The following is a 72,089-nucleotide window of genomic DNA, read 5'->3' on the forward strand; positions in this document are numbered from 1 at the left end:
GGGGGTCCGTGCCGGGGAGGGGGATGGGGGTGTCCGTGCCGGGGTAGAGGTTGGGGGGGGTCTGTGCCGGGGTGGAGGTTGGGGGGTGGGTCCGTGCCGGGGTGGAGGTTGGGGGGGGGTCCGTGCCGGGGAGGGGGATGGGGGGGATACCGTGCCGGGGTGGAGGTTGGGGGGGGGTCCGTGCCGGGGAGGGGGATGGGGGTGTCCGTGCCGGGGTGGAAGTTGGGGGGGGGTCCCTGCTGGGCAGGGGGATGGGAGGGCAAGTGAGTTGGTCCACCTGGCCAGGTGCCAGCCTCCAACAGTTGGACCCATGCGGTCCATGCCACCTGGCTGGGGGGAGGAGGGGATATGGGCAACGATGACATGTCGTCGTTCCCCTCCCCCCACCAGGCCGCCATGTTTTCAGATCATCCAGCGATGTTGGCCGCCGTGGCGGCAGCCGCTCATGTCTATGTTGCCCTGGATGAGGAGGAGGAGGAGGAGGAGCGTGCCAGAGAGGTGGCGCAGGCTGCTGCAGAGGGGCAGGCGGCAGCTGGAGGGGGAGGAGGACGTCGCGGCCCCACGGCAACGGAGGCACCCGAGGGCGCCCCGTGTGTACCGGCCCAGGCAGTCATACCAGGACCTCACGGACCGGGAATGCAGGAGTAAACTCCGGATGAGCCGGGAAACCGTGGCACACATCTGCCACCTGCTGGCACACCTGTCACCGCGTGGCACTGGCGGGGGACACCCTCTCCCAGTGTCCGTCAAGGTTACGGTGGCCCTGAACTTTTATGCAACGGGGTCATTCCAGGCACCGAGTGGGGACCTGTCCGGCATATCGCAGACATCGGTGCACCGGTGCATCCGGGCAGTGACAGATGCCCTATATGCCATGGCGCACCGCTACATCCGCTTCCCCGTGGACCGGGCCAGCCAAGATGCCCGGGCCGTCGGCTTCTCTGCCGTGGCCGGGTTCCCCATGGTCCATGGTCGATGGGGTGCACGTCGCCGTGCGGCCACCTGCAGATAACAGGGCCGTGTTCACTAATAGGAAGGGGACCTATTCGATGAACGTATAGGTGGTCTGCGACCACCGCATGATGATCCTGCACGTCTGCGCCCGTCACCCAGGCAGTGTACACGACTCATTCGTGTTGTCGCGGTCATCCATCCCCGGCATGTACGAGGGACGCCATCCCCGGCTGAGGGGCTGGTTGCTGGGCGACAGGGGCTACCCATTGCGATCGTGGCTGATGACGCCTGTACGGAGGCCACCTAATGAGGCGGAGAACCGCTACAATGATGCCCATGTAGCGACAAGGGGAGTGATAGAGAGGTGCTTTGGCGTGCTGAAGATGCGTTTCAGGTGCCTGGACCTCTCTGGGGGCGCCCTCCAGTATCGGTCAGATAGGGTCGGCCGCATCATTGTGGTGTGCTGCGTCCTGCACAACATAGCCCAACAGAGGGGCGATGTGCCGCAGGCAGAGGAGGGCGGAGTGGAGGAGCAGCAGGAAGAGGCGCAGTCCTCCCCAGATGAGGGGGATGGGGGTAATGGTCAGGGCAGACGGAGTAGACACAGGCGGGTGGCTGTCCACCGTTACCGGCTGGCCCAGCGGGCACGGGACAGACTGATAGACGCCCGCTTCACTGACTAGATGGGCGTGGGAATCGGGTAGTATGGCCACAGACCGCACACCATGGCAACAGCCGACCACCCACACCCCCCACCCATCCACCCACCCAGCACCCTCACCCCCCTCCCCAACCCCACCCACCCCACCCGCATGCACATCACCCCCCCCCACATTGCCGATCCACCTGCGGCACAACGGGCCGGGCTCACACAGTTGCGGGTGGACGCGTGTCTATCGCAGGCCATGGAGGATGATGACAACCCGCCCTGCGGTGAGCTCCTGGCTCTACATCGTTGGACTATGTCTGACCCATGGCCACAGTACCACCATCCACCCGGACCATCCCTGCATGCGGCTGTGATACTGCAGCGCACGGTCCCGTCCTCTGCCCGGAGGATGTTGATGGCGGCCTAGGGGGAAGGGGGCAGACTCACCTGGGGCTGAAGTAAGACCACCCCTCACACACACACTTGCGCTCAACGTACATGACACCCCCGCACACTTTGGACAGAGCACAAGGGCAGCTTCTGTAGGTGTAACATTGACTTTAATAACCAAAGGAGTTCATGCACGTGCCCTAGCCCCTAAAACTCATCTGTGCCCTGCAACCGTGCCAACTTACTCAGTGTCTAATTGTTTGGCCTTACGGGCCCTTTGACTACATCTACGTGGTTCCCCAGATGGTACAGCAGAACTGGAGGTGGACTCCTGTGATTCCTGCCCTCTGACACTGGATCCCTTTGGCGGCCGTTTCCTGGGGCGTCCTGGCCTAGATGGGCCAGGCTGCGGCCCGGGCGACTGGGATGATGAGCTGCCAGCCTGTCCTGCCCGTTGCCCACCCGATGCACCTGGGACGGAAGGGGGGGAGTCCGAGGTGTCGCGGTGTACCGGAACCTCCCCTACAGAGGGAGCCGGGACGGACCACACCACCTCCTCCTCCCTCAGGGTGCCCGATGGCCCCCAGGCCTCTACATGGGTGGGGGATGCGAACGGACTGGCCATCCGACGCCCCCCCGACATCTGGCGCTGCCAGTCCTGGAGGCCCGTGCTGGTATCGACAGGGGTCTGCAGGTTTGCAGCCATGGAGCCCAGGGGGTTGGCAAACCCTGTCTGTGACAGTGCGACGCCGGCTCGCACATGGCCACTGGCGCCGATGCCCTCAGCGATGGCCTGCTGAGACTGGGCCATGGCCTGCTGAGACTGGGCCATGGCCTGCAGAGACGGGGCCATGGCCTGCAGAGACTGGGCTATGGCGTTGAGCGCCTCTGCCATCTGGCGCTGGCACTGGCTCATGGCCTCCTGCGAGAGGGCAGCCATTTCCTGGGCCACAGACGCCGCCTGCACGGAAAGCCCCAGGCCTCGCAAACCATTTCCCATGTCTGACACCGTCGCACCCATTGCCTCCACCGCGGACGCCACCCGTGCGGTGTCGGCCTGGGTGGCACGCATGACCGGCACCACTTCCAGCTCCTGGACGCGGGTGGACTCCTCCACCTGCGACCGCAGCCGCCGCAAGCCGCCCGTCACCCTCTTCGCTTGTCTCCGGGTCGGTGGTTGCATCGGATCTATGTGTGGGTGTGGTAACTCCAGGAACTCTCGATCCATCTAGGGCGGCAGATGTTCGCTTGGGCTGGGCTGCCCTCCGACCGCCCGGCCCCTCTGCTGCTCCTACCTCCACCTGCTGTACCGGGACGGCTGTGTTGTGCGCACCAGTGAGTGTACCAGACGCCTCATCACTAAAGTGCCCAACCGAGGTGAGTGTTTCTGCGATGGTGGAGGGTGTTGGTGACAGCAGTGGCGTTGTGTCGTGCTCTTCGTCCCACTCTGAGTCCATGGCACTTTGGGGTGGGGGTTCGTCTCCACCCATCCACTCTGAGTCACTGTCCGGTATTTCGTCTTCCTGGGTAGTGCTGTCCCGGGTACTGCTGTCCCGGGTAGTGGTGTCCCGGGTAGGGGTGTCCTGGGTAGTGGTGTCCTGGGTAGTGGTGTCCTGGGTAGTGGTGTCCTGGCTCGGATGTGACGGGGGCCTGTGGCTGCCCCCCTCATCGCTGGGTGGTCGCTCCCGCACGTGACGGGGGTGTCGTCTCCCTGTTGCTCCAGGTCTATCCGTCTCCCGTGGTGTGCGAGGGGCATCCTGCGGGCGTCGCATGCCGGAGGGTGCGGGTCTCTCCGTCTCCCGTGGCCTCCGAGGGGCATCCTGCGGGCATCGCATGCCGGAGGGTCCGGGTCTCTCCGTCTCCCGTGGCCTCCGAGGGGCATCCTGCGGGCGGTCTGCATCTGCGGGGATGGGTGCCTGGACGTTTGGTCCTGCGATACACAATGAAGCATGCATGGTTAGACATCAGGCAGTGATCAGGTGATACGGGGAGGGGGATATAGGGGAGGAGGGATATGGGGACGGGCTGTCGGTGGCTCACTTGCTACTACGCCCCCGACCTCTACATCAGCAACCTCCCGGTCCTCAGGTCCACCAGCCAGTTCCAGGGCCCTTTCCTGATGTTCGGTCAGTGGCCTCTCATCAGCGGGCCTCCTCCAGTCCTCACATGCTCCCTATTGTTGTGTGCGCGCATCTCCTGTGGGGGGGGGGGGGGTGGCAGGGGTAAAAGGCAACACTGTTAGGCAGGTATATGAATGCACGCCATCGGTTGCGCGTGCATTGCAGAGGTTAAGGTTAGGGCTGGATTCACTTGGGGATATGGGGGAGGGGGGATATGGGGGAGGGGGGGATATGGGGGAGGGGGATATGGGGGAGGGGGATATGGGGGTGGGGGGATATGGGGGAGGGGGGATATGGGGGAGGGGGGATATGGGGGAGGGGGGATATGGGGGAGGGGGGATATGATGGAGGGTGGATATGGGGGAGGGGGGATATGGGGGAGGGGGGGATATGGGGGAGGGGGGATATGGGGGAGGGGGGGATATGGGGGAGGCTCACCCTGCCTGCTCTGACGAGGTCGTTCACCTTCTTGTGGCACTGGGTGCCTGTCCGTGGTGTCAGGGCCACAGCGGTGACAGCCTCTGCCACTTCCCTCCACAGACGCCGGCTGTGGCGTGGGGCAACTCTGCGGCCGTGCCCGGGATACAGGGCGTCCCTCCTCTGCTCCACCGCGTCCAGGAGCGCCTCCACATCGCGTGACTCGAACCTCGGGGCTGAGCGGCGACCAGCCATCCAGTCGGGTGTTGCGGTCGGGTGTTCCGGTCGGGTGGGGGAGAGCAGCGCGGCCTTATGAGCCGTCACGCCGTGCGGCGCGTATGATGCTGCACGGCGTGAACCACTGCGCAAGCGCGGATCCGGTTACATCGCTGCTAGCCCATTTCGGGCCGGAGACTATCGACCCATTTTTCCGACGTGACGCTAGTCGGATTTGCGCCGTTTTTTGCGCCGATCGGCGGACTTTCCGCTGATAACGGAGAATTTCACCCCCTGTCTCCACAGACTTACGTCATTCACTAAGAAACAGGACACAATGAATTCCTTCTAACGTATGTCCTTCGCTAAGGAGCAGGATATTATGGATTTCATACTAACTCATGTCCCTTGTTAAGGAACAGTATACCATGGATTCAACAGTCCCTTCAGAATTCTGACATGAGAGGGGATGGGAAGATGTACATGGTGGCACCATGCTAAAGCTGGTGGAAATGATAATGGTTGACCCTTTGAATATGGAGGCTGGTGGGTGGAAAGTGAGGGCAAGGTAAACTCTGTTATGGTTCTGGAAATGATGGGAAGGGGCTTAAAGAATCTTTTACATTGATACCACAAGTAGTAGGAGAATGCCTGTCCCACAAGGGATGAATCAACATCAATGAGTTTGTCTTGTTCCATCAAAATGGCTAAAACGCTTAGCATCATGGCGATAGGCATCAACATATTATAAACACACGTGGTAAAGGATTCTTCACAACCAGCCCACTCACATAAAAGCCAGAACCTCTAAATGAGGCACCAAAGCTGCCACATTGGCCATAATCAAACCATACCCACAATGCTGAGAGTGACATAACTGAAGACTTTATACTCACTACAATGGGATTGTATGTGTCAGAAAACATTCAGATAAGGCAATTTGCACAGGGTGAGTTCACAACGGTGCAGTAACAGCTCTTTGAAAAACTTGCGTACCATCTATTCCCAAAACCTACTTTTTTTTTGGTGTATTTGAAATTTCTTTCCTCGGCAGCATCTACACTTAAGAAGAAACTACACTTTGAACTGGCTATAAAGTGCTGAGGGACACGCTGAGGACATCTAAAGTGTTATCTTTGCTTTCTCCTTTCTTTGCTTTAATCTGGTAGATTCAAGGCACTATCCAGTCAAAAAAAACAAGACCCGTAAGGCTCTGATTATGCTATTTTGCAATTAGCCATTAGAAAGCACTCAAACTTGATACGGTATAACCTGTATCCTTGTGAATAAGATGTGTTCGATCTTGAACAGCCTCAAAGTGGTGGTTTTAATTAAAGTGAAAACAATCCTGAAAAGAATTGTGTATCTGTCTAGGTTCTGTCTGTGCTGGAGCAATGTGGCCGCACCATGTTATCTATTTTAATGTGTTTCAATATTATTTGGAAAATCTACTCAGAACATTAAACCAGTTTTCACTTCTCTTTAATTCATTGATATTGTGAAAATGCTCTGTTAACATCACAGGCAAAGACATGCCTTTTAAATACACTATGCCAATATTGCACAGCAATGTTTCTTTTAAGTGGTGAAGCTTATGAAGGATAGTGAAGTCGGTGTGCATTTAGAGAAAGCGCTCAGCTTTCTTGTGGTGTAAACTGAGACAATTTTGTTAGTTGCTGAGGCAACAAACAAAACACATCACTTTCTACAGTGTGCTCCTGATCTTCCACCACTGGGATTATAAGCTTTGGATCTGCTAGAAACTGAAATCCAAATCATAAATCCGAATGACTTTCATTATATCAGAAAACGCCTTTGCTGACTAGAGCTATCAACTTCGACAAAACATACGTTTGGAATTTGTCTGACATTCCCCCTACATTTATTGATTCTTTTATATCATTAGTTAGAAAAGATAAATATCAGGAGCTATTAATAGATAAATATAATACAATCATCAAACATCTACTTTGCTTACACTTAATTTATAAACTGGTCAATTATGGATTTTATTCATTTTCAATAGCACCGATACAATATTACCAATACAGGGAATTATTGGAAAATGTCATGTGCCTTTGGCAATAGTCACAGTCAATACAGGCTGATGTATTTACGTCAAACATCTATGAAGTTAGTACTCAGCACAATACACAGTGTTAATAAAACAAGCAGTTATTCTATCAGTGGGCTTGGATAACAAAATGCCTTCTAAATCAAATAATAGGAATGATCTTATTCATTGAATGTGTTATTTTCACAAATACAATGGAAATCCTGTCCTTTTATTATATTATAGAAATATGTTCGGAAGTGCTTTTTCCCATTCTTCTTTCCTGGGCATCCTGAGAGGACGGCACGTTCTTTCAGCTATAGCCACTCCTCTAACTTTGGAAACCAGCAGCTCGGAATGGTTCAAGATGATTCCCTATGGCTATGAAAATTGGCTTCAGAGCATCGCTGATATGAGTCTATGAATCTTCAAACTCGGAAAACATCAGCTGGAATGTTCCTAGTCCCTATTGGTGCAACCTGATTATCAGAGTGCTAATGTGGGTGTGATGTGCGTGCACTGGAAACACACACACAGAGGATCGCACATCTGCTATTTTGGACCACACAGGCCAAGCTGCTGTCCTCTCTTAATCACTCTCAGCTGCACTATCTGCCTCCCACCCCTGCTCCTTGCAACAACTGGACTAGATTTATATTCAGGGCAAGCCATTCAACTTCCACTTGAAGTGGTGTTGACTTACTCCTGCGGAATTAGCTGAATGGCTGTGTTGTGTAATAAGAAGAACTTTACTAACTTTTGGATTTTTAAGGGAGTGGTGTTGGATTCTTTCAAGGGGTTCAGAGTTAGCCTGTCAGGAGATAGGCTCTTTCAGTAATCGGAGCTGTAGTTTCAGTTCCACTTAGATGCTAGCAAGATATAGAGATGGAGCACAGCAACGGAAAGAGGAATCTGTGAACAGTGGGAGAAGGACTCTCAATAGAAGGTCATACCCACCAAGGACCTTTAGGAAGCAGTTCTCATGCCTCCAGCTCAGTCACTTCTCAAAATCTAATCTGACAGCCTCACAGCAGGGTTCTGCCAATGGCCATCCAGGTCAACTTCACCCTAATTTGCTACACCATTGGGTCTAGTTTACCAATGATAGGCATTTCACGGTTTCAATGATCACGACACTTGCTGGAGCTTCTCTATTTTCTCAACTGTTCCTTCCTTCCCCCCTCAATTCATGGCTGCGATCGAAAACATTTACCTCTTTGCCAATGTGATGGTTCAACACATACACTGGAGCTTCCTGTAGTTAACAAAGGGGTTTATTGATGAAAGGCAAAGACAGTTAGGTAATAGGCACAGAACACTATTTAACAGGTCTTAATACTTCGGTTCCCAAGGCCCAGCGCTAACTCTGTATTGGCCAGGGTTCATGCGTTCCCATATTCCCGCGCAATTGGCCTCGAGCCGAAGATGTGGTCCATGGAGCCCAACCCCTTAAAGGGGCAGCGCTACCACAAGCATCTTATAAACCTGTGATCTCTACCATCTATAAAGACAAGGGCAGCATATGCATAGAAGCACTATTACCCTTCAAGTCACGCACCATTGTGACTTGGAACTCTATCACCATTTCTTCAATGTTCTTGTTGAAAACCATTTAATCCCCTCCCTAACTGCACTGTGCATGTATGTATACCACATGGACTGCAGCAGTTCAAGAAAGTGGCTCATATAGAAACATAGCAAAAATAGTAGCAGGAGGAGGCCATTCAGCCCTTCAAGCCTGCTTCATCATTCATTATGATTATGGCTGATCATCCAACTCAATAGTCTAATCCTACTTTCCCCCATATCTTTTGATCCCCTTCGCCCTAAGTGCTATTTCTAACTGCTTCTTGAAACCATGAAATATTTTGGACTCAACTACTTGCTGTGGTAGTGAATTCCACAGACTCACCACTTTCAGGGTGAAGAAATTTCTCCTCATCTCTGTCCTAAATGGTCTACCCCGTATCCTCAGTCTATGACCCCTGGTTCTGGACACACCCACCATCAGGAACATCGTTCCTGCATCAACCCTGTCCAGTCCTGTTAGATTTTATAGGTTTCTATGAGATCCCCCCTCATTCTTCTGAACTCCAGAAAATCCAATCCTAACCAATTCAATCTCTCCTCGTACGTCAGTACTGCCATCCCAGGAATCAGTCTGGTAAACCTTTGCTGCACTACCTCTATAGCTAGAACATCCTTCCTCAGATAAGGAGACCAATATTCCAGGTGTGGCCTCACCAAGGTCCTGTATAATTGCAGCAAGTTATTCCTGCTCCTGTACTCAAATCCTCTCGCAATGAAGGCCAGATACCATAGCCTTCTTTACTGCCTGCTGCACCTGCATGCTTACCTTCAGTGAGTGGTGTACAAGGACACCCAGGTCTCGTTGAACGTTCTTCTCTACTAATTTATGGCCATTCAGATAAAAATCTGCCTTCTTGTTTTGGCTATCAAAGTGGATAACCTCGCATTTATCCACATTATACTGCATCTACCATTCATTTGCCCACTCACTCAACTTGTCCAAATCACACTGAAGGATCTCTGCATCCTCCTTACAGCTCACCCGCTCACCCAACTTGGTGTCACCTTCAAATTTGGAGATATGACATTTTGTTCCCTCATCTAAATCATTAATATGTATTGTGAATAGCTGGGGTCACACCACCATCTCAAGGGCAGTTAGACATGAGCAACAAATGCTGGCCTAGCACACATTGCACAAAAGAATTAAAAACAGCCACATACCCACAGACCTGATGGTAACAATCTGAGTCTGCATGGCAGGAAGCATGAACCTCATGAGCTTCTGATGCAGCACTAGGGCATTGGGTAGCTTCTGTCTGAGCTGCAATGGAAGCTGAGACATCAGACTCCAGATGCTGCATCTCAGTTACATCCACAAGTGGTTGTCATGGAGTTGTCCACCATTTCTACAGTGGAAAGGATGGGCTCCAAGCTCTGCATGAAAGCCTGTCCCAATTGAAGGGGGAATTCCTTGACAGTGAGTGAAAGCTGCCTGGTAAGCCTGCCAATTCACCAAGCATCTTGGTGTGCATGTCCAACAGTGTTTTCCTGTATATCACTCCATCAAAGTACTCATCTGAGTCACCTGCAGCAGAACCTCTGCTGTAGCCTACTTCTGCCCAATGGCTCACTGTGTGCTGATCACAACCCTATGTTACCCTCTAACATTTGTACAGTTCCAGCATCTGAGTTTGTGGTACAAATGTCTGGAAATCAGTCATGATCAACTCTTGTTCAATGAAGAGCGCAGGAGGGCTGGCCAGGAGCAGAACCAGGCATACCTAGAAATGAGGTGCCAACCTGGTAATGCTACAACACAGGACTATTTGTGTACCAAACAGTGTATGCAGCATGCAGAGCTAAGTGATCCTACAACCACGGGTCAGATGTAAGCTCTGCAGTCCTGCCACATCTAGTCATGAAAGTGGTGGGCAGTTAAACAACGAACAAATGGAGGAGGCTCCATAAGTAACCCATCCTCAATGATGGAGGAGTCCAGCATATGAAAAGCACTCATCCTCAACTCCTGCTAAGGTTGAGAGCATTACAGATGCCATCATTCAACAATTCAATTCACTCCATGTGATATCAAGAAACGGATGAAGGCATTGGGTACTGCAAAGGCCATGGGTCCTGACAACTTTCCAGCAATAATATTGAATGATGATTTGTACTCCAGAAGTTGTCGCTCTACAGGCCAAGCTGTTGCAGTATTACTGCAACACTGGTATTTCCCAGACACGTCTTGTCCACAAAAGGTAGGACAAATCTAACCCAACCAATTACTGACCCATCAGTCTACTCAATCATCAGTAAAGTGATGGAAGATGTTATCGACAGTGCTATCAAATGGCACTTATTCAGCAATAATCTGCTCACTGACACTCTGGGTTCCTCCGGGGTCACTCAGCAGCTGACTTCATTACAGCTTCTGTTCAAACATGGGTAAAAGAGCTGAAGTTCGAAGGTGAGGTGAGAGTGATTGCCCTTGAAATCAAGACAACATTTGACCGTGTGTAGCATCAGGAAGCCAGAGCAAAACAAAGTCAATGGGTCTCAGGTGAAAAACTCTCCATTTGTTGAAGTCATACCTGCCACAAAGAAAGATGATTGTAAGGTTGGAGGTCAATCATCACAGTCACAGAATCACAGAATCACACAGTGCAGAGCATGCCCTTCGGTCTATTCAGTCTGCAATGACACGTGAAAGACACCTGCCTGCCTCATCCCATTTTCCAGCACTTGACACATAGCCTCGAATGTTAAGATGTGCCAAGTGCTCATCCAGTACTTTTTAAAGGATGTGAAGCAACCCACCCCTAGCACCCTCCCAGAGAATGCATTCCACACCATCACCACTCTCTGGGTAAAAAACAAATCCTCAGATCCCCACTAAACCTCCTGTTTCTCACCTTGAACTTGTATCCCCTCATGACTGACCCCTATCCACCCTGTCCATGCCCCTCATAATCTTGTACACCTCGATCAGGTCACCCATCTGTCTTCTCTGCTCCAGCGAAAACAATCCAAGTCTATCCAACCTCTTTTCATAACTTAAATGTTCCATCCCAGGCAACATTCTAGTGAATCTCCTCTGCACCCCTTCCAGTGCAATCACATCCTTCCTATAATGTGGCAACTAGAACTATATACAGTCCTCCAGCTGTGGCTTCACCAAAGTTCTGTAGAACTCCAACATGACCTCCCCGCTTTTGTAATCTATGCCTTGATTGGTAAAGGCAAGTGTCCCATATGCCTTTTTCATCGCCCTATTAACCTGCCCTTCTGCCTTAACAGCTCTATGGACAAACAGGCCAAGGTCCCTTTGTTCCTCAGAACTTCCTAGTGTCATGCCATTCATTGAATACTTTCTTGTCAAGTTACTTCTTCCATAGTGTATCATCTCACACTTTTCACGGTTAAATCCTATCTGCTGTCATGTGAGAGTACCTTTAAGAAATGTGACTTTAAGAAATGGAACTGCTCATGTTACTGAAGTGATGTCAGAGTGTGGGGGGAGCTGAGCTATACTTCTGCTTTTTGAGTTTCATTTTGAGAGGGCAGCTTGGGTGTGTCATTTGTTTCCAGGGAGCTGCATGAAGAAAACAAAGGGGCTGTAGCTGAAGTAACCAAAAGCAGCAGCACGGTTGAACCTTTTCTCACTATATATATTGAATGTGCTCCTGATTTGAAGGGTGGTTAAGTCTTTTAGATGTTAAAAGGACAGCTGAAACGATTATTTCGTCTTTGAGGGTTATCTTTGAATTAATGGGTGTTAAGATATTAAAAAGGTTAACTTGAGTTGATAGAATAAACATTGTTTTGTTTTAAAAAAAACACTTGTCCATTTATGCTGTTTCACACCTGTAGAGTGTGCCGTGTGCCCCCCACACCACAATCTATTAAAAGTTGTGGATCAGTTGAACTCCATGCTACACTTTGGGGTTCTCTAAACTCTGACCCATAGCAACTGGGGGCACAAGGGGGATAAAAGCCTATCTATTGGATTGGCTTAGTGAACTTAAAGACAGTGAGGGGTGATCATATAGTGTGGTTGCTTTTCAGGTGTGGTATTTTAGTTTACGTGGGGAGTGTGTTGTGGACAATGGCTCTTTCAGAGGCTCAGAAGTTTTTTGGGGTGGACACGGTAACACGCAGTACCTTACGAACAGAGACGAAAAGCAGACTGTTAGATTTGGCAAAAACATTGTAGTTATCATTGCCTGGCAAAATGCGAAAAGATGAGGTACTTACCGCGGTAGCTGAGCATTTGCATTTGCCTGAGATACATTCTGACTCATTAGAAATGGCAAAGCTCCAGTTGCAGATTAAACAACTTGAACATGAAAATGAATTAAAGCTGCTTGAAAATGCAATGAGGGAAAAAGAAAGAATAGCCCTGGCAGAACAAAAAGAAAGAGAAAGGGAGATACAGTTCAGGGAAAAAGATAAAGAGAGAGAGTTTGAACTTCGGAAAATGGCCATGAAAATGGCGATTCTCTGGCACCCCCGCTATTCTCAGGCCCGGATGGGCCAAGCGGCCAGGCCAAATCGGCGGGTTCCCCCCCGGCGCTGTCCACACCTGGTCGCTGCCATCGGGAACAACGCGCGAACGCTGGGGGGGGCGGCCTGCGCGGGGGCAAGGGGGGATCCTGCACCGGGGGGTACCTCAAATGTGGGGTGGCCCGCGATCGGTGCCCACCAATCATTGGGCCATCCTCTCTGAAGGAGGACCTCCTCCTTTCCGCGCATGCATGCGCAACCACGCATGCGCGGGTAATGTCAGTTATGCGGTGACGGCCGCATCATCTATGCGGCACCGCCTTTACACGGCGACAAGGCCTGGCGCGCGTAGATGATGGGCCCCGATCCTAGCTCATTGTCGGGGCCTGAATCGTTCGGGACCGGGTCCGTTTCGCGCCATCGTGAACCTCAACGGCATTCACGACGGCGTGGGCATTTTGGCGCGGGAGTGGAAAATCCCGCCCATGGAGTTTGAAAGGATCAAACAGAGTAATTTTGATAGGTGGGTAAGAGCTTTGAAAATAGACGAAACGTATGAAGCTCTCAGAGAAATGATACTTTTGGAGGAGTTTAAAAATTCAATTCCTGATGTAGTGAGAACTCATGTGGAAGAGCAGAGAGTTAAAACTGCGAGATTAGCAGCAGAAATGGCAGATGATTATGAATTAGTTCATAAATCAAAGCTTGGTTTCCGACATCAGTTTCAGCCTGTAAGGGATAGAAACTGGGGACATGAGAAATACTCAAGTGGTAAAGGTAAAGGTGATCTGATGGGAGATAATAAAGAGAATGTACCTCAGATTAAAAAAGAAATCCAGGAGGGTGGAAGAGAAATGAAAAGTTTCAAATGTCTTCACTGTAATAAAGTAGCCATGTAAAGTCACAGTGTTGGTGGTTGAAGAAAAGCACTGGGAAGGCTGATGTGGTAAAACAGGATAAGACAGTGGGGTTTGTTAGAATGGTAAAGGAAAGCCCAAGGGAAGCGAAGGAGGTGCAAAAGATTGTACAGCCTGATCAAGAGGTGATTGATAAGAAGGTGCCAGATTTCTTTAAAGAATTTGTGGGTAAAGTTTACTCATGTGTATCAGGAGGAGCAGGTAAAGAAGTCACAACTTTAAGAGATACGGGAGCTAGTCAATCTTTAAGGATAAGAGATGAGGAATTATGTAGTTTGGGAAGAATGTTGCCAGAAAAGATGGTAATATGTGGAATTCAGGGTGAGAGGAGTAGCGTACCATTATATAAGGTAAGGTTGGAAAGCCCAGTGAAGAGTGGTGAAGTGGTAGTAGGAGTAGTAGAGAAACTATCTGGTCCAGGAATACATAGAACATAGACCATTACAGTGCAGTACAAGCCCTTCAGCCCTCGATGTTGCGCCGACCTGTGAAACCACTCTAAAGCCCATCTATACTATTCCCTTATCGTCCATATGTCTATCCAATGGCCATTTGAATGCCCTTAGTGTTGGCAAGTCCACTACTGTTGCAGGCAGGGCATTCCACGCCCTTACTACTTTCTGAGTAAAGAACCTACCTCTGACATCTGTCCTATATCTATCTCCCCTCAATTTGAGGCTATGTCCCCTCGTGCTAGACATCACCATCTGAGGAAAAAGGCTCTCACTGTCCACCCTATCCAATCCTCTGATCATCGTGGATGCCTCAATTAAGTCACCTCTTAACCTTCTTCTCTCTAACGAAAACAGCCTCAAGTCCCTCAGCCTTTCCTCATAAGATCTTCCCTCCATACCAGGCAACATTCTGGTAAATCTCCTCTCAACCCTTTCCAATGCTTCCACATCCTTCCTATAATGCGGCGACCAGAATTGCACGCAATACTCCAAATGCGGTTGCACCAGAGTTTTGTACAGCTGCAGCATGACCTCATGGCTCCAAAACTCAATCGCTCTACCAATAAAAGCAAACACACCGTACGGCTTCTGAACAACCCTCTCAACCTGGGTGGCAACTTTCAGGGATCTATGTACATGGACACCGAGATCTCTCTGCTCATCCACACTGCCAAGAATCTTACCATTAGCCCAGTACTCTGTCGTCCTGTTATTCCTTCTAAAATGAATCACCTCACACTTTTCTGCATTAAACTCCATTTGCCACCTCTGCAGCTTATCTATGTCCCTCTGTAACTTGTAACATCCTTCCGCACTGTCCACAACTCCACCGACTTTAGTGTCATCTGCAAATTTACTCACCCATCCTTCTATGCCCTCCTCCTGGTCATTTATAAAAATGACAAACAGCAGTGGCCCCAAAACAGATCCTTGTGGTACACCACTAGTAACTGGACTCCAGTCTGAACATTTCCCATCAACCACCACCCTTTGTCTTCTTCCAGCTAGCCAATTTCTGATCCAAACTGCTAAATCACCCTGAATCCCATGCCTCCGTATTTTCTGCAGTAGCCTACCGTGGGGAACCTTATCAATCGCTTTACTGAAATCCATATACACCACATCAACTGCTTTACCCTCATCCACCTGTTTGGTCGCCTTCTCAAAGAACTCAATAAGGTTTGTGAGGCACGACCTACCCTTCACAAAACCGTGTTGACTATTGTGGTGGTATGTATCAGGGGTAGTAAGGTACCTGTGAGGCCGAGAGGCTATTGGCTGACAGATCCCGGGTCCTGGTTGGATCTGCCGCCTGCTGGCTCCGCCCTGAAGGCGGCGTATAAGAGCTCGAGTTCTCCCAGCAGCTGCATTCTGTAACTGAGCTGCTGGGGAACAAGTCTTGCTTAATAAAGCCTCGATTGATATCATCTCTTCTCGACTTGAATGAGTAATTGTTGCGATACAATTTATTAAGCAAGCTTAAAAGACTATGGAGCTCCGGATCGCCCCGGAGTGTCTGCTAATCAGCCCCCATGCAGCAAACTCGGCGGTCGTGTTTAAACACTGGCTAGCATGCTTCGAAGGTTACCTTCGAAAGGCCCCCGGCCGGACCACGGAAGATCAGAAAATGCAGGTCCTGCATTCCAGGGTGAGCCCGGAAATCTACAAGCTGATCGAAGACACGGAGGATTTCCCGACGGCGCTCGCCATGCTGAAAGCTGTCTACATACGGCCCATAAACCAGGTCTACGCACGCCACCAACTCGCGATGAGACGGCAAATCCCCGGAGAATCGCTCGACGAGTTCTACAGCACGCTCTTGATTTTGGGAAGGAACTGCAACTGCCTGTCGGTGAGCGCAAACGAGCACACGGAGCTCCTAATCAGGGATGCTTTTGTGGCAGGTATGACTTCTTCTCAAATTCGCCAAAGACTGGTAGAAAGAGACTCATTAGGACTCACAGAGGCACGGGCCCTTGCGGCCTCCCTCGACGTGGCCTCACAAAATGCCCGCGCCTACGGCCCCGACCACGCGGCAGCCCCTTCGGCTCCGTGGACCCCCGTTGCGACCTACTCCCCGGCAGCCCCCACCCCCCGGCAAGCCTGCGCGGCTAGAGCACCAGACCATCCCGATGGGCCCCGCTGCTATTTTTGCGGGCAGGCGAAACACCCCCGGCAGCGCTGCCCGGCCCGCTCAGCTATTTGTAAAAGCTGCGGCAAAAAGGGGCATTACGCAGCGGTGTGCCAGTCCCGGGAGGTCGCCGCAATCTCCGGGGGAGAACGGGGACAGCAGACTCAAGCCCCCCAGCGCTCCATGTGTGGCCCGCGGGCGCCGCCACCTTGGGCCCCGGACACCACGCGGTGAGGACGGGCACCGCCATCTTGTGACCCCCCGGCCACGTGCGATCCATGGGGGTGCCCATTTTGTCCACCCCCGACCGCGTGCGATCCATGGATGCCGCCATCTTGGCTAATAGCCAAGGACCTCAGCGTAGACGGCTCCACGGGGTCGGAAGAAAGCGCCACAGTGCAGCTACCAAGACTGGCTTCGGTGCCCCTGGACCAATCACGGCCCCGGACGCTCCAAACGGCAACGACACCGGTGCTGGTCAACGGGTACGAGACGCCATGCCTAATCGACTCTGGGAGCACGGAGAGCTTTATCCACCCGGACACGGTAATACGCTGTTTTCTCTCTATTCGTCCGAGTACCCAAAAGATTTTCCTGGCAGCGGGATCCCATTCCGTAGAGATCAAAGGGTTCTGCATCGCGAACCTAACGGTGCAAGGGAGGGAGTTTAAGAATTATAGGCTTTATGTCCTTCCCCAACTCTGCGCTCCCACTCTCTTAGGGTTAGATTACCAGTGTAACCTCCAGAGCCTAACGTTCCAATTCGGCGGCCCAATACCCCCACTCACTATCTGCAGCCTCGTGACCCCCAAGGTTGAACCACCTTCCTTGTTTGCAAACCTCACCCCAGATTGCAAACCCATCGCCACTAGGAGCAGACGGTACAGCGCCCAGGACCGAACATTTATCCGGTCTGAAGTCCAGCGGCTGCTGAAGGAAGGCATAATCCAGGCCAGCAATAGTCCCTGGAGAGCCTAGGTGGTAGTTGTGAAGACCGGGGAGAAGCAGAGGATGGCCCTAGACTATAGTCAGACCATCAATAGGTACACGCAGCTCGATGCGTACCCTCTCCCCCGCATATCCGACATGGTCAATCGGATTGCACAGTACAAGGTCTTTTCCACTGTGGACCTCAAGTCCGCATACCACCAGCTCCCCATCCGCTCGAGTGACCGGAAGTACACGGCCTTTGAGGCAGACGGGCGGCTCTACCACTTCTTAAGGGTCCCATTCAGCGTCACGAACATGGTCTCGGTCTTCCAACGGGAGATGGACCGAATGGTTGATCAGCACAGGTTGCGGGCCACGTTCCCATACCTCGACAATGTAACCATCTGCGGCCATGACCAGCAGGACCACGACGCCAACCTCCGCAAATTCCTCCAGACCGCTAACGCCCTGAACCTCACCTATAATGAGAAATATGCATTTTTAGCACCAACCGTCTGGCCATCCTGGGATACGATAGTGCGCAATGATAGTCCCCGACCCCAAACGCATGTGCCCCCTTATGGAATTTCCCCTTCCCCACTGCTCCAAAGCCCTGAAACGCTGCCTGGGCTTCTTTTCGTATTACGCCCAGTGGGTTCCCCAGTACGCAGACAAGGCCTGCCCGTTAATACAGTCCACTACCTTCCCCCTGTCGACAGAGGCCCGCCACGCCTTCAGCCGCATCAAAGCGGATATCGCAAAGGCCACGATGCACGCAATCGACGAGTCCCTCCCCTTCCAGGTCGAGAGCGACGCATCCGATGTAGCTCTGGCGGACACTCTCAACCAAGCGGGCAGACCCGTGGCCTTTTTCTCCCGGACCCTCCACGCCTCAGATATCCGCCACTCCTCAGTGGAAAAGGAAGCCCAAGCCATAGTGGAAGCTGTGCGACATTGGAGGCATTACCTGGCCGGCAGGAGATTCACTCTCCTCACTGACCAACGGTCGGTAGCCTTCATGTTCGATAATGCACAGCGGGGCAAAATCAAGAATGACAAGATCTTGAGGTGGAGGATTGAGCTCTCCACCTATAACTATGAGATCTTGTAACGTCCCGGAAAGCTGAACGAGCCGTCCGATGCCCTATCCCGCGGCACATGTGCCAACGCACAAGCAGACTGCCTCCAAGCCCTCCACGAGGACCTCTGCCACCCGGGCGTCACTCGATTCTACCATTTCGCGAAGTCCCGCAACCTCCCCTACTCGGTTGAGGAGGTTCGTACAGCCACCAGGAACTGCCAAATCTGCGCAGAGTGCAAACTGCAATTTTTCAGGCCAGATAGAGCGCACCTGATAAAGGCTTCCCGTCCCTTTGAACGCCTCAGTTTGGATTTCAAAGACCCCATCCCCTCCTCCGACCGCAACGCATACTTCCTGAACGTGGTGGACGAGTACTCCCGTTTCCCCTTCGCCATCCCCTGCCCCGACATGACAGCGGCCACAGTCATTAAAGCCCTTGGCACCATCTTTACACTGGTCGGTTTCCCCGCGTACATCCATAGCGACAGGGGGTCCTCCTTCATGAGTGATGAGCTGCGTCAGTTCCTGCTCAGCAAGGGCATTGCCTCGAACAGAACAACCAGCTACAACCCCCGGGGGAATGGTCAGGTAGAGAGGGAGAACGGTACGGTCTGGAAGACCGTCCTACTGGCCCTACGGTCCAGAAATCTCCCAGTTTCCCGGTGGCAGGAAGTCCTCCCGGATGCCCTCCACTCCATCTGGTCGCTGCTGTGTACCACCACTAACCAAACGCCTCCGGAGCGCCTCCTTGTCTTCCCTAGGAAGTCCTCCTCCGGAACTTCGCTGCCGACCTGGCTGGCAGCCCCAGGACCCATCTCGCTCCGAAAACATGTGCGGGCGCACAAATCGAACCCATTGGTCGAGAGGGTTCACCTTCTCCACGCAAACCCTCAGTACGCCTACGTGGCGTACCCTGACGGCCGACAGGACACGGTCTCCCTACGGGACCTGGCGCCCGCCGGAAACACACACACTCCCAACACCGATCACCCCCTCCCTGCCACCAGCGCACCCCATGACCACTCCCTTCCCGGGTGGATCGGTCCTCCTCCCGTGCCCGCCCAGGAGTAAAGAAACAGGGACGAACAGCGCACCGCTCCCAGAGATGACTGTGCCCGAGCCAGCACCTGCACCACCACCGGGATTGAGGCGATCGACAAGGACAACCAGGGCACCCGCTCGACTCGTGGAATCCGCGTCACACAACAAGAAAAGGAAAACAAACTTGTAAATAATTCTGACAACCTGTACATAGTTAACTGTTGGGCTGAATGCATAGCCACTGTACGAAATCAGTTCCAGGGCTAGCCTTGTAAACCCCTACCACCATGCGAACCACCATCCCGCCGGGTTCTTTTTTAACAAGAGGTGAATGTGGTGGTATGTATTAGGGGTAGGATGGTACCTGTGAAGCCGAGAGGCTATTGGCTGACAGGTCCCGGGTCCTGGTTGGATCTGCCGCCTGCTGGCTCCACCCTGAACGTGGAGTATAAGAGCTTGAGTTCTCCCAGCAGCTGCATTCTGTAACTGAGCTGCTGGGGAACAAGTCTTGCTTAATAAAGCCTCGATTGATTTCATCTCTTCTCGACTTGAGTGAGTAATTGTTGCGCTACAACTTTCTCTAATCAAATTATTCCTTTCCAGATGATTATACATCCTATCTCTTATAAACCTTTCCAAGATTTTGCCCACAACAGAAGTAAGGCTCACTGGTCTATAGTTACTGGGGTTGTCTCTACTCCCCTTCTTGAACAAGGGGACAAGATTTGCTATCCTCCAGTCTTCTGGCACTATTCCTGCAGACAAAGATGACTTAAAGATCAAAGCCATATTGACGAAAAATATTCATTTAGCACCTCTCCTATCTCCTCGGACTCCACGCACAGCTTCCCACTACTGTCCTTGACTGGCCCTACTCTTACCCTCGTCATTCTTTTATTCCTGACATATCTATGGAAAGCTTTAGGGTTATCCTTGATCCTACCTGCCAAAGACTTCTCATGCCCCTCCTGGCTCTTCTTAGCTCTCTCTTTAGGTCCTTGCTAGCTAACTTGTAACTCTTGAGCGCCCTAACTGAACCTTCATGTCTCATCTTTACATAAGCCTCCTTCTTCCTCTTGACAAGTGTTTTGACTGCTTTAGTAAACTACGGTTCCCTTGCTCGATCACTTCCTCCCTGCCTGACAGGTACATACTTATCAAGGACACGCAGTAGCTGTTCCTTGCACAAGCTCCACATTTCCATTGTGCCCAGCCCCTGCAGTTTTCCTCTCCACCCGATGCATCCTAAGTCTTGCCTCATCGCATCATAATTGCCTTTCCCCCAGATATATCTCTTGCCCTGCGGTATATACCTATCCCTTTCCATCACTGAAGTAAACGTAATCGAATTGTGGTCACTATCACCAAAGTGCACACCTACCTCCAAGTCTAACACCTGTCCTGGTTCATTACCCAGTACCAAATCCAATATGGCATCGCCTCTCGTTGGCCTATCTACATACTGTGTCAGGAAACCCTCCTGCACACATTGCACAAAAACGGACCCATCTAAAGTACTCGAACTATAGCGTTTCCAGTCAATATTTGGAAAGTTAAAGTCCCCCATAATAATGACCCTGTTGCTTTCGCTCCTATCCAGAATCATGTTTGCAATCCTTTCCTCTACATCTCTGGAACTTTTCGGAGGCCTATAGAGAACCCCTAGCAGGGTGACCTCTCCTTTCCTGTTTCTAACCTCAGCCCATACTACCTCAGTAGATGAGTCCTCATCAAATGTCCTTTCTGCCACCGTAATAGAACATAGAACATAGAAAATACAGCACAGAACAGGCCCTTCGGCCCACAATGTTGTGCCGAACCTTGGTCCTAGATTAATCATAGATTATCATTGAATTTACAGTGCAGAAGGAGGCCATTCGGCCCTTTGAGTCTGCACCGGCTCTTGGAAAGAGCACCCTACCCAAACTCAACACCTCCACCCAACACCAAGGGCAATTTGGACATTAAGGGCAATTTATCATTGGCCAATTCACCTAACCCGCACATCTTTGGACTGTGGGAGGAAACCGGAGCACCCGGAGGAAACCCACGCAGACACGGGGAGGACGTGCAGACAATGACCCAAGCCGGAATCGAACCTGGGACCATGGAGCTGTGAAGCAATTGTGCTATCCACAATGCTACCGTGCTGCCCTTAAGAACAAATAAATCTACACTGTATCATTTTACCGTAATCCATGTACCTATCCAATAGCTGCTTGAAAGTCCCTAATGTTTCTGACTCAACTACTTCCACAGGCAGTGCATTCCATGCCCCCACTACTCTCTGGGTAAAGAACCTACCTCTGATATCCCTCCGATATCGTCCACCTTTCACCTTAAATTTATGTCCCCATGTAATGGTTTGTTCCACCCGAGGAAAAAGTCTCTGACTGTCTACTCTATCTATTCCCCTGATCATCTTATAAACCTCTATCAAGTCGCCCCTCATCCTTCTCCGTTCTAATGAGAAAAGGCCTAGCACCCTCAACCTTTCCTCGTAAGACCTACTCTCCATTCCAGGCAACATCCTGGTAAATCTTCTTTGCACCTTTTCCAGAGCTTCCACATCCTTCCTAAAATGAGGCGACCAGAACTGTACACAGTACTCCAAATGTGGCCTTACCAAAGTTTTGTACAGCTGCATCATCACCTCACGGCTCTTAAATTCAATCCCTCTGTTAATGAACGCGAGCACACCATAGGCCTTCTTCACAGCTCTATCCACTTGAGTGGCAACTTTCAAAGATGTATGAACATCGACCCCAAGATCCCTCTGCTCCTCCACATTGCCAAGAACTCTACCGTTAACCCTGTATTCCGCATTCATATTTATCCTTCCAAAATGGACAACCTCACACTTTCCAGGGTTAAACTCCATCTGCCACTTCTCAGCCCAGTTCTGCATCCTATCTATGTCTCTTTGCAGCCGACAACAGCCCTCCTTACTATCCACAACTCCACCAATCTTCGTATCGTCTGCAAATTTACTGACCCACTCTTCAACTCCCTCATCCAAGTCATTAATGAAAATCACAAACAGCAGAGGACCCAGAACTGATCCCTGCGGTACGCCACTGGTAACTGGGATCCAGGCTGAATATTTGCCATCCACCACCACTCTCTGACTTCTATCGGCTAGCCAGTTCGTTATCCAACTGGCCAAATTTCCCACTATCCCATGCCTTCTTACTTTCTGCATAAGCCTACCATGGGGAACTTTATCAAATGCCTTACTAAAATCCATGTACACTACATCCACTGCTTTACCTTCATCCACATGCTTGGTCACCTCCTCAAAGAATTCAATAAGACTTGTAAGGCAAGACCTACCCCTCACAAATCCGTGCTGACTATCCCTAATCAAGCAGTGTCTTTCCAGATGCTCAGAAATCCTATCCTTCAGTACCCTTTCCATTACTTTGCCTACCACCGAAGTAAGACTAACTGGCCTGTAATTCCCAGGGTTATCCCTAGTTCCTTTTTTGAACAGGGGCACGACATTCGCCACTCTCCAATCCCCGGGTACCACCCCTGTTGACAGTGAGGACGAAAAGATAATTGCCAACGGCTCTGCAATTTCATCTCTTGCTTCCCATAGAATCCTTGGATATATCCCGTCAGGCCCGGGGGACTTGTCTATCCTCAAGTTTTTCAAAATGCCCAACACATCTTCCTTCCTAACAAGTATTTCCTCGAGCTTACCAATCTGTTTCACACTGTCCTCTCCAACAATATCGCCCCTCTCATTTGTAAATACAGAAGAAAAGTACTCATTCAAGACCTCTCCTATCTCTTCAGACTCAATACACAATCTCCCGCAGCTTTCCTTGATCGGACCTACCCTCGCTCTAGTCATTCTCATATTTCTCACATATGTGTAAAAGACCTTGGGGTTTTCCTTGACCCTACCCGCCAAAGATTGTTCATGCCCTCTCTTAGCTCTCCTAATCCCTTTCTTCAGTTCCCTCCTGGCTATCTTGTATCCCTCCAATGCCCTGTCTGAACCTTGTTTCCTCAGCCTTACATAAGTCACCTTTTTCCTCTTAACAAGACATTCAACCTCTCTTGTCAACCATGGTTCCCTCACTCGACCATCTCTTCCCTGCCTGACAGGGACATACATATCAAGGACACGTAGCACCTGTTCCTTGAACAAGTTCCACATTTCACTTGTGTCCTTCCCTGCCAGCCTATGTTCCCAACTTATGCACTTCAATTCTTGTCTGACAACATCGTATTTACCCTTCCCCCAATTGTAAACCTTGCCCTGTTGCACGTACCTATCCCTCTCCATTATTAAAGTGAAAGTCACAGAATTGTGGTCACTATCTCCAAAATGCTCCCCCTAACAAATCTATCACTTGCCCTGGTTCATTACCCAGTACTAAATCCAATATTGCCCCTCCTCTGGTCGGACAATCTACATACTGTGTTAGAAAAGCTTCCTGGACGCACTGCACAAACACCACCCCATCCAAACTATTTGATCTAAAGAGTTTCCACTCAATATTTGGGAAGTTAAAGTCGCCCATGACTACTACGCTATGACTTCTGCATCTTTCCAAAATCTGTTTCCCAATCTGTTCCTCCACATCTCTGTTACTATTGGGGGGCCTATAGAAAACTCCTAACAAGGTGACTGCTCCTTTCCTATTTCTGACTTCAACCCATACTACCTCAATAGGGTGATACTCCTCGAACTGCCTTTCTGCAGCTGTTATACTATCTCTAATTAATAATGCCACCCCCCCCACCTCTTTTACCACCCTCCCTAATCTTATTGAAACATCTATAACCAGGGACCTCCAACAACCATTTCTGCCCCTCTTCTATCCAAGTTTCCATGATGGCCACCACATCGTAGTCCCAAGTACCGATCCATGCCTTACGTTCACCCACCTTATTCCTGATGCTTCTTGCGTTGAAGTATACACACTTCAACCCATCTCCGTGCCTGCAAGTACTCTCCTTTGTCAGTGTTCCCTTCCCCACTGCCTCATTACATGCTTTGGCGTCCTGAATATCGGCTACCTTAGTTGCTGGACTACAAATCCGGTTCCCATTCCCCTGCCAAATTAGTTTAAACCCTCCCGAAGAGTACTAGAAAACCTCCCTCCCAGGGTATTGGTGCCCCTCTGGTTCAGATGCAACCCGTCCTGCTTGTACAGGTCCCACCTTCCCCAGAATGCGCTCCAATTATCCAAATACCTGAAGCCCTCCCTCCTACACCATTCCTGCAGCCACGTGTTCAACTGCACTCTCTCCCTATTCCTAGCCTCGCTATCACGTGGCACCGGCAACAAACCAGAGATGACAACTCTGTCTGTCCTGGCTTTCAACTTCCAGCCTAACTCCCTAAACTCATTTATTACCTCCACACCCCTTTTCTACCTATGTCGTTGGCACCAATGTGCACCACGACTTCTGGCTGCTCACCCTCCCCCTTCAGGATCCTGAAGACACGATCTGAGACATCCCTGGCCCTGGCACCCGGGAGGCAACATACCTTCCGGGAGTCTCGCTCGCGACCACAGAATCGCCTATCTATTCCCCTAACCATTGAATCTCCTACAACTATTGCTTTTCTATTCTCCCCCCTTCCCTTCTGAGCCCCAGAGCCAGACTCAGTGCCAGAGACCTGGCCGCTAGGGCCTTCCCCCGGTAGGTCATCCCCCCCAACAGCATCCAAAACGGTATACTTGTTTTGAAGGGGAACGGCCACGAGGGATCCCTGCACTGTCTGCCTGTTTGTTTTTTTCCCCCTGACTGTAACCCAGCTATTCTTGTCCTGTACCTTGGGTGTGGTTACCTCCCTGTAACTCTTCTCAATCACCCCCTCTGCCTCCCGGATGATCCGAAGTTCATCCAGCTTCAGCTCCAGTTCCCTAACACGGTCTTTGAGGAGCTGAAGTTGGGTGCACTTCCCGCAGGTATAGTCAGTGGGGACACCGGTGGTATCCCTCACCACCCACATCCTACAGGAGGAGCATGTAACTGGCCTAGCCTCCATCCCCTCTTACCTTACAGAATATAGCTGCCGTGTGGACTAACTAGATCTCCGCCCTCCGACTCTGCTCCCAGTCAGCTACACTTCCTGTAAACTCCTGGCTCTCTTCGCACTCTTTGCGGAAATGTCAGAAACAAAATGAAAGGAGCACCTTACTCCCTCCTCACCTAACTCCCTCGGTCACCAAACTCTCACTATCGCACTCAAAAAGCACCAAATTCAGCACTCAGTGCAAACAAAGTCTGCACTGTAGGGGATCACTTTTATACTGTGAATCTAGCCTCTGAAAAACTGGCCTAATCCAATACTGTCCTTGACTAACAATGCCACCCTTCCCCTCTTTTACCACCATCCCTGAGCTTATTAAAATATCTAAACCCCGGCACCTGCAATAACCATTCCTGTCCCTGCTCTATCCATGTCTCCGAAATGGCCACAACATTGAAGTCCCAGGTACCAACCCATGCCGCAAGTTCTCCCACCTTATTCCGGATGCTCCTGGCATTGAAGACACACTTTAAACCACCTTCCTGCCTGCCGGTACACTCCTGCAACTTTGAAACCTTACTCACGACCTCACTACTCTCAACCTCCTGTATACTGGAGCTACAATTCAGGTTCCCAAGCCCCTGCTGAACTAGTTTAAACCCTCCCGAAGAGCATTAGCAAATTTCCCCCCCAGGATATTGGTACCCCTCTGGTCCAGGTGTAGACCATCCTGTTTGTCGAGGACCCACCGACCCCAGAATGAGCCCCAAATTATCCAGAAATCTGAAACCCTCCCTCCTGCACCATCCCTCTAGCCACGTGTTCAACTCCTCTATCTCCCTATTCCTCATCTCGCTATCACGCGGCATGGGTAACAACCCAGAGATAATAACTTTGTTTGGCCTAGATCTAAGTTTCCACCCTAGCTCCCTGAATTCCTGCCTTACATCCCTATCACTACCTATGTCGTTGGTACTGATGTGGACCACGACGTGAGGCTGCTCCCCCTCCCCCTTAAGTATCCACAAAACACGATCCGAGACATCACGCACCCTGGCTCCTGGGAGGCAACACACCAACCGCAAGTCTCTCTCGTTCCCACAGAATCTCCTATCTATCCCCCTAACTATGGATTCTCCAATGACTAATGCTCTACTCCTCTCCCCCCTTCCCTTCTGTGCAACAGTTTATCTTGGGTAATGATATAGCTGGATCGCAAGTGGCAGTGATGTCTACTGTGGTTGATAAGCCAGTGGAAAATCAGACAACTGAAGTGTTGAAGGACGAATATCCTGGGATTTTTCTGGATTGTGTAGTAACAAGGTCGCAAAGTCACAGGTTAAGAGAAGAGGAGAAATCAAAGAGTAAAGATGAAGTTGAAGTGCAATTATCAGAAACGATTTTTGATCAGATGGTTGAAAAAGAACAAGAACAGGTGGAGGATGAGGCGGATATTTTTAGTTCAGGAAAATTGGCGGAGTTACAACAGAAAGATGTAGAAATAAAATGGATGTATCAGCAAGCATATACGGACGAGGAATCTGAGTGTATACCAGAGTGTTATTACCGTAAAAGTGATGGCTTGATGAGAAAATGGAGACCTTTACATATGCAGGTGGATGAAAAGTGGGCAGACGTTCATTGATGTCTTGATGAGAAGTTTATCAAGTAGTATTGCCGGTAGGGTATAGAAAGGAGGTGTTGCGAGTTGCACATGAGGTACCAGTGGGAGGTCATTTGGGGATAAGGCAAACTCAAGCAAAAATCCAGAAACATTTTTATTGGCCTGGACTACATAAAGATGTAGTTAAATTTTGTCAATCATATCACATATGTCAAGTGATAGGGAAACCTCAAGTAGTGATAAAACCAGCGCCCTGAATACCCATTCCAGCATTTGAGGAACCGTTTACAAGGGTCCTAATTGATTGCATTGGACCGCTTCCGAAAACAAAAAGTGGGAATCAATATCTTTTGCCTATAATGGATGCGTCTACGAGGTTTACAGAGGCCATTCCAGTACGTAATATTACAGCTAAAAAGATTGTGGAGGAGTTACTTAAATTCTTTTATGGACTACCCACAGAAATAGAATCGGATCAAGGATCAAATTTTACCTCAAAGTTATTCAAAGAAGTTATGGATAGCTTTGGAATAAAACAATTTAAATCATCTGCGTACCATCCAGAATCGCAGGGAGCATTAGAAAGGTGGCATCAGACATTAAAGACAATGTTAAGGGCTTATTGTCAAGATTATCCAGAGGATTGGGATAAAGTAATTCCATTCGTACTGTTTGCAATTAGGGATGCACCTAATGAGTCAATCAAATTTAGTCCTTTTAAACTAATTTTTGGTCATGAGGTAAGAGGACCATTTAAATTGATTAAGGAAAAATTGGTGGGTGAGAATTCGGAAATTACATTATTGGATTACGTGTCAAAGGGAACGATTAAATAGAGTAGGTGAATTGGCTAGACAACATTTGCAAGTTGCACAAAATGTCTTGAAGCGGGTAGCGGACAAGAAATCCAAAGTTCGTAGTTTTACCAGTGGAGATAAAGCTTTACTGTTGTTACCAGTGGTAGGTGAGCCTTTAAAAGCTAGCTTTGTTGACCTTATCAGATAGAAAGGAAATTAAGTGAGATGAATTATGTGGTTAAAACACCAGATAGAAGGAAGACTCACCGAGTGTGTCATGTGAATATGCTTAAAAGGTACTTTGAAAGGGAAGGAGAGAAAAAGGAGGTTTTAATGATAGTAACTCAAAGTGACGAACCAAATCCAGATGACTGAATTTGACATACCTCATTTTAAATTGGAAAATGAGGATGTTCTTAAAAATTGGGATGAATTGTTAAGTTACCTTCCAGAGGAAAAACGAACTGACCAGAAAGAATTATTGATATCACATGGGCAACTTTGTAGAGATAAATTGGGAAGTACTAAAATGATGTAGATGTGGGAAATGCTGTTCCTATCAAACAACATCCATATAGACTTAATCCTTTAAAATTGGCACAGGTTAACAAAGAGATTGAGAGCATACTTAAAAATGGCATAATTGAAGTGGATTGCAGCCAATGGAGCTCACCCATAGTGATGGTACTTAAACCAGACGGTACCCAACGGTTGTGTGTGGACTATAGAAAGGTGAATGCAATTACAAGAACGGACTCTTATCCTATTCCATGTTTGGAGGGTTGCATTGAGAAAGTGGGACAATCCGCTTTTATTTCCAAATTGGATTTACTTAAAGGTTGCTGGCAGGTACCTTTATCCGAATGGGCGAAGGAGATTTCAGCTTTTGTGACTCCAAGTGGTATATACCAATTCAAAGTTATGCCATTTGGCATGAAAAACGCCCAGCCACATTTCAACGGTCAACTAATACAGTTGTTTCAGGATTACCCAATTGTGTGGTATACATCGACAATCTGGTAGTTTTCAGCCAGACATGGAAAGAACATCTAAAACATCCGATGGAGTTATTCGATTGACTTCAGGAGGCGGGTTTGGTGATAAACCTAGCCAAAAGTGAATTTTGAAAAGCCCAAGTCACTTTCCTTGGTCATACAATTGGACAGGGTCGAATGGTCCCACGGGATATGAGCTATACTTCTGCTTTTTGAGTTTCAGTTTGAGAGAGCAGCTTGGTTGTGTCTGTGTGTTTCCAGTGAGCTGCATGAAGAAAACAAAGGGGCTGTAGCTGAAGTAACCAAAAGCAGCAGCACGGTTGAACCCTTTCTCACTATATATATTGAATGTAACCTAATGTGCTCCTGTATTGAAGGTTGGTTAAGTCTTTTGGATGTTAAAAGGACAGCTGAAACGATTACTTAGTCTTTGGGGGTTATCTTTGAATTAATGTGTGTTGAGATCTTCAATGGTTGTTTTAAAAAGGCTAACTTGAGTTGATAGAATAAACATTGTTTTGTTTTTAAAAAAACACTCATCCATTTATGCTGTATCACACCACTGTAGAGTGGGCCGTGTGCTCCCCACACCACAATCTATTAAAAGTTGCGGGTCAGTTGAACTCCATGCTGCACTTTGGGGTTCTCTAAACACTGACCCATAACACTGCCACATATCTGCCCATTTACCCATCCTGTCAACATCTTCCAGTAACCCAAGACACTCAACCTCACTGTTAACCACCCGGCCAATCTTTGTGTCATCCGCAAACTTACTGATCCTATCCCTCACATAGTCATCTATGTTGTTTATATAAATGCTGAATAATAGGGGACGCAGTACAGATCCCTGTGGTACACCACTGGACACTGGCTTCCAGTCACCCTCTGTCTCCTACAACTAAGCCAAATTTGAATCCATATTATCAAGTTACCCTGTATCCCATGTGCATTTGTCTTCTTTATAAGTCTCCCATGTGGGACCTTGTCAAAGGCTTTGCTGAAATCCATATCAACTTCATCAACTGCACTACCCTCATATACACACTTGGTCACCTCCTCAAAAAATTCAATCTGCAGGAGTTCCTCAGCATAGTGTCCTCGCCCCATCACCTTTAATTGTTTCAACAATGATGTTCCCTTGATAATAAATCAGAAGCGGGAGATGTTCGCTGATGATTCCACAATGTTCAGCACCATCCATGCTCCTTGGATACTTAATCAATTTGTGTCCATATGCAGCAAGACCTAGGAAATGTTCACGCTTTGGCTGATAAGTGGCAAGCACCATTTGCTTTCCACAATTTCCAAACAATAACCATCTCCAGCTAAAGAGAGTCTAATTATCTGCCCTTGACATTCAATGGCATTACTCTTCCTGCATCCCCCTCCAGTAACATCATGGTGGTTACCTTGATCAAAAACTGAACTGGACTAGCCTTATAAATATAGTGGCTACATAAGCAGGTCAGAGGCTGGGAATTCTGCAGAGAGTAGAATCACCTCCTAACTTCCCAAATCCTTTCTACCACTACAAAACACTAATCAGGAATGTAACGGAATGCTCTCCACTTGCCAGGATGATTGCAGCTCCAACAACACTCAAGAAACTCAACATCCACCAGAATAAAGCAGCCTGCCCGACTGGCATCCCATCTACCACCTTAAACAGTCACTCCCTCCACCATCGATATACAGTGGCATCAGTGCGTACCATCTACAAGATGTATTACAGCAACTAACAAAGGCCTCTTGAACAGCACCTTCCAAACCCACAACCACTACCACCTAGATGGACAAGGGCAGCAGATGCATGGGAACACCACTGCCTGCAGATTTTCCTTCAAGTCACACACCATCCTGTGAAAATAATTGAAGCTCCTGTGGGTGTATCTACACCGCATGCACTTCAGTGGTTTAAGCTCCACACCACCTTTTTAAGGGAAATTAGGGATGTGGAAAGATGCCAGCCTAGTCAGTGATGCCCACATCCCAGGGACAAATAGATATACAAAATAAAATCCTCATTCTCTGTCTGGCCTCTACTTACCACATCTACATAATGATTGGGAACTCAATATGTGGTGGACATGATACGCAATCCTGTGTCCTATTGTTACATGACATGGGGGTGGATTTTACAGGGAGATAGATTACCCATCTCCCTGACTAGAAGTCAGTCGGTGCTTCACTGACCAGGCATCCAGCTGCCATGCAGCGATATTACAGTGGGAGTGACCTTAATAGGGCCAGAGTGGGAGTTCTGCCTCCCCTTCAGGAAAAAAACACCATGCTAGAGACCTGCTGGCCAATCTGATTGGACGGCAGCTATGTAGCCCCAGCAGTGTCAGAAGACAGTGGCCAATGCTGGGCAGTCCCAAAGAAGAAGCAAACATGTCTCCCGGACTTGAGGTAAGTCCTGCGACTTTGGGCGTGCTCAGGTAGGAGACTCCAGTGAGAGGAGTCAGAAAGGAGGTGGCGTTAGAGAGGCTGGGGCAATGGAGGGTTCGTGGGTGGATACAGTCTTGGGCACAGAGACACTCTTAAAGGAGATACTCTCCCGTTCCTGCCTGACAGCTGCTCATGCAGGCAAAGCTGTTGGACTGCACACCTTGCTCCGCCTTCCACTGCAGGCTGAGAAATTGTGGTCAAAGTAGAATCAGGCCCATAAGTGCCAGCTTACTGGCCAATTAAGGGCCTCAATTGGCCTAAAGACAGGTAGGTTGCCTGATGCCTTACCCGCCTCCCATAATACGGGAAGAGGTTGGGGTGGGTAGGACGACAATGGGCTGGACACCCGATCTCTTTTCCAAGCTCTCCCACTGCCTTCAAATACGCTGGCAAGGGCTCAGATAAAATTAATTCCATGGTGTCCTAAAGGTCCTTCATGCTACCAAAGGTTTCACTTATATAGTGCGATCTAACCAAATTGCAACAGAGTCCCGTGATGGGCGCGTTTAGCCAGGTGATTCCCGGTGCTCGCAGCGTGAGAAACACCGCACTGTCTATTGGAACTTTGTTTCAATTTGGAGCCTCAGCGGGGAACACCTCGCCAAGGCCGCACTTGCCGTCCAGATCTCTCGGCCACCTGACACAACCCCTGAAAACCCCAAAGCCCCAACTCACCTATAAGGGTGTCCTCGGGCCTCCCGCATCCTCAGACCCGATTCCCGCTGCGGGAATAAATGCCAGTCTGGCACCTTGACATTGTCAACATGGCCCTGCCAGCTGACAATTCCACCTGGGCACCTTGGCAGTGCCAGAGTATGAGGCTGCTAGTGCCAGGGTGCCAGGCTGGCAGCACCCAGGTGGCACCAGCAGTGCCAGGGTGCCACCCTTCCTTGAAAGCAAGCATCTGGGGGCCTGTGATCGCCATGGAGACTCCCCCCAAGGGCCTTTTCATCTGGTCCCCGTTTATGGAGACTGTTCTGTTCCGTGCCCTTGCTGTTGCTCACAGAACTATTGATGAATTACTTAAATGATGATTTATTGTTTAACATGTGGAATTATAACATCAGGAATGTTATACAGACTAGTTTGCTCTGGAACTATCCGATGTGCGACTGTCCTTGTGTACTCCTTACTGCCAACTGATGAGTCAGCCACAATACGTGACCAAGGTCTGACACCGCCAGCTGGTTGGAGGTCGCATTGCTATCTGCATACAGTTTTATTCACAGACATATCATCACAGAGACCAGCACTGAACGGCACTCGCCCGAGGTCTCTGAGGCGGAGGGGCTAGATCCCAATGCCTCAGGTAGATCAGAGGAGTTTTGCAAAATACTGATCCATCCCACAATGGGTGGGATTCAGATCGCAACATCTCGTGAGATTGCGTTAGATCTCGCGAGGCACAGCAAGCCGGGTAAATCTCAAAAGAGGATCTCGAAGCATCTACCTGCTGCGCCCCCTTTCGGGCGCAATGCGGCCGGTAGATCAAGCCCATTACTTTTCATTGTCTACTCAAAAAAATAGATGAAACTCAACAGTAAGTAACATGGACACGTAAAATTACACCCCTGTTGTGAAAACCCTTATCCAACCAACAAGTTATTTATTTAGGACATACTAGGACCCTTTATTTAGGACATACTATTGGTTAAATTAATTTAAATTTCGAGGGAATACATTTTAATCTTCATACATTCTCTAATTATCAACCAAATTTGAAATTGCTTTCAGCTTTATAACACAAATCTAGGTCACATCTGCTCTACTATCGATGGCGCACAAGAGGCAATGTATTCAGAATAGTAAATAAATGTTGTTTATAGGATATTGTGCCATATTAAAATATTTATCAAAATAGAGTATCCACATAGTCCAGTTGAAGAACTTACGGCTTCTTTAAAAATTGATTCATTTCAATCTGTAAACAGACAGCATTATGTCGTCCTTCACAAGATGAGTGTAAGAAGGCTGTTTATACATTCTAGTGAAATTTATTTCAAAGGTATTCTATCAAAAGCATAAATGCATCAACTTGATGGAAATTAAACGCCACAACGTGCAGGGTTTGGGGCTGATAAAGCTGAAGGTTGTGCATAGGGCACACCTCACGAGGGCGAGGATGAGCCAATTCTTTGAGGGGGTGGAGGATGTATGTGAGCGCTATGGGAGGAGCCCCGCAAACCGTGTTCACATGTTTTGGTCCTGTCCGAAACAGGAGGAGGATTGGAGGAGGTCTTTAAGGTCATCTTGGGGGTGGGTAAATGGAATGAAATGAAAATGAAAAGAAATGAAAAATGAAATGAAATGAAAATCGCTTATTGTCACAAGTAGGCTTCAAATGAAGTTACTGTGAAAAGCCCCAAGTCGTCACAGTCCGGCGCCTGTTCGGGGAGGCTGGTACAGGAATTGAACCCATGCTGCTGGCCTGCCTCGGTCTGCTTTAAAAGCCAGCTATTTAGCCCTGTGCTAAACCAGCCTGTGCATGTGAGTTTGGAACCAGGGCCCCGAGAAGCCATATTCGGGGTGTCGGACCAGCTTGGGCTGCAGGCGGGTGCGGGGGCCTTTGCCTCGCTGATTACGGGTCCTGGTGGGGTGGAGGTCAGCTTCTCCTGTGCCTTGGCGTGGCGGGGGGAGCTGCTGGAATTTTTGACGCTCGAGAAGGTGAAGTTCGAGTTGAGAGGGAGGATGGAAGGGTTCTAAAACTCATGGGCATTGTTTATCCTGCACTGTCAAGAATTGGATGCCATCAAATGTTAGTGGGGGAAGGGTGAGTGCATTGTTTATTGTTTATCATGGATTGGATGCCCGTGGATTCTCTTTTTGTCTTTCTTGTTTTGTATTTGGGATATTGGGGGGAGGTTTGGGTTTGTATGTTGAAGGGGATGCTGGTTGCTGCCAGGGTATGTTGGGGGATTGCTATTGCATTTGTCTGGAATCTTTTGTTGGCTGTATATTTGATGAAAAAGTGGAAAATGAGGTGAACAAAATATATTTTTTAAAAACTTGATGGAAATGGTCACAGTCTCTTTTCTTATCCAAAACGTCATGGGCTCAAGTTCCACTTGTTAATCAGACTGACAGACTGATGCTCCAGTGCAGCACGAGGGAAGTGCCACATTGTTGAAGTCTTTTGTTTGAGCTGTTAAACCGAATGCATGTCTACCTGTTCACGCCATGCTAAAAATCCCATGGCAACCTTTGAAGTAGAGCAATAAAACTGTTCCGGTCAACATTGTTCCCTCGACAATTGAAACTGTTTTTTGTGGCATAGAGTTGATGGGTAGATTCTCCATTGCCCGATGTCGGTATCAGGGGCGAGATTCTCCAACCCCCCGCCGGGTCGGAGAATCGCCGGGAGCTGGTGTGAATCCCGCCCCCGCCGGTTGCCGAATTCTCCACCACCGGATATTCGGCGGGGGCGGGAATCGCGCCGTGCTGGTTGGCGGGCCCCCCCCGCGCGATTCTCCGGCCCGGATGGGCCGAAGTCCCACCGCTAAAATGCCTGTCCAGCCAGCGTAGATTAAACCACCTACCTTACCGGCGGGACAAGGCGGCGCGGGCGGGCTCCGGGGTCCTGGGGGGGGTGCGGGGCGATCTGGCCCCGGAGGGTGCCCCCACGGTGGCCTGGCCCGCCATCGGGGCCCACTTTTACCAACTTTTACAGATGCACCATAGAAAGCATCCTATCAGGCTGCATCACAGCCTGGTATGGCAACTGCTCAGTCCAGGACCGCAAGAAACTTCAGAGAGTCGTGAACACCGCCCAGTCCATCACACAAACCTGCCTTCCACCCATTGACTCCATCTACACCTCCCGCTGCCTGGGGAAAGTGGGCAGTATAATCAAAGAGCCCTCCCACCCGGCTTACTCACTCTTCCAACTTCTTCCATCGGGCAGGAGATACAGAAGTCTGAGAACACGCACGAACAGACTCAAAAACAGCTTCTTCCCCACTGTCACCAGATTCCTAAATGACCCTCTTATGGACTGATTTCATTAACACTACACCCTGTATGCTTCATCCGATGCCAGTGCTTATGTAGTTACATTGTATATGTTGTGTTGCCCTATTATGTATTTTCTTTTATTCCCTTTTCTTCTCATGTACTTAATGATCTGTTGAGCTGCTCGCAGAGAAATACTTTTCACTGTACCTCGGTACACGTGACAATAAACAAATCCAATCCAATCCAAATCCAAATCCGATCCGCGGGCGGGTCTGTGCCGTGGGGGCACTCTTTCCCTTCCACCTTCGCCATGGTCTCCACCATGGCGGAGGCGGAAGAGACTTCCTCCACTGCACATGTGTGGGAATGCCGTCAGCGGTCGCTAACGCTCCCGCGCATGCGCCGCCCGGAGATGTCATTTCCGCGCCAGCTGGCGGGGCACCAAAGGCCTTTTCCGCCAGCTGGCGGGGCGGAAATTCGTCCTGCGCGGGCCTAACCCCTTAAGGTTGGGGCTCGGCCCCCAAAGATGCGGAGCATTCCGCACCTTTGGGGCGGCGCGATGCCCGACTGATTTGCGCCGTTTTGGGTGCCAGTCGGCGGACATCGCGCCGTTTCCGGAGAATTTCGCCCCAGGATTCGCAATCTGGCAGAGAATGGAGCATCAAGGGAAAACTGGTTTGGCACCCTTGCAATGTTCCAATCCTCTGCCGGCGGCCTCGGCGTGCTTTCTGCCCCAATGCTGGCTGGAGAATGCAAATCACCAATTTGAATTCATTTCCATTTGATTAACAGGCTGGAAGCCCGATTCACCATCCCCCACTTCATTATGCACCGACCTTCCTCAGCGGGAAATCGCAGGTAGGTGTTGGTGCAAGAGCTTTGGCGGGTGTGGGGGGTGCCCCACTGCTGGAACTCTGTATCCCCCCAACCTGGCAGGGGGCCGAACCCTCACCCTGCTCCACATGGAGCCCCACCATGAGCCGGGCACCAATGCTGAGAGCAGCTCTACACCAGCCCTCTGCCCGAGACTCAGGAGACCCCGGAGCTCGGGTTGGAGGATGACACTGATTTCCCATCGCAGCTGTCCACAAGACCTTCCAAGATCCCAGAAACACTCACCTTGTTTGGGCATGTGAGTAAAGAGGCTCCCGGGACACTATTTAGTGCTCACCACACAGCTGATCCGATACAGCAGGTGGAGGTAGGAACACCCGAGGGGGCGGACGGTCGGAGGACAGGCTAACCCAGTGACTAGCTGCCATCCAGATGGGCCTCGAGCTTCTGGAACAAACAGTCCCATCCATAGTGGAGAATGGAGGAGGAATCTTGTAAAGGGTCTAGTTTGAGGGCTATGGTGACGGAAGCGTTGCCAACGGCTCCAAGTAAGTATTCAGAGCGCCCGGTTGTGCAATCCACGGTGAAGATATGGAATCAGTTGAGGAGGCATTTTAGGGTGGAAGGGATGTTGGTGTTAACGTCGCTGTGCGAGAATCATGGGGTTGAGCCGGGAGGTGGGGCTGGTCAAGGTGAGGGATCTGTATTTGGAGGAAGGATTCGCCAGTCTGGAGGAGCTAAGGGAGAGGGTAGAGCTGCCGAGGGGTAGTGAGTTCAGGTATTTGCAGGTTAGCGACTTTGCGCGAAAGGTCTGGAGGGGAAATATTTGTACAGCCTGTATAGTTAATTGCTGGGAAGTATGTTTCCCGGGGTGTTTGTAGTGTTGTAACCTGTTTTGATACATGTTGGTAATAAAATACATCTACAGTGGAGATGCCGTCGCAGAGCCAGGGACTACATGAGGGGATGTCGGTGGGCATCCATCACCCGCAGGTGCAGTTGGAGGAGTCCAACCGCGTGCAGCAGCAGGGTGTGATGCCGGTCATGTGTGCAACCCAGGCCAACACCGCATGGGTGGCGTCCGCGGTGGAAGCAAAGGGGGTGACAGTTTTGGCTATGGATCGGCATGTCCAAGGCCTGGGGCATTCTGTGCAGGAGCTGGCTGAGGCCCAGAACAGGATTGCCGCCTCATACTCGACTGCAGAAGCTTCCTCCTCCCAGTGCTAGGCCCGCTCGTACAGCCGCAGTGCATCCCCCAGGGCAGCGGCGACCAGCAGGATGGTCACCATTGCTGGTTGATAATAATCTCTATTAGTTTCACAAGTAGGCTTACATTAACACTGCAATGAAGTTACTGTGAAAATGCCCCAGTTGCCAGACTCCGGCGCCTGTTCGGGTAGACTGAGGGAGAATTCAGAATGTCCAATTCACCTGACAAGCACGTCTTTTGGGACTTGTGGGAGGAAACTGGAGCACCCGGAGGAAACCCACGCAGACATGGGGAGAAAGTGACGACTCCGCACAGAGAGTGATCGAAGGCGGTAATTGAATCTGGGTCCCTGGTGCTGGGAAGCAACAGTGCTAACCACTGCATTACCTTGCTGCCCATTCGAATTCCAATATCCATTGTCTGCATGAGGTGAAAGGACAGCATGTTAGCATGGTGCGTACTCCCGTGCCCAACCAGATCCCCGGACTACATGGTGGCCCCGGTTGGAACTGCGGACTCTGCCCCCACATGTTCCCCCCCATCCCCGTACCCCGGCCCCGTCACTGCCCGGCATGTGGGAGCCCTGGCGATGCCAGGGGTATCATCGGCTGGCACTGCCCTTGCTAGGGATATGCACTGCGGCCCCTGCCCACGCCTCTTAGGGGCTTCTGTAGGCATTGCCCTGGGTGGGGGGGGGGGGGGGTGATGGAGTGTGGTATGGGAGGTGGGGTGGTGGGGGGCACCCATACATGTCACTCTGCAGAACCAGGGGCCAAATTGGGTGGTCAGTGGGTGCACAGCAAGATGGCTGCCTTGCAAGCCTTGGGAATCGCGGTCTGTGACTGGACACCGCCCCAGTCCTGTGGGGAGTCACCCCAGCCGCTCCACCTGTTTTCCCTGTCACCCCCCCCCAATCCGCCGGCCCTGCCAGGGACCATCAGCCAGTGTCCAGCCCAGCAGACCACAGTTGCTCCTCTATGTGCCTACCTCCTCTCTCTCTCTCCCTCATCAGCTACGACGCCGGTTTCACGATTTTTAAAAGCACAAGTGAGGTTGCCAATTGGATTCAAAATTGGCTGGACGACAGAAGACAGAGGGTGGTTGTAGAGGGTTGTTTTTCAAACTGGAGGCCTGTGACCAGTGGTGTGCCTCAGGGATCGGTGCTGGGTCCACTGTTATTTGTGATTTATATTAATGATTTGGATGAGAATTTAGGAGGCATGGTTAGTAAGTTTGCAGATGATACCAAGATTGGTGGCACAGTGGATAGTGAAGAAGGTTATCTAGGATTGCAACGGGATCTTGATCAATTAGGCCAGTGGGCCGACGAATGGCAGATGGAGTTTAATTTAGATAAATGTGAGGTGATGCATTTTGGCAGATCGAATCAGGCCAGGACCTACTCAGTTAATGGTATGGCGTTGGGGGGGGTTATAGAACAAAGAGATCTAGGAGTACAGGTTCATAGCTCCTTGAAGGTGGAGTCGCAGGTGGACAGGGTGGTGAAGAAGGCATTTGGCATGCTTGGTTTCATTGGTCAGAACATTGAATACAGGAGTTGGGACGTCTTGTTGGAGTTGTACAAGACATTGGTACGGCCACACTTGGAATACTGTGTGCAGTTCTGGTCACCCTATTATAGAAAGGATATTATTAAACTAGAAAGAGTGCAGAAAAGATTTACTAGGATGTTACCGGGACTTGATGGTTTGAGTTATAAGGAGAGGCTGGATAGACTGGGACTTTTTTCCCTGGAGCGTAGGAGGCTTAGGGGTGATCTTATAGGGGTCTATAAAATAATGAGGGGCATGGATAAGGTAGATGGTCAACATCTTTTCCCAAAGGTAGGGGAGTCTAAAACTAGAGGGCATAGGTTTAAGGTGAGAGGGGAGAGATTCAGAAGGGCCCAGAGGGGCAATTTCTTCACTCACAGGGTAGTGTGTGTCTGGAATGTGCTGCCAGAGGTAGTAGTAGAGGCGGGTACAATTGTGTCTTTTAAAAAGCATTTAGATAGTTACATGGGTAAGATGGGTATAGAGGGTTATGGGCCAAGTGCGGGCAACTGGGACTAGCTTAATGGTAAAAACTGGGCGGCATGGACTGGTTGGGCCGAAGGGCCTGTTTCCATGCTGTAAACTTCTATGATTCTATGATTCCATAAGTGACCCACGCCTACGGGAACCCGACCCATCGGAGGAGGAGAATCGTGGAGGCCCCGGAGAATACTGGGTCGGGCCTGCTAATGACATGCAAACGGTGTTTGCTGTACGTGCGTTCTGGACTGCATTGATGTCGCTGTCAAGGTAACGGAGAATTGCAATTTGGCGTCAAATCGGCGCCTGCCGCGATTTTGGCATCAGAACCTGTTCTCTGCCCAATCGCGTTTCCCGACTTCGGCGTCAGCCATCGCTGAATCCCGCCCAGATCTCCTCTCATTCTTCCAAACTGCAGTGAGTACAGGTCCAATCTGCTCAACCCTTCATTCCAGGAATCAACCTTCTCTGAACTGCCTCCAATGCAAATTTATCTCTCCTTAAATCTGGAGAACAAAACTTTATGCAGTACTCCAGATGAGCTCTCACCATTGCCCTGAACAGGTCAAACAATAATTCCCTACTTTTATACTCCATTCCCCTTGCAATAAAGACTTACTGTATCTCTCCTAAGTTGTAGACATAAATCTACTTGAGATAGCTCAGCGATGTTTAGTCCTACCCCAGCCCACTGGGTATTTGCAAATTCTGATAAAATGCACCTTAACACATTGCTTGGGTTGGTTAAGATATTCAATCAGAAATTATTTGGAATTATTCATTCAGGCTCCTGAATGAAACCTGTTACGTATGTCATTACATGCAAACAAATGCTAATGAGAGCTAATGAATGCAACATAATACATTGGTGATGCTCAAACTGAAAAACTGAATTGAGATAACAGAGAAAATCATGTTTTGCATAATTAAAATTATTCATATTATTCAACCATTTCATGATTTTTAGGCTTAATCTTCAAGACTCTGCAGAAGGGCAAACATCTTAATCTTGAATGACAATTTGGTCCTCTCAAATTATGGCAGCGCTTTCTTGAAATGCATTTAGAATAATACTCAGACTTTTAGTATTGACACCTTATTACATCGAAGTGTCACAAAGCGATTTCCAGAATTGAATCTGGAATGGAAGTCAATTGTTTCCTTGGCAAAAGACATGTTGAAGGCAGCAGTACATCAGATTGCTGGCCTTGCATTGTTTTCAGTTGGTCCTGCTCTCAATGGCATCTAAAGTATAACCATACTCTTTGCTGAACCATTGTCTTGCATAGTTTCTTTTTAGATTTGATGACATAAGGGTGTTTAATTATTCACAATGCCAGTTGATTTGTTTGATCATTCCAGAGTGGGATTGCTATTGCCATGATCTGAAAATGTACCTCCTACTTCTGTTCAGTTCAGTGAGTAGCAACATTAGTTAGCGCAAGTGACAATGCTGAAGAAGGAAGAAGGAATAAAGTTGGTGTGAAAAAAATGACAGAACCAAAATGGATTAATAACAAAGAAAACAGGGCAGCACGGTGACACAGTGGGATAGCACTGCTGCCTCACGGTGCCGAGATCCCAGGTTCGATCCCTGCTCTGGGTCACAGTCCGTGTGGAGTTTGCACATTCTCCCCGTGTTTGCGTGGGTTTCGCACCTGCAACCCAAAGATGTGCAGGTACGTGGATTGGCCACGCCAAATTGCCCCTTAATTGGAAAAAAACGAATTGGGTACTCCAAATTTATTTTTTTAAATCAAAAATCATTAAAAAGAAAAAAAAATTAACAAAGAAAAAACTGTAGCTGCTTGAAATTAGAAAATAGAGCAACCATATTGGAAATACAGAGGACATCAGGTAACAACTAAAAGTAGGTTAAGCCAATTAAAACAAGATGCCATTAACAGATTATCCAAAGATGTGCCAATATTGCAAGGCTTCATATACTGAATAATTTTACAAATCCACTTTGCATTGTCCAGGCCTAACAATAAATTAGGAGGTTCTGGACACTATAATTTGAACATTAGATTGCTTCACAGTGATCACACCATTCATCAGATGAATCCAATAATGTTTTATTAATGTTAAGTAATTTTACTAACCTCTCCTGAATTGTCAAAGGCTCTCCAAATTTGCTGGTTGGAAATTAGCTTTTTTTATGTAAAGCGATGCATCAGCAAATCCTGTGAGGACAGAATGACATGCATCTTTGTAAACTCAGTGCTTCTAGACAGACATTATAGGGATTTGGAATCTGAAAAATGTGATACAACGTGTTTCCATTTGTAAACTATTATTGCCTTCAGAATAATAAATGCAATAAACACTGATTGTCATTATTTTTTTAGTCCTGTCCAGATTTTCTGTTTCAAATTATGATTTGGAAAATGCTGTGTGGCCAAGAATTGTGTGCTGCCTCGGTCTGCCAACCATTCAAACAGTCAAAGTGCAGTGGAAGGGAGTGTGAGGAATAGAGGGGATTGAGGGACATTGGCAGAGGAGGGATGTGTAAAAGTGCCAGTACTAATGGAGGGTGTGTGTAAAGGTACCAGTACTGATGGAGGGTGTGCGCAAAGGTGCCAGTACTGAGGGAGAGGGTGTGTAAAGGTGCCAGTACTGATGGAGAGGGTGTGTAAAAGTGCCAGTACTGATGGAGGGTGTGTGTAAAGGTGCCAGTACTGATGGAGAGGGGTGTGTAAACAAACAAAGAACAAAGAACAAAGAAACGTAAAGCACAGGAACAGGCCCTTCGGCCCTCCAAGCCCGTGCTGACCATGCTGCCCGACTAAACTACAATCTTCTACACTTTCTGGGTCCGTATCCCTCTATTCCCATCCTATTCATGGATTTGTCAAGATGCCCCTTAAATGTCACTATTGTCCCTGCTTCCACCACCTCCTCCGGCAGCGAGTTCCAGGCACCCACTACCCTCTGTGTAAAAAATGTGCCTCGTACATCTCCTCTAAACCTTACCCCTTGCACCTTAAACCGATGCCCCCTAGTAATTGACCCCTCTACACTGGGGAAAAGCCTCGGACTATCCACTCTGTCTATGCCCCTCATAATTTTGTAGACCTCTATAATGTTGCCCCTCAACCTCCGTCGTTCCAGTGAGAACAAACCGAGTTTATTCAACCGCTCCTCATAGCTAATGCCCTCCATACCAGGCAACATCCTGGTAAATCTCTTCTGCACCCTCTCTAAAGCCTCCACATCCTTCTTGTAGTGTGGCGACCAGAATTGAACACGATACTCCAAGTGTGGCCTAACTAAGGTTCTATACAGCTGCAACATGATTTGCCAATTCTTATACTCAATGCCCCGGCTAATGAAGGCAAGCATCCCGTATGCCTTCTTGACTACCTTCTCCACCTGTGTTGCCCCTTTCAGTGACCTGTGGACCTGTACACCTAGATCTCTCTGACTGTCAATACTCTTGAGGGTTCTACCATTCACCGTATATTCCCTACCTGCATTAGACCTCCCAAAATTCATTACCTCACATTTGTTGGGATTAAACTCCATCTGCCATCTCTCCACCCAAGTCTCCAAACGATCTAAATCCTGCTGTATCCTCTGACAGTCCTCATCGCTATCCGCAATTCCACCAACTTTTGTGTCGTCTGCAAACTTACTAAAGGTGCCAGTACTGATGGGGGAGGTGTGTAAAGGTATCAGTACTGATGGTGGGTGTGTGTAAAGGTGCCAGTACTGATGGAGGGTTTCTGTAAAGGTGTCAGTACTGAAGGAGGGTGTGTGTAATGGTGTCAGTACTGATGGAGGGTTTCTGTAAAGGTGTCAGTACTGAAGGAGGGTGTGTGTAATGGTGTCAGTACTGAAGGAGGGTGTGTGTAATGGTGTCAGTACTGAAGGAGGGTGTGTGTAAAGGTGTCAGTACTGAAGGAGGGTGTGTGTAATGGTGTCAGTACTGATGGAGGGTTTCTGTAAAGGTGTCAGTACTGAAGGAGGGTGTGTGTAATGGTGTCAGTACTGAAGGAGGGTGTGTGTAAAGGTGCCAGTACTGATGGAGGGTTTGTGTAAAGGTGCCAGTGCTGATGGAGGGTTTGTGTAAAGGTGTCAGTTCTGAAGGAGGGTGTGTGTAAAGGTGTCAGTACTGATGGAGGGGCTGTGTCAAGGTGCCCGTACTGATGGAGGGTGTGTGTAAAGGTGCCAGTGCTGATGGAGGGTGTGTCTAAAGGTGCCAGTACTGATGGAGGGTGTGTGTAAAGGTGCCAGTACTGATGGGGATGTGTGTCAAGGTGCCAGTACTGATGGAGGGTGTGTCTAAAGGTGCCAGTACTGATGAAGGGTGTGCGTAAAGGTGCCAGTACTGATGGAGGAGTGTGTCAAGGTGCCAGTACTGATGGCGGATGTGTCTAAAGGTGCCAGTACTGATGGAGGAGGTGTGTAAAGGTGCCAGTACTGATGGAGGAGGTGTGTAAAGGTGCCAGTACTGATGGAGGATGTGTCTAAAGGTGCCAGTACTGATGGAGGTGGTGTGTAAAGGTGCCAGTACTGATGGAGGAGGTGTGTAAAGGTGCCAGTACTGATGGAGGATGTGTCTAAAGGTGCCAGTACTGATGGAGGTGGTGTCTAAAGGTGCCAGTACTGATGGAGGAGGTGTGTAAAGGTGCCAGTACTGATGGAGGATGTGTCTAAAGGTGCCAGTACTGATGGAGGAGGTGCGTAAAGGTGCCAGTACTGATGGAGGAGTGTGTCAAGGTGCCAGTACTGATGGCGGATGTGTCTAAAGGTGCCAGTACTGATGGAGGAGGTGTGTAAAGGTGCCAGTACTGATGGAGGATGTGTCTAAAGGTGCCAGTACTGATGGAGGTGGTGTGTAAAGGTGCCAGTACTGATGGAGGTGGTGTGTAAAGGTGCCAGTACTGATGGAGGTGGTGTGTAAAGGTGCCAGTGTTGATGGAGGTGGTGTGTAAAGGTGCCAATACTGATGGAGGGTGTGTGTAAAGGTGCCAATACTGATGGAGGTGGTGTGTCAAGGTGCCAGTATTGAAGGCCGGGGTTGTGTAAGGGTGCCAGTATTGATTGAGGTGGTGTGGAAATATGCCAGTACTAATAGAGGGGGGGTGTAAAAGTGCCAGTATTGATGGAAGGGGTGTATATAGGTGCCTATATGGATGGAATTGGTGTGTAAAAGTACTGATTGGGGGGGGGGGGGGGGGGGGGGGGGGATGTAAAGGGGCCAGTACTGATGTAGCGGTCTGTTGCAAGGGTCACATGCTCCCAAGCTTTGGTGGAAGTTGGCAGGTAAGAATATGAAACGAAATGAATGAATGAAATGAAAATCGCTTATTGTCACGAGTAGGCTTCAATGAAGTTACTGTGAAAAGCCCCTAGTCGCCACATTCCAGCGTCTGTTCGGGGAGGCTGTTACGGGAATATGCAGGACTAGGAAACAGTTCTCTTGCCATGTATTTAATTCACCCAGATCCCCTGCACACACACACACCCTTCCCCCCCCGAGGAAGTGGACCAGCTGAGATAGAATAAGGCTCAGACCCTGGCTGGGACACATTAGGTACGTCATGAATAGCAAAAGGGACGGAGTCTGGTTAGGCACTCTAGAGAATGGTGCAGAGGGGATGACAAACAGCCTCGGGCATGAAGAAGAGCCAGTACCTTGGAGACAGTCTCCTGTACCTATCACTGCCTCTAGCTGAGCAGATGGCAGTGTCAGTGCAGACTAATTCTGTCACTGATTTGCGGGGAAGGTTGCTGAATGAGTTGAGATTTATGGGGTTTGATGGACACCCAAAGCTAGTGGTGGTGAAGATCACCGTGGCCCTCAACATGTATGCTTCCAATTCTTCTAAGAGTTTATTGGGCACATACCTGGGTTGTATTAAGTGTAGAAGGGTGTTCTTTTTACCCCACAACAGACTGGAATGGTGTGGGTAGCTCTCCCCTGCAGGCTTTGAAATCAAAGACCCGGAATCATTACACTGGGACCGTTTCGCAAGGGAGAGTGAGCAAGGCTCACCATTTATGCCTGACCGGTGACCCTGTCCTTATGCCACGCCAGCTATCCTGACAACCACCTACACCTGTGTGATTCTCTCTCTTGTCGGTGACGAAAACTACCACCCTGTAAGTGCCTCACAGGGGCTGCTTCACAAGAGAGAGAGAAGGAGGAATCCCTGTTTATCCCTAATCAGCTGGTTCCACCTGGGAGAGCGTTTGGAGGCGCCCAGACCCCATCAAAGATTCTCGACTGCGGAATTATGTCCTGGCACTTGAGTGTGACTTGGCCAGGGCGAGCAATAAGGGAACAGCAAGACCACAACCAAGGTAAATTAAAATTAAGTAATTTATTCAAGAAAAAGGAAGTCCAGTTTACGAAATCCACAACCCAAATTGAAATCTACACGCACACACTTGCAATTATGTCTATGAGAACTAGGATGAACGGCACAATGAAAAATCCTTACTTTAAACAAGTTTTAGCAATGTTTTACAAGAGGTTGTTATATACCGTCCCTTACCACCCCTCTTCAACAAGCCTAGCCTAATTGGGGGTTTCTGTAAGCTGACAAATATAATAACCTCTTGTAAAACATTGCTAAAACTGTTTAAAGTACTTCTGAGTAAAATCTACCCATGATCGCTCTCTCACTTGTCTATGTCCTGTATCTTTAAGCGCACATGTTTCAATGGAGCCGGCTGGCTCCTCCCACTGATCGATTCCAAGCCAAAAGGCGCGCTAATCACCCTCGGAAGAAGTTAACCTGATCAGTTTCTTCGCAATAGCTGATGATGTCTCCGGAGTTTGCCTGATTGCTTGCAAATGGCTCCTAGGAGATACTAGGACAGTTTGAATTAGTTTGCCATTAGTCGAATTTGGGCAGGTTTGGGCAGAAACTTATTTCCATAGTCATTGTCTTCCTCAGCTCACTCTGAGCCATCCACATTCCTGGCATAATTTTTCTGTTGGCCCTGCCCTGGCCCATTGTCCCCTTTGTTCTTCTCTGGGATGATCTTGTGATGTTTATTTCTCTGTCTGGCTGCTTCCAGCCATTTTGTTGCAGGCTTTTTGCAGGAAAGCTTTCTTATTTTAAAATGTCTTTAAGTCTTGCCATTTTTGTACCAATTTCATTTCATTTCATTTTCATGTTGCCCTAACTGGTACAGATGGAGAGTTGCCATAACTTACACAAGCTGTGTTCCATTAATGCATTAATGAGGCGATCTATGCCCTGTTCAAGAAGATTGGCAAATATGTGCATTACTGAACCAACCTGGACAGTCAGGCAGAAGTCCCCTTTTGGGGTCAGCAAAGGTAGATCTGTCTGATAGGATATGCTGCTCGCCTCCAACTGGATGGTCATTCCCCACCCATTTCATGCACCCTCTCACCTTGCCAGATGTAAGCCCCAAAGAGGAAACTAGAATAGAGCATTCACCTTGTGGAGTGAAGGAGGTCATTGGACCTGGGAGCTGGCATTGCCCTAGTTTCTGGGGCTGACACCATGGCTGATGACCTCCTCTGCCATCTTCATCAAGTCTTTTTTTGACCAGGCAAGAGGGTTTCTTCTTAGGGAGAGGACCTCTTGCATCTCCAGTGCAGCTTGGAGGCGAACCTGCAGAAGGACATCACGAAAACATGGGGCCACCAGTTGTCTTCCCTCTGCCATTGCAGCAGTTTCTTTAGATGTCAAGTAGGCCAGGCAATCCTTTCAAACAGAACAGCAGGGCATGCTGCAGCTATTCAAATATGATGGCAGTATCTGCCTTTGAGTAAAGTGATGCCACCATCAGTGCTTTGTTTCAGCTGAGAAGCAGCTGAATGTCACATTTAGTAAAACAGGACATAGATTAAATTGGTCAATTTAATACTTTCCTCTTAATTTGATACTTTAAGAAATAAAAGGAAAAGCCTAAAACCATTCAATGTTGTGCAATAAACATTGTAAACCTTATTTGGACTTTTAACACAACACGACTACTCAATAAAAGGTTGTTTATCTTCCAGGCTAAGGCTACAGACTAAGCACTGTGGTGCATGAAGACTTACATATGTACTCTTTGGAGACAGGGTTTAATGGTGCCATAAATGAGCTTTCTTTCAATGTTTCTGAGAGGGAGTACTGGCTGTGGCTTGAGCTCTCTCCTTATTTGGACATGGTCCAAAGTAAGCAGCTGTCACAATTATTTTTTTTCTAAATGATTTGTTGTTACTCATGTTCTTTTACTGCCTGTGTTATTGTGTGAAAATATTTGCATTAGTCTGTAGGCTTTCTTGTCCTAATCCTGCTTTTAGCTGCTGCAACTCAGGATGCGATTGATTTTTGGGAAATCCAGGGACGTGGTTCAATTCCCGGCTTGGGTCACTGTCTGTGCAGAGTTTGCACATTCTCCCCGTGCCCGTGTGGGTTTCCACCGAGAGCTCCGGTTTCCTCTCACAAGTGCCGAAAGACGCGCTTGTAAGGTGAATTGGACATTCTGAATTCTCTCGGTGTACCCGAACAGGCGCCAAAGTGTGGCGACTAGGGACTTTTCACAGTAACTTCATTGCAGTGTTAATGTAAGCCTACTTGTGACAATCAAGATTATTATTATAAATTCAGGTACATCAGCATTTTCTGAGAAGGCATTTTCCAGCACTTCTGTGAGCAAAGAGCTGCCAGCCATTGGACTGGCCTAACGTGGGACTTCCACTCAGATAAGGGCAGAAATCTTGCCTCAAGTTAATTAACATTCCAACGGAGGTTAAATCGCTGCGGGGTCATGAGACTGGCAGGTGTGGAAAATGCCCCAATTTTTGCATCTGCCCATGGCACCCACTAACTGGACCTAAAATCCAGCCCACACATTGATTGCAACTCAGAAGGAAGCCGTTTAGTCCATCGTGCCTCTTAATAGAGCAATGCCTTTAGTTCCACTCCGCTGCTCTATTCCTGCAGCTCTGCAAGATTATTTTGTTCATGTGCCCAAACACTTTTTACCTGCCTCCATATTAAGTAGCAATAATTATGATTTACTTCTTTGTTGGCAGCCTTCAGTGATCCCTTTAAAGTCCTTGCAATGGCATAAGGGGCCTAATGCCTGTTTTAAGTGGGTAGACTTGAGGCTAGGTGACTTCCAACTTTGCAGTTCCATGTCCAGCAAAGACCAATTCATAATTTTTACAACATGCAGGTTCTATTCATAACTTTAAAACATGAACTGTAATCAGCTTGAAATCTTCTAGAACAAACTTTCCTTTAAAACGAACGTTGATGTTGACTACCATGGGTCACCTAATGTGATTCATGGATTCAAATAACCACACTACCCCAAAAAGATAATGGGACCCACTTTAGACTAGGAAGTGTCAACACCCATATCCTAAAAACATCCAGAACTGCATTTCTAGCTTGAATGGGTCTTTTCAGAAACAGACAGTACTATTCTCAAGTCTAGGTGTGGCTATCCAAAGTATTTGAAAGACAGCCGTAGGCAGCCATATGGTGAAACATGTTTTGGGCTGCCCTTCCATTCGAACAGTCAGTCTGCAAAGAATACCACTGCAGAATACCACTGCAGAATACCACTGTAGAATACCACTGCAGAATACCACGGCAGAATACCACTGTAGAATACCACTGTAGAATACCACTGCAGAATACCACTGCAGAATACCACTGTAGAATACCACTGTAGAATACCACGGCAGAATACCACTGTAGAATACCACTGTAGAATACCACTGCAGAATACCACTGCAGAATACCACTGTAGAATACCACTGTAGAATACCACTGTAGAATACCACTGCAGAATACCACTGCAGAATACCACTGTAGAATACCACTGTAGAATACCACTGTAGAATACCACTGTAGAATACCACTGTAGAATACCACGGCAGAATACCACTGTAGAATACCACGGCAGAATACCACTGCAGAATACCACGGCAGAATACCACTGCAGGACAAGGCAGGAACACCTTTTAAACTTTGTGTGTCTTAAAAGACTCTCAAACTGATTCTTAATTCAAGTCTACCTGTAAAGAAACCTGACCTCCTGGTAAGAAAATCTACAAGTGTCTAACTATGCGACCGGCTGAATATCCAACTCTTTGAGGAAATCCTGCAATAATCTTGATTTACAATCCATCTATTGAAACGACCTAGACTATAATTATTTACCAGACCCATGATGCCAGTTTTTCCTAGGATGAGTCAAACACGCGATCTATGAATTATTATTTTCTTTACAACTTGTAAAAATGCACTATTCTCTTTAACTGTATCCTTCTTTGGTGTATGGATGTGTTGAGTGACGTTAGACTTTTGGGTAAGTGCATGAATAAACAAAAGCTTTCTGCTGTTATTAAAATTGACTACACACTTATGGGAGCTAAGCAACACGCATATATCTTGGTTTTCTAAAAACACAATCACTACAGACAGCAAAAGAAAGGGTACAACGGTTTCAGTTCTTTCCCAAGCATGTTCATAATAGGCAGCCAATGCACTTACAAGGGAAATAGGTGTAGAATTCTGGCAAAATTCATCCCACAAATCTTCATTCAGCACTCAGAAATAGGGTGCAATCAATTTCTCTTCCATAAACTTGTGTCAAGTCATTTATGATAAACTTTATTCAATGTAATTTAATGGATCACAGATATGCTAGACATTTTGTTATTAAACTAAATGGTGCAAATGTAAATGACCAACATTTTCATAGATTTCATAGAATTTACAGTGCAGAAGAGGGCCATTCGGCCCATCGAGTTTGCACCGGCCCTTGGAAACAGCACCCCACTTAAGCACACACCCGTAACCCCACCTATCCTTTGTGCAAACTAAGGGCAATTTAGCATAGCCAATCCACCTAGCCTGCACATCTTTGGACTGTGGGAGGAAACCGGAGCACCCGGAGGAAACCCACCTTAACATGGGGAGAACATATAGACTCCGCACAGACAGTGACTCAAGCTGGGAATCGAACCTGGGACCCTGGAGCTGTGAAGCAACTGTGCTAACCACTGTGCTACAGTGCTGCCCCGTTTATCCGTTTTGACATCTAGGTTAATGTAATGTGAGATGGTTCAAGGGTGGTTCTCTTTGTGACATACATAAAACAAAATTGTAACTTGTTTTATATGTAGCACACTGGAAATCTTCCCTGTGGTTCTTGATTATCATAATTGAATTCAAAAAAGGACAAACACTGTCATGTTCTGTTAATGATATAAGATACGTTGACCTTGTGCTGTAAAAGACACAAGGCATCAATTACTCATAAGGGATTGAGAAAACACATTGTAAGTCTAAAGATGGAAGGGAAAGAGGAACTTGGTGAAGTTACAATCACTAGGGAAGCAGTACTGAGGACACTGATGGAGCTGTAAGCAGACAAATAGAGTCATTTAACTTTACTGCACAGATAGAAGCCCTTTCCCTATCCTGTCTTCGCTGGCCATTAAGCACCTATCTATTCTAATCCCATTTTCCAGCACTTGGTCCGCAGCCTTGTAAAATGGCATTTCAAGTGCTCACCTAAATGCTTCGTAAATGCTGTGAGGGTTATCGCTTCTACCACTCTGTGATTCTCTAAGTTTGAATAAAGATTGTAGACTTCCAGTTAACACAAATACTTTATTCAATGGGTTTGTTCTGTTTCCAGAGCTTAACTAGATATAATACAGTCAAGAGGTATTTGAATCATCGGCAGCCACAGGTGAGGTGCCTGAAGATTGGAGAGTAGCGAATGTTGTGCCCTTGTTTAAGAAGGGCAGCAGGGAAAAGCCTGGGAAGTACAGACCGGTGAGCCTAACGTCTGTAGTAGGTAAGTTGCTAGAAGGTATTCTGAGAGACAGGACCTACAAGCATTTAGAGAGGCAAGGACTGATTCGGGGCAGTCAGCATGGCTTTGTGCGTGGAAAATCATGTCTCCCAAATTTGATTGAGTTTTTTGAGGGGGTGACCAAGAAGGTAGATGAGGGCAGTGCAGTAGACATTGTCTACATGGACTTTAGCAAAGCCTTTGACAAGGTACCGCATGGTAGGTTGTTGCAGAAGGTTAAAGCTCACGGGATCCAGGATGAGGTTGCCAATTGGATTCAAAATTGGCTGGACAACAGAAGACAGAGGGTGGTTGTAGAGGGTTGTTTTTCAAACTGGAGGCCTGTGACCAGTGGTGTGCCTCAGGGATCAGTGCTGGGTCCACTGTTATTTGTGATTTATATTAATGATTTGGATGAGAATTTAGGAGGCATGGTTAGTAAGTTTGCAGATGACACCAAGATTGGTGGCACAGTGGATAGTGAAGAAGGTTATCTAGGATTGCAACGGGATCTTGATCAATTAGGCCAGTGGGCCGACGAATGGCAGATGGAGTTTAATTTAGATAAATGTGAGGTGATGCATTTTGGCAAATCGAATCAGGCCAGGACCTACTCAGTTAATGGTATGGTGTTGGGGAGAGTTATAGAACAAAGAGATCTAGGAGTACAGGTTCATAGCTCCTTGAAGGTGGAGTCGCAGGTGGACAGGGTGGTGAAGAAGGCATTCGGCATGCTTGGTTTCATTGGTCAGAACATTGAATACAGGAGTTGGGATGTCTTGTTGGAGTTGTACAAGACATTGGTACGGCCACACTTGGAATACTGTGTGCAGTTCTGGTCACCCTATTATAGAAAGGATATTATTAAACTAGAAAGAGTGCAGAAAAGATTTACTAGGATGTTACCGGGACTTGATGGTTTGAGTTATAAGGAGAGGCTGGATAGACTGGGACTTTTTTCCCTGGAGCGTAGGAGGCTTAGGGGTGATCTTATAGAGGTCTATAAAATAATGAGGGGCATAGATAAGGTAGATAGTCAACATCTTTTCCCAAAGGTAGGGGAGTCTAAAACTAGAGGGCATAGGTTTAAGGTGAGAGAGGAGAGATTCAGAAGGGCCCAGAGGGGCAATTTCTTCACTCAGAGGGTAGTGAGTGTCTGGAATGGGCTGCCAGAGGTAGTAGTAGAGGCGGGTACAATTGTGTGTTTTAAAAAGCATTTAGATAGTTACATGGGTAAGATGGGTATAGAGGGTTATGGGCCAAGTGCGGGCAACTGGGACAAGCTTAATGGTAAAAACTGGGCGGCATGGACTGGTTGGGCCGAAGGGCCTGTTTCCATGCTGTAAACTTCTATGATTCTATGATTCTATGACCAGTGAAGCTAAGGTAAACTGCCTATGCTGAGCTGTCTCTGTCTGCTGCTGCTCACTAGCCCTGTGCTTCTGAAAGAGGATCCTCCCTTGGGCTGGACCCTTTATACCCATCTCCGATACTGCCCTCTAGTGATGCTGTGGCTGTTACATCTGTCTGTAGTCCTTGGTGTATGTGCAGATGTATGTACCGATGCACAGATCACTACATTCCCCCCCCCCCTTTTATTTGACATGTTTTCTAGACTGGCCTCAGGAAAACTGTACATAACAAGTGGTGAGAATATGCAAATCTGCACACTGTGAAAATTATAAAAGTGACACAGAAACAATTAACTGTGTTGTGAGTCCATCGTGAGAAATGTCCATATTCGTCTTGTGCGTGTGTTGAAGTGTCGTTACAAATCTAGCCGGTCGGGTGCCTTATAGCTTCTGCTGGAGAGTCTTAACGGTGGTAGTAGGGATGATGGTTTGATGTCATCAAGAGTACTGTCTGGCGTTCTGTGGCGAGGAACGTCCTGTGGACAAATGGACTTGATCAAGTCCAGTGTGGGAAATACTGCCGTTGTAGGTCGAATCTCTAATAGATCCCGGCGGTTACGGCGAAAAAGTACTCCCACAGACAATTTGACAATGTAGGACCGTGGTGCCTCCTGCCTGATCACCGTGGCTGACTCAGATCATCCGCCTTCTGGGTCCCTGATTCTGATGGTGTCACCTATTGTCAGTGGCTTGAGTGGGATCGCATGTTGATCGTAGTATAGTTTTTGTTTGGAGCATGGTGCCCGCATGTCATCGAGAACCGGTGTGTTGCCGGGGTCTCGGAATTGCTTTGCCGGTAGGGTTGTCCGGATGTCTCTGCCGAAGAGCATTTGTGCTGGTGACAGTCCTAAGCTCAATGGGGTTGCTCGGTACGATAACAGAGCTGGGTTGGTGTCGGAACGTGACTCGGCTGCCTTGCTGATGAGTCGTTTAATGATGTGGACACCTTTTTCCCCTGTTCCATTTGATTGTGGGTAGTGATTCTGTGTCGCACCGTTGTCTGACCTCGACTTTTTCCTGTGTTTGTGGTATTGATTCTGTATATCATCGTTCATGAAAGCTGTTTTGCCCGTTTGTTCTGGAGCAGATGTGAATTCGTGAGATTCTTTATCATGCCATGGCATGTCATTGTTTCGCAGTGTGCTGTGGCATTGTCCTTCACGTGCAGAGTTGTACCATGTTGTACAGGTCGTTGTTTCATTGTTGTTGTTTCTGTCTTTGTTGTTTTCGTTGGCATTATTGTTGTTTTTGTTCTTGTTGTTCTTTTTGTCTCGCTTGTTGATTCTGTTTTCGCTGTTTTTGCTTTTATTCTTGTTCTTTTTCTTGTCGTGCTTGTTGTTTCTGGGATGCTTCTTGTTGCTTTTGTCGTTCTTGTTGCGCTGCATGTTGTTTTTGTTGTTGCTGTTGTTCTTGTTTCTGCTGTGCTTCTTGTGGTTTTTGTTGTTCTTGTTGTGCTTAATGAGTGTGCCATGTGGATGATTTGAGTCATTGTCACAGTTATTGGCGTCGGTGTCCTTTGTGGTGCCTGCTACATTGAGCGTTTCTTCTTGAGAATTGTGAGAATGATCTGATGTTGCTTTGATGTTGGTGACATCAGTCATTTGTGGTGGATTTGATTCCTCTGCTTTGCTTCCTTGGTACTCCTCTTTTGGAGTCATTTCTGGTTCACTTGAATCATCTGTGATCTCTTTGTGCTCCTTTTCTGGAGTCAAAATCTTCAGGATTTCTATTGACGTGGTCTCTCTGGATTCTTGGTGCTCCTCTTCTGGAGTCAAAGTCTTCAAGATTTCAATTGACGTGGTCTCACTGGACTCATGGGTGGCCGTCGTCTGATTATTGAGTACTTCTGCGCAGACAAACTAAGATATCTCAGTCTCGCTGTGATTCAGCACATCCTGTATGGGAATTGTGATTTCTTCGTCACTTGTCTCACATACAGTGGGTAGACATTCAGTGTCTTCTTCTGGTGGCTCAAATAAGTTTGATAGATCTTCATGGTCTTGTACATACATGGCGTTCACTATGGAGTATTTTCTTGCTTCCATTTTTGAGTCTGTCACCGAGCTGTCTGGAGGCTTGCGTCACTCTCTTTGTGGAGGCTTGCGTCGCTCTCTTTGTGGTGTCCTTCATCGCTCTCTCTGTGGAGTCCTTCATCACTCTCTCTGTGGAGTCTGTCATCGCTTTCTCTGTGGAGTCTGTCATCGCTCTCTCTATGGAGTCTGCCATCGCTCTCTTTGTGGAGTTGTGCAGTGTTCTCACTGTAGAGTCGATCTGTTCTCTCTCAAAGGAGTCGTTCTGTGCTCTCTGTGTGGCGTCGTCTTTGTCTTGGGTATTGCTGTCATCCAATGTACCGACGATCTGCCATGGCACCATGGTATTGGATTCATCTGCCATGAGAAGAGTCGTGTTGAGCTTTTCAACTGTGTTGCTGATGCTGTGATCAGGATCTCCGCATAACTCAGCCATGTCTGAGTAGTATTGTGTGTATTGTTCGTTGGATCATCGCTTTTTGTTTCGGAGTTGTGACCGTTCTCTTCATGTTCAATGAACAAATCATCTTCTTGTGTGGAGGCTGGGACCCTTCGTGGTGCGTGGACCACTCTCTCTTTCTTGGCATCAGGCCGCAACAAATCCTGCACTCACGAGTCGGGATGTCATATATGCTGGGCTGCAGAGTCCCCATTCCGAAGAACTCATCGTCGGGGTCTTCACGGTACAACACCTCTAGTTGCAGTTCGGATTTGGTACTGGGGTAGCCATCTCCCAAGATTAAATCTTTGTCTGACTCGTAGTCTACAAGGACCATATCATCTTCTAGGGCAGTGCTAACTGCTTGTTCCAGGGTGTTGTGAAAGTTATTTTCAATTGCTGGTGTAAGTTCGAGCATTGTTCTGTCTTTTGAGGCAAGAAAATTGGTTTTTGCAACTTTAAATTTCTTTTTATTCATTTTCGTGTCTTTCCCTTTTAAGTGGGTGTGGTCCTGGTCCTCTGACATCATGACGCTCGTGACATCATGCGTACGACTCGATTGCCCATGCGCACACTGAGTTTCCTGTACTGTGCCCTCTTTTCGCAACTGAGCATGTTCGGCTCCTTTCTCAAGACGGCTGCCGCTCAGAACCTCCGTCTTTCTCCGATTCAACCCTGCCTCCGCCTCGTGGTGAGTGTTCGCGCCATTTTTACCGATTTTGTTTTCTAAATGATGCTTCTGTGTTTGTAGAGACTCAAAGTACTGATTTTGTTTTGTTCATAAGCAAGGCATTTTTGTATAGCGATTTCTAGAGTAATGTTGCTGCATAATATAACCCTTAGAGCCCTGGTAATGGTTTAATAAATCTGTGCTGAACCCGTTCCAGGGCCAATACATTTCTAAGATGCCGTGTCCAGAACTATGCACAATACTCCATATGAGGCTTAACTAAGGCTTTGTATAGCTGTGACAAAACTTCCTTCATTACATTCTAGCCATCTTGTTCAAAAAAGTTTACATTCCATTAGCCTTTTGGATTATTTATTTATACCTGGCTAATATATTTTTATGACCTTTTTATCCATTGTTATGTAGAATTTCTGATTTCTGACATTGGTTAAAAAATAAACAGCCTGCTTAGAGTCTGGCTTTAAAGAGGTATTGCTATCTAACTTGAAAGGAAGCTATCAAATTCGCAGCAGTACATGACATGTCCTGACTTGATGAATAAATGCATGATTCCTGGTGTTATATTCTCTTTTAATTAGAGGTAAAGGCTGTTGAAGGCGGCAGCAAAAAGCTCATCAGCGCTTCCTGTACACGGCTGCTTTTCAAATTATAATAGCAACATGCCACCAAGAATGAAAATCAAATAAATCTAGAATTAAATCAGTGAAAATCTAGAGGCTAGACCCCAAATTTAACGCTTGGCAGAAACCACTTGACGGTGGGTGGGCAGTTAATGTGGTTATCATCACGCTGATCCTGCTGTTTTTCAGCTATTTCCACATGATAATCGACTCTCCTGAGTAGGGCAACAGGATACCTTCCCCAAGCTGATACTCTTCTTGAAATGAGCAGGTTGGGAGCCAGATGATATGACTAAGATGCAGCCTGTAATTTTAGTTTGAGGCTTGAGTGGAGGAATAGTGACAGATAATCCCAAAAGGTCAGGAGCAAAATCATTGGCCAGAGGAGGTCCAGGCAGCTAAGGTTTAACATTTAAACCCCGTTGCCTTTGAGTGTTGTTTGCCACAGAGCCTCCCTGACCCACCCCAGACCCACTGATTCTGTATTGATCAACTTCATTTACTACTTTTCCGACTGTGGATAACGGTGGGTCCTGAGCCCCTCACCCCCATTTTCTAAACACCTGCCTTTAAAACTGTGCTCTGAACCTGTTGCCAATGCTTGAGAAATGGAGGAAATTCACATCCATATTTCTGTATTTTAACCACTACTGTCTGTTGCTGTCTACTGATGTGGTTGATTAGAAGAATGCTTTTCAAGTTTCAAGCCTATAGGTTTGGGCCTGGTTTTAACTCTGTGGGCGAGATCTCCAGAAACAATTCTAAGTGCGATAGCGAACGGGAATTCCCGCGAGCTTCCTGGCGCTCAGCCTGGCGAGGCCGGCTACGCAATTCAACGTTAATTGGTTCACTTAACAAGGCCTCACAGGCTTCTCACCACAAATGAATGCTCACCAGCTGACTTGCCAGGACCCCGCTCGCCAGTGTCCTGCTGACATGATCGAGCAGCACTGAAGCTGCACTTGCTCAGCCAACACCAGCAAGCTTGCAACAATGGTGCTGAGGAGACTGTCCCCAAGATTCGGGGATTCTGACTTGGGGAGGCTGCTAGACGCCCTGGAGGCCAGGAGGGATGTCCTTTTCCCCCCACTGGTCCCAAAGAGTCAGCCACAAGGCAGCTAGTGCTGCCTGGGATGAGGTGGCGACAGCTGTCAGCTCAGTGCGTGTGCCCAGGAGGACTGGCTTCCAGTGTCGGAAGAAAGTCAACGACCAACACCGGGCAGCAAGAGTGAGTAGATACCAAGGGAGCATCCACCCCTCAACTCTCCATGCGATCCCCAACCCCTCCTCCACACCTCTCCTTCAACCCCCCACCCTCCTTCATACCACCCCCCACCACTGTGAACCACAATTGTGGTGGCACCCTCTCCTGACTCCGAGGCGAACACCTCGGAGGAGAGCTCCGAAGTTGCAACCGTTATAGTCGCGGCACAGCTGTCAACACCACCCTCCACCAGCGCAGATACACACACCTCGGTGGGAAATGTGACTGGTCAGGCTTCTAGGCACAATCTGGTGAGCACCTCACTGCTGATGATGCACATTAGGTGGAGGGAGGAACCCCCAGGCAAGACAGAAGTCGGAGGTCTGCTGGATCCCAGGACCCAGCTGGGTCCCGCCCTGATGCTGAACATGTGGTACAGAGGTACTCGGAGCTGATGGAGACGATAGGGTGCAGCCGGGATATTCAAGGGGAAATGTCAGTCTCACTCCAGCAGATCCACCGTCACTTGGAGGAGTCCCAGAGGCTACGGGTGCAGGGGATGGTGTCAGCAATGCGTGGCACCGAGGCCAATACTGCTCGGGTGGCGACCTCAGTGAAGAGCCTGGTGCACGACATTGGCACCATGAGTGAATGTGTCTAAGGCATTACACAGTTGCTGACGGCCATGCCTGAGGGTCGTGACAGAATTTCCAACTTGTTGGGGGATGTAACCAGGCACCAGGATTCCCTTGATGAGATTCTGCGGGACATGTCCTGTTTTCAGATGGGAATGGCCAAGGGACTGCGGAGCTTGTCCCAGTCACAGGTGGATTTTGCCGAGGCACTGAGAGCATGGCCCAGTCACCGAGGAGCATCGCCGAGGGTGTCGACATGATGGTGCGGACCATGGGGAACCGACAGGGCCGGCAGAGCCAGATGATGCAGGGGCAGCCGGGGCCCGAACCAGCTGCCCCTCCATCCTAAGGTGAACACCAGGGCCTTATGGTTCACCAAGTGGGAAGAGGGCACGCTGAGTGCCAACCTGGACCCGTCCCATGGAGTGGCGATGTTGGGCACCAGCTCCGTTGAGTTCCACTCCGTCTTGAAGTCAGCACACAGGACAGGGCGGCACAGCTGTGCATGTGCCGCTGACAAATGAACCTGGAGGCCTCCGGCCTCTGAGCCACCAGGGGCAACGAAGGCCACAGGATGAGATAAGCAGCTGCCTCCACTCTGATGTGCATCCTGGGGAAACACCAAGACGTAGTGGTATAGCTAGGAGGGCTCAGCACATTGAGGAATCACTGAGGGCACCGGGGGAGGGGCGGGGTAAGTAGGGTGTGGGGAGGGGGTGGCGGCACCTTCGGGAGTGAGGGATTGTAAAACACAGAAACACCATTGTGCACAACCATTATGATGCCTCTGTCACTTTCTTCTGCAATACAGGCTGACTTCCGAACCCTTTGCCATCTCTCTAGGCATCCCTCCCACCCCCACCCCCAGTGGCACCCACTCACCCTCCAGCTGTGGACATGTCCCCGGAGCTGTGTCCCATCCCCTGGGCGTTCAGATGTCGGCTGCTGCGTGTGTGGTGTTGCGACCCGCCGTGTTCAAGGACAGTGTCCAGGCATCAAGGTGTGATTGGGATGCTAGGCAATGCCTCCCAGATTCTGCATGGCCCGCCTACCCACGGGGACTCACTTGGAATGTGTGAAGTGCTCATTTAGCCACGATTGCCAATTCCCTATCAGCAATAGACTTCAGCCACAAGGTCAGAGACCTCAGCAGTCGGCGGGTATTATAGGTGGTCGGTGGGGCAGACGGGCAGAGACAAGGGTTGCCCCCGGAACGGGTACACACAATCCAGGGGTTGGCATGGTGGTGCCGCAAGCAGTTGTCCACCAGTTGCTCATGACAACGCCCTCCCCCACCCTCCTATGGCGGCCCACCCCGTGGAGGGTCCCTCACTCCCCACCGAGCAGTGGAGTAGCAATCCCAGTGTCCCCGGGCTCTTTTCTTGTGAGCAAAGATGGATACTCATCTCTTCCGCTCCCCGCAGAAGCACGTCCGCCAGGTTCACGTTTTTCAAAAGGAGTACTAATCGGCGCCAGCGGGAGCACCTGCTGAGGAGGCCGCTGAATGACAGGTGGCCGTTGGATATGGAGACGCTCCAATGGAAATTGGGCTTAAATGATGATAATTGGTTTCTCGCCCCACTAAGGCGAGATCCCGATTTTGCCTCCGGGAGCGAGCCGGTTGTATTGCAAACTGTCTGGCGCCTGGTGCGGGTCCGTTTTTGGTCTCTCCCACTATTCAGGTTCTCGTTTTTTGTATCTCCCACTATTCATCGGCCTCGTTTCGCTTGAGCGAGAGCTCAAGGAGAATCACGCCCTTTGTAAGAGAACGGATGTTGAATGAATTAATATATTGTGTGAGTGCCTCATTGTATGATTTATGAGCCATAACTGGAATGCATGAGAGAAAGCTGTTTAAAGTATCAATGCAGGTATTCTAGCCTCGGATGACATTATTTGCTTCTGCATCTCTGCTGACTTGGATCCTGTGAAAACAGAACCCACCAGCAATTCTGGCATTCTAAACTCTACAGATGCGGTTAGTGGCTGGTTGATAATCAGTCAATTGAATGTTGATCATCATTTGTATAATACAACTGACAGAACGATATACTATAAGTAGGGTTTACACAAAAAAACAATAACTAGCCTAACTAGTAAATCTGGCTGTTAGTTTTGTTGTTTGTTCATGAGATGTGGGCAGCCAGGCCCGCAGCAATTGCCCACCCCTAATTGCCCTTGAGAAGTCGGTAGTGAGCCACCTTTTTGAACCGTTGCAGACCCTGAGGTATAGGTATCTCCATAGTGCTGTAGGGGGGGAATTCCAGGATTTTGACCCAGTTACAGTCAAAGATTGGTGACATGATGGTTCTAAGTCTAGATGTTTCGTGACTTGGAGGGGAATTGGCAGGCGGTGGCTTTCCTTTGCACCTGCTATCCTTGTCTTCCAGAAGGTGGAGGTTATGGGTTTGGAAGGTCAAAGGAGCCTTGGTGAATTAGTGCAGTGCGTCTTGGAGAAGATACACACTGCTGCCACTGTGCATTGCTGCTGGGAAGAGTGAGTGTTTAAAATGGTGGGATGGGTTGTCAATCAAGCTGGCTGCTTTGTCCTGGATTGTGTTGAGTTTCTTGGGGTTGTTGGAGCTGCACTCACCCAGGCCACTGGGGAGCATTCTGCTAACTTGGACTTTATGCCCATCCTTGGTGGACAGGCTTGGGGATTGAGGAGATGAATTACTCACTGCAGAAGTCCCACCCTCTGACTTGCTCTTGTAGCCACAATATTTATATGGCTGGTCCATTTCAGTCTCTGGTTAAAGGTAACCCCAGAATGTCGATGGTGGGGGTTTCAACGAGATCAATATCAGTCAACAACAAGGGGAGTTAGTTAGACTTTCAGTTGTTGGAGATGGTCATTACTTGGCACTTTTGAATGTTATTTGCCTGAAGGTTGTTTAGCTCTTTCTGCATATGGACATGGACTGCTTCAGCATCTGAGGAGCTTTGAATAGAATTGAACAATGTGCAATCATCCATGGACATCCCCACTTTTGATCTTATCATGGAATCAATACAGTGCAGAAGGAGGCCATTTGGCCTATCGAGTCTGCACCGACCCTCTGAAAGAACACCCCACCTAGGCTCATGCCCTGACCTTATCCCGGTAACCTCACCTAACCTTTTGGACACTGACGGGCAATTTAGCAGGGCTAATCCACCTAACCTGCACTTCTTTGGACTGTGGGAGGAAGCCGGAGCACTCGGAGGAAACCCATGCAGACACGGAAAGAATGTGCAAATTCCACACAAACAGAGTAAGAAGCCTTACAACACCAGGTTAAAGTCCAACAGGTTTGTTTCAAACACTAGCTTTCGGAGCACTGCTTCTTCCTCAGGTGAAGTTGCCATGGCAGGGTTGGATGGCGTCGTGGTCGCTTCCACACAAACAGTCACCCAAGGATGGAATTGAACCCAGGTCCCTGGTGCTGTGAGACAGCAGTGCTAACTACTGTGCCACCGTGCTACCCTGGATAGAAGTTATTGATAAAGCATCTAAGGATGCTTGGGTCTAGGATACTATGCTGATGAACTCCTGTAGCGATGTCCTGGGGCTGAGATAATTGTCCTCCAACAATCACAAATAGTTTTCTTTGTGCTAGATATGAGTTCAACCAGTGTAGAGTTTCCCTCTGATTCCCATTAACTTCAGATTTATGACGGCTCCTTCATGCTACACTCAGCCAGATGTTACTTTGCTGTCACAGGCAGTGATTCACACTTAACCTCTGGGATTCAGCTCTTTTTAACATGTTCGGTTGCAATGAGATCTGAAGGCAAGTAGCCTTGATGGAATCTAAATTGATTAGTGACTAGGTTGTTAGTGAGCAAGTGCGACTTGATAATACTATTGATGACACCTTCCAGCACTCTGCTGATGATTGAGAATAGATTAATCAGGCAGTAATTAGTCAGATTAAATTTGTCCTGCTTTTTAGATAGCAAGAACATACATAGTAAATTATCCACTGTCAGTCAGGTACCAGTGTTGCAACTATACCTGAATAGAAGCAACAGGCACCGTTCTGAAGAACAAGTCTACAGCATGACTGCTGGGATGTTATCAGGGTCTTTGCTATTTACAGTGTGCTCAGCTGCTTCTTAATATCATGTGGAGTAAGCCAAATTGGCTGAAGATTGACATCTATGATGCTCGGAAGCTCAGGGGGAGACCAAGATCACCTTCTTAGCGCTGCTGGCTAAAGGTGGTTGCAAATGCCTATTGGATTTACAAATTATTTGGGGCTCCTTTAAGAAATCAATGAAACATATATTGGAGAATAAAATGATTCTTGAAAAATCAAGGAAGGTCACCTCAGCACTTTGCGTTTCTGCAAGCCCACGGATAACCTCACGATGCTCCACTTCTCCAGTTTTCACTCTAAACACATTAAAGAAGCCAAGCCCTCCGTATACACAGGATCTGCTCAGACGAGGGGGAACGTAACAGACATCTACAGACGCTGAAAGATGCCTTCGTACGAACGGGATATGGCGCTCAACTCATCGATCAACAGTTCCAATGCGCCACAGCAAAACACCGCACCGACCTCCTCAGAAGACAAATATGGAACACAACTGACAGAGTGCCCTTCGTCGTCCAGTACTTCCCCGGAGCGGAGAAACTACGGCATCTTCTTTGCAGCCTTCAACATGTCATCGATGAAGATGAACATCTTGCCAAGGTCACCTCCACTACTTGCCTTCAAACAAATGAGGAACCTCAGACAGACCATTGTTTGCAGCAAACTACCCAGCCTTCAGGAGAACAGCGACCACGACACCACACAACCCTACCATGGCAACGTCTGCAAGACGCGCCAGATCATCGACATGGGTACCACCATTACACATGAGAACACTACCCACCGGGTACACGGCACATACTCGTGTGACTCGGCCAACATTGTCTACCTCATAGGCTGCAGGAAAGGATGTCCGGGGCTTGGTACATTGGCGAGACCATACAAACACTGCAACAACGGATGAACGGACATTGCGCGACAATTTCCAAGCAGGAATGTTCCCTTCCAGTCGGGGAACACTTCAGCAGTTAAGGGCATTCAGCCTCTTGTCATTATATCCACATTAACATATAAAAGCGCCTCACCCTAGCCACTGCCATCGAGACCTGCGTCCTCCACGAAAACGCGACCAGCCGGTACTCCCAATTCCAGGTGGCCGAATCGGCACGGCAGGGGTCCTACGAGGCCGAGTGGGTCCAGTCGATCAAGTTCCTCTCGTCCCGCGGCCCGGACGGGGGTGGCCATTTCGCGCGCTTTCCGAGGCCTCCCGCGCTTGTACACGCCAAAAGAGGGGACGTCGACGCAGAGGGGCAGGATGTGCAGGCGCGCTCTACACAGGACCGCATCACGCATGCGCGGTGGCGCAACGAACGCCATGACATCACGACGTGCGGCAACTGTGGATCCGCACACTTAAAGCAGCAATGTCCGGCCAAAGCGCGACAATGCCTCCGCTGTGGCAGGATGGGCCACTATGCTGCCTGCTGTCGAGCAGCTCAACCTGCCAACTCTCTGCAATTCCGCCAGCCTCGCAGGGACGTGCAGGCCATTCAGCCCCCATCCACTGAGTCATATCCTGACGACATGCAGACCAGTGATACCGACGACCGGGAACCCTTCCGCGTTGCTGAATAAACGAGAACAGGATGTCCCCAAGTCGGACCCACCAGCCGATGCCAGTGCACAGCATTGATCCGGGTGATGAATGGTGTGCCACCCTAACGGTCAACCCAAATTCGTCACCCACCTGATAGACTGGACTTATGAGCCTGTTAGCACATTGGACTCACTGAATTATTTTCCAGTACTGTTAACGTGTTTCTTTCTTGTCGTTCCAGAAGTTCTCTTTCGATGTTTGCTAATTGCACTTGTTTTGTTAGTGGTACAACCTCGTTGCTCTGTTGCACCTGACACCTTCCTATGTATATAGTTTAGCCTCCTGTACATGTTGTAAATATTGCACACACATAGTCAGATGCACTCAGTGCACACCAATATTTATTAGCATGTAGGCACATATCCTTGTGAAAAGGGGGGATGTCATGAAATCCACATTAACATATCATGGTGCAATCACACACACACTGATGGACAGGTAGTTGGACCAACCAACACACACACAACATCACAGCCAATCGCCAGTGAGAGCACACACACTATAAAACAGGGAACACCACAGTTCCCGCTCATTCTACCAGAAGATAGCTCAGAGCACAGAGCTCACAGCGTGCCACTCAGACATACACCATGTGCTGAATGCCTCGCCAAGATAGTGCAAGGGCTGGGTCCACAGGTTAGCTGGTGAAGTACGAACCATGGCCAGAAGTTAATAGTTATTATTGTACAGAACAATAAAACAGAGTTGTACCATCTACAACCGTGTTGGTTCGTTTGTGTATCGGAAAACCCAACACGATACCTCTGATCTTCAGGTAAGAATTCTCCAAGGCAGCCGTCAGGACGCGCGACAATGCAGAATCGCCGAACAGAAACTGATAGCCAAGTTCCGCACATATGAGTACGGCCTCAACCGGGACCTTGGATTCATGTCGCATCACCCCCCCACTATCTGGCCTGGTCTTGCGAAATCCTACCAACTGACCTGGCTTGAGACAATTCACACCTCTTTAACCTGTGATTATCCCTCTCTCCAGTCGCTCCGTCTGGACCTGTAAAGACTTAATTACCTGCAAAGACTCGCATTCAAAGTATCGTCTTGCATCATTGACTTTGTCCATATATGTGTTTCTGGAATCCACCTCTTCATTCACCAGAGGAAGGAGCTGCGCTCCGAAAGCTAGTGATCCAAAACAAACCTGTTAGACTTTAACCTGGTGTTGTAAGACTTCTTACTCATGGTTTGATGGCACTGATATTGGGAGGGATATTCTAAGACAGCTATTCCCAACCTTTTCCTTCATGTGGACCATAGATCATCATCAAAAGCTTTTGCTGATCAGACTACAATGTACTCAGGTCATTTTTACATTGCCCACCGCGGACAGGAGTTAAACTTATATATCTACGTTTATTAAAAACTCAGCTGTTTCCAATAGTTTATGATTCAGACTCACAAATACATTGAGGATTATAGTACACATATATGTTTGTGAAGCAAATAAATTGCGAATAATAATGTATCGCCAATTATGATACATGCAAGGTACACATAATTGTATTTTTTTCCCACGGACCACCTGCAGTACTCTCGTGGACCACAGGTTGGGAACCACTGTTCTTGGCTGCGAAATTAAAAATGGTGATTGAATACAATTCTGCTGTGACTGGGGCCCACAGTGGCCAGTTTTGAACAGTTAGATCTAAACTGGGGGTAGTGTTACAGAACGCTTTGGAACACCTGGTTGAAAAATTGGAAAGGCAACTTATTATCTAAATGGGGAGAGACTTCGGGGTGCTCCAATGCAGAGGGATCTGGGTGTCCTCGGGCATGAGTCACAGAAAACGAGGATGCAGGTGCAGCAGATAATAAGGAAAGCAAATGGAATGTTGGCATTTATAGCAAAAGGAATTGAGTATAAAGGTAAGGAAGTGTTGTTGCAACTATACAAGGCATACCTGGAGTATTGTGCACAGTTTTAGTCCCCATATTTGAGGTAAGATGTAGTGGCATTGGAGACAATTCAAAGGAGGTTCACTAGATTGATTCCAGAGATGAGGGGTTGTCGTACGAGGAGAGATTCAACAGTTTAGGCCTGTACTCTCGAGAGGTTAGAAGAATGAAGGGAGATCAAATCGAGGTATACAAGATGCCAAAAGGTATGGATAAAGTAGACGTAGAGTACATGCTTCCTCTTGTGGGGCATTCTTAAACGAGAGGTCATAATTTTAGAATAAGAGGGAGAAAACTTAAAACAGATTTGAGGAAAAACTACTTCTCTCAAAGGGTTGTGGATCTGTGGAATTCGCTGTCCCAGAAATGCAGGGACAGTGAGTAAATTTAAGGAGGAGTTGGACAGATTTTTAATTGGTCTTGGGTTGAAGGGTTATGGACAGTGGAGATGAGGCCAGGTTGGGATCAGCCATGATCACATTGACTAGGGAGCTAAATTGCCTACTCCCGCTCTTAGGTCATAGTTCGAGGGAGGAGATACCCTGGCCAATTTTGAAATCCAGCTCTTGGTCTGTATCATTGTAGGTAACAGATGAGGAACATATCAGTCATGGTAGAATGGTGGAGCAGACACAATAGGCTGAATGGCCTAATTCTGCTGCTATATTTTATGAATTTATGTCCACAATGTGGAGATGGGTCTTCGTCTACACAAAGACCAGGTAATAGTTACTCCTATCAATACTGCCATGTTAGTTCTCTTACCACCTGCCACAGGCCCTGGTAGGTATGTCCTTCAGGATTGGACAGTAGTGGTACTACCGAAACAATCTTGGCCATGGACATTGACATTCCCTTATTTGATCACATTATTTGCCCTTGCTACCGTCAATGCTTCTTCCAAGTAATGTTCAACATGGGAGAGTACTAATTCATTAGCTGAGGCGGAGCACTGGTAGTAATCAGCAAGTTTCCTTGTCCATGTTTGACGTAATGTCATGAGACTTCTTGCAGTCCAGAGTCAATATTGAGCACTCCCATGGTCTCTCCCTTCCAACTGTGTACTCCTTTTCATCCACCTCTGGTGGGACAGATATATCCAGGGATCTTGGACATTAACTCAAAGGTATGATTCTATGTGTATGCCACGCCAGACTGTTTCTTTAATAATCTGCAGGAATGCTCCATGCAGTTATTTTCTTTGTGTAAAATATTTTTATTCTCCATTTTCATATTTTCTTCAGAATTTACACCCCACCAACAGGCAGTAAATGGTAACAAATACAAAGTTAATCCCCTTATCAACAACAACGATCCCATCCTCCCACCACCCCAAACAACGGCCCACCTGACACTATAAGCATCAAATATAACAAACCCTCCCATGGTGGGAAAAGCAAAGGGAAAAAAAAGAAAAATGAATCCGGAATCGCCTATGGTCACCATTGACCTATAGAGCCCTCCCCAACATTCAATTCCATCCAAACCCCGAAAGAGTACTGTAAATGACACCCATGAATTCTAAACCCTACCCCTCCCTGACACCTCCCCTCAACTTCCTCTTATAAAACTCCTCCCCCCAAACTCTGTTCCTTCCCCCCAACTTTCCACCCAGGCTAGACTCACGGAACCTGTTCTGTCAGGCTCCAATGGCCGCAGCCCCTCCCCCACCTCACTCCCGTTCACTGGCCAGCTTAAACTGGCCAGCATGGAGGCCCCCGCCCGGGTCTCTTCCCCCCTTGCCCGGTCCCAGGAAAACCAAGAAATCCCCTTGAGCACACAAACCCCGCATACACACCCAAGCACCAAAGGACCATCATTGCAAGTGAAAGTCCCATCTCTTCCCTTGTCCAAGTATACAACGTTGGCTCATTTAGCACATACACCAGCACGCAGTGAAAAAATACAGTTACACGAGGTTACATCGGTACATGACCATTTCTCAATTCAGTCACAGTCCTTCTGCCTTCGCAAACTCCTCTGCTGCTTCCACCGTCCCAAAATAAAAGTCCTTGGATTTGTAGGTCACCCTCAACTTAGCTGGGTATACTATGCCACACTGCACCTTACTGATGTACAGTGCCTTCTTCACCCGGCTGAAGGCAACCCACCTCCTCCCCAGCTCCACCGTAAAGTCCTGATATATGTGTATACCAGCTCCAGCCCACTGCACCACCCGCTTCTGCTTGGCCCAGCACAGGACCTTCTCCTTCACACTGTACCTACACAGCGTCACTACTCTTGGTGGCTCACTCCACTTTGGTACAGGCCTCCATGACCGATGAGCCCAATCCAGTTCATATTGGGAGGGGTCATCCCCCTTCCCCAATAGCTTCGCCAACATCGTGGCAAACTACTCAGTCAGCCTCGGGCCTTCCACTCCTTTGGGCAGACCCACAATCCTCAGATTCTGTCGCCTGGATCTGTTTTCCAAGTCGTCCATTTTGGCTCGCAGACCCTTGTTGATCTCTATCACCTTCCGCATCTCCTTCCCCATTGAGGTAAGTTGATCACTGTGCTGCAATAATGTCTCTTCCACTTCCTTCAGCGCCTCACCTTGCTTCCGCACCTCCGCCACTACGCTCAATAGCACCGCCCTCACCAGCACTTTCAATACCGCCCCCATCTCCTTCCTCATCGCCTCCATGTGTTTTGTGAACTGCCTTTCGAGTTCCACGGCCATCACCTTAGTCATTTCTTCAACCGTGGGCAATGCGGCCTCCCCTGGTGCCCCAGCCTCCACTTTTCTTGCCGTCCCCCCGGTGGCCTTTCCACTCCCCGAAGGACTTTCAGCCGCTTTTTTCACGGCCGTTTTTTAACTTATTTTTGACATTTCCCTTCACTGTGCCTTCTCCCTGCTTTTGCCGCCTTCCTTGCCCCTGGGACCGGGCGTTAAACTCCAAAAATGCCGTTCCCGAACGGGAGCCCTCCAATGTGCGGCTGCCTCCCGCCCGCCGTCACCGGAAGTGCTCCATGCAGTTATGATCATAAGATCTTCGCACAAATCTGAGTTAAGAATGAACACAATGCCAAGGGTTGGGAGTCACAGATAGGCCAAGTCAAGATAGCAGTTTGCCTTCCCTAACTGACTTTGAAGCACCAGATGAGTTCATGTAACAGTCCAATATTTTTCATGGTTACCATTACTGATACTAGCTTTTACGTTCAGATTTATTGAAGTAATTGAATATTTAATTCCCAGCTGCTGTGCTACATTGCAGTGCTTGTTGGTCATGTAACCTGAATATTAATCGAGTGCAAATCCATTTTGTTTGTGTGTATTTAATATAGCGAGTCATTTCTGACACCTTGCATTCAAGGAAGCATTGGCACCTGTTGAGACCTCTGTAACTGAACATACTTATTTTCCACTGGGAAGGTGATGAATGTGTTACCCTTGTGAATATAGTGATTTTCATCTGCTTGATTCATGCAAGCACTGCAAATTCCCTGATGTAGCAGATGCCGCCTTGGAGAAAATTGGAAGGATCTGGCAACCATGAAGATTTCATGTTGTGATAACCCTCACTCACATGGGAAGATTAATCCAAGAGTTGGTCAGAAGCAGATGGTACACGTCTGGGACAGTCTGCCTTATGAAGTGAAGTGCCAAAGACAGGTCACCTCCGATATATCCAAATTCATTCGGAGAGGTTTATAAATACAAACTATGTGGTGGTGTTATCTAGGTCCTCAGCTTCATTATCAAAATCTTGCAAGGCTCCATTTTCACAAAAGGCAGACTGTCCATCAAAACTAATACACAGAGGAAAATGTAATTGAAAACACAATAAAATGCCCCAACCACTTGGACAGATATGTCCTTGGAGAAGTCGACTTGAGAAAGGAATCATCATGTTCCTCCCAAAGCTGCCATTTTATACGAATGGGGTGAATACCATCACGTGAGCCTTACCTGAATACAAGATACTCAGCATGGGACCTGATTTTCATAGATATTCTACATCAATATGCCTGCACCACAGTCTCATGCTGCCTTCTGAGACCATCAAATACAATCTTGATATGTTGTTTCAGGAATAGTAATAGCACAGTATGTTTCTGTACCATACAGATATACTAAAAGGAAAAAACAAGGAACATAAATTATAATGTCATTTTAGAGTTCTTTGAGGAAACAATAAGGAAGTTAGCCAAAGGAGAACCAGTGGACGTGATTTATTAAAATTTCCGAAGGCCTTCCAGGAGCCGCATAGGAGACTGTTAAATACGTTAAGAGCCCATGGTATTAAGGGTATGATCCTGGCATGGATAGAGGATTGGCTGACTGGCAGAAATGAAAATCGCTTATTGTCACAAGTAGTCTTCAAAATGAAGTTACTGTGAAAAGCCCCTAGTCGCCACATTCCGGCGCCTGTTCGGGGAGGCTGGTACGGGAATTGAACCGTGCTGCTGGCCTGCCTTGGTCTGCTTTCAAAGCCAGTGATTTAGCCTTGTTCTAAACCAGCCCCTAAACCAGAAGGCAGAAAGTGTGGATAAAGGGGTCTTTTTCAGGATGGCTGCCAGTGACTAGTGGTGTACCTCAGGGGTTGGTGTTGGGACCACAACTTTTCACAATATACATTAATGATCTGCAGGAAGGAACTGAAGGCACTGTTGCTAAGTTTGCAGATGATACAAAGATCTATAGAGGGGCAGGTAGTATTGAGGAAGCAGGCGGGCTGCAGAACAAAGAACAGGCCCTTCGGCCCTCCAAGCCCGCGCCGACCATGCTGCCCATCTAAACTAAAATCTTCTACACTTCTGGGGTCCGTATCCCTCTATTCCCATCCTATTCATGTATTTGTCAAACTGCCCCTTAAATGTCACTATCGTCCCTGCTTCCAACACCTTCTCCAGCAGCAAGTTCCAGGCACCCACTACTATGTAAAAAACTTGCCTCGCATATCTCCTCTAAACCTTGCCCCTTGCACCTTAAACCTATGCCCCCTCTACCCTGGGAAAAAGTCTCTGACTATCCACTATGTCTATGACTCTCATAATTTTGTAGACCTCTATCAGGTCGCCCCTCAAACTTCTTCGTTCCAGTGAGAACAAACCAAGTTTATTCAACCTCTCCTCATAGCTAATGCCCTCCATACCAGGCAACATCCTGGTAAATCTCTTCTGCACCCTCTCTAAAGCCTCCACATCCTTTTGGTAGTGTGCCAACCAGAACTGCACACAATATTCCAAATGTAGCTTAACTAAAGTTTTATACAACTGTAACATGACCTGCCAACTCTTGTACTCAATGCCCCGGTCGATGAAGGCAAGCATGCCGTATGCCTTTTTGACCACCTTATCCACCTGCATTGTCACTTTCATGGAACTATGGACCTGAACCTCTGTATGTCAATTCTCCTAAGGGTTCTGCCATTTACTGTATAATTCACACCTGAACGTGATCTTCCAAAATGCATCACCTCACATTTGTCCAGATTGAACTCCATGTGCCATTTCTCTGCCCAACTCTCCAATCTATCTATGTTCTGCTGTATTCTCTGACAGTTCCCTTCACGATCCTCAACTCCATCTATCTTAGTATCATCTGCAAACTTGCTAATTAGGCCATCTACATATTCCTCCAGCGCATTTATGTATATTACAAGCAACAGTGGTCCCAGCACTGATCCCTGTGAACACCACTTACAGACCTCCATTCTGAAAATCTCCCTTCCACAGTTACTCTCTGTCTCCTGTTGCCAAGCCAGTTCTTTATCCATCTAGCTAGCACACCCCAAATCCCATGCGACTTTACCTTTTGTACCAGTCTGCCATGAGGGACCTTGTCAAAGGCCTTACTAAAGTCCTTGCAGCCAACATCCACAGCCTTTCCCTCATCAATTAATTTTGTCATCTTCTCAAAAAACTCTAACAAGTTGGCAAGACATAACCTTCCTCACACAAAACCATGTTGCCTATCACTAACAAGTCCATTCACTTCCAAATGTGAATAAATCCTGTCCCTCAGTATCCTCTCCCACAGCTTCCCCACCACTGATGCCAGGGTCACCGGCCTATAATTACCTGGATTATCTCTGCTTCCCTTCTTAAACAAAGTGACAACATTGGCTATTCTCCAGTCCTCTGGAATATCGCATGTGGCCAAAGATGATGCAAAGATAGTGTTAAGGCCCCAGATGTTTTTTCTCTTGCCTCCCACAGTAACCTGGGATATATCCCATCTGGTTCAGGGGCTACCTTAATGCATTCCAAGATATCCAACACTTCCTCCTTCATTATGCTGACATGTCCTAGAGTATTCACACACCCATCCCGAACCTCAACATCCATTATGTCCCTCTCCTTGGTGAATACCGATGCAAAGAACTCACTAAAGATCTCACCCACTTGCTCTGACTCCACAAATAACGTCCCTC

This window comes from Scyliorhinus torazame, chromosome 4, assembly GCF_047496885.1.
Source record: "Scyliorhinus torazame isolate Kashiwa2021f chromosome 4, sScyTor2.1, whole genome shotgun sequence".
NCBI lineage: Eukaryota > Metazoa > Chordata > Chondrichthyes > Carcharhiniformes > Scyliorhinidae > Scyliorhinus > Scyliorhinus torazame.